Source organism: Meriones unguiculatus (assembly GCF_030254825.1).
Source record: "Meriones unguiculatus strain TT.TT164.6M chromosome X unlocalized genomic scaffold, Bangor_MerUng_6.1 ChrX_unordered_Scaffold_30, whole genome shotgun sequence".
NCBI lineage: Eukaryota > Metazoa > Chordata > Mammalia > Rodentia > Muridae > Meriones > Meriones unguiculatus.
In genome coordinates, this window is record NW_026843706.1 from 15,006,947 (window position 1) to 15,079,035 (window position 72,089).

Genomic DNA, 72,089 nt, shown 5'->3' on the forward strand with positions numbered 1-72,089 from the left:
TAGTTGTTGGGAATCAAACCTGGGTCCTCTGTAGAAGTAACAAGTGCTCTTTGTTGGGATCTGTAAGCAGGCATCTCTGTGGCCAGCGCCAGGGGACCTGACGAACTGGCTATCTGGCATCTATGAGGCCACCTAGAAGACCACCGGTTGGTCACCTGGAACCACCTGCGCATGCTCTGGGTCACCTAATAAGAGAATTCGAAGCTCCTCCTCTCTCTCTCTTTCTCTCTTGCCTCCTCCAGAGATGGTCTCTGCAACTCCCTCCCTTTCCCCTAATAAACCTCCCACGTGGAACCAGTCTCGTGGCGTGATTTGTGAACCCACCATGTAACTCTCATCCCACACGATTTCTAACACTCTTAACTGAAGACCCATCTCTCATGCAGATATAAACACCTGGTGAACCATCTCTCAAGCAGATGTAAACTCCTTCTTAAGTAGATTTAGAAACTATTTCATGAGAACAAATGCTTCTTTCTTTTTATTATCATTTATTAAATTTATTCAATTTGTGTAACCCCAGCTATGGCCCCCTCCCTTGTCTCCTCTCAATTTTACCCTCCCTCCCTCTTCTCTCCCTATGCTCCTCCCCTAGCCCACTGATAAGGGAAGTCCTCCTCCCCTTCCATCTGATCCTATTCTATCAGTTCTCATCAGGACTGTTTGCATGTCTTCCTCTATGTCCTGGAAAGGCTACCCCCCCCCAGGGGGAGGTGATCAGAGAGCCAGTCACTGAGTTCATGCCGGAGAAAGCCCTTACTTGCCTTACTAGGGATCCAATTGGATACTGAGTCTACGGGCAACATTTGAGCTGGGGTTTAGGTCCTCTCCATGCATGGTCCTTGGTTGGCATATCAGTCTGCAGGGCTCCCAGGGCTCAGTTTTTGGCTCTGTTTGTCTCCTTTTGGAGCTCCTGTCCCATGCAGGTCTTTCTATCTCCCCCTTCTTACATAAAATTCCATGCCACATGAGAACAATTTTTTTTTGAAAGTGAGAAAAATATTTTCTCTTTTTTAACTTTTATTAATTACACTTTATTCACTTTGTATCCCTCCATAAAACTCTCCCTCCTCCCATCCCAATCTCACCTTCCCTCCCCCTTCTTCATGCCTGCCATGCCCAAGTCTGCTGATAGAGGAGGTCCTCCTCTCCTTCCTTCTCATCTTAGTCTATCAGATCTCATCAGGAGTGGCTGCATTGTCATCCTCTGTGGACTGGTAAGGTTGCTCCCTCATCAGGGTGAGGTGATCAAAGAGCAGGCCAATCAGTTCATGTCAGAGGTAGTCCCTCTTCCCATTACTATGGAAGCCACATGGTCACTGAACTGCCATGGGCTACATCTGTGCAGGGGTTCTAGGTTATCTCCATGCATGATACTTGGTTGGAGTATGAGACTCTGGAAAGACGCCTGTGTTCAGATTTTCTGGTTCTGTTGCTCTCCTTGTGGGGTTCCTGTCTTCTCCAGATATTACTATTTCCCACTTCTTTCATAAGATTCCATGCACTCTGCTCAACAGTTAACCATAAGTCTCAGCGTATGCTTTGATAGTCTGCAGGGCAGAGCCTTTCAGAAACCCTCTGTGGCAGGTTCCTAACTTGTTTCCTGTTTTCTTTTTCTTCTGATGTCCATCCTCTTTGCCTTTCAGGATGGGGATTGAGCATTTTAGTCAGGGTCCTCCTCTTGATTAGTTTCTTTAGATGTACAAATTTTAGTAGGTTTATCTTATATTATATGTCTATCTGAGTGAGTATATACTTTGTGTGTCTTTCTGCTTCTGGGACAGCTCACTCAGGATGATCCTTTCCAATTCTCACCATTTACCTGCAAGTTTCATGATTTCCTTATTTTTCATTAATGAATAATATTCCATTGTGTAGATGTACCACAATTTATGTATCCATTCTTCAGGTGAGGGGCATCTGGGTTGTTTCCAGCTTCTCGCTATTACAAATAAAGTTGCTACAAATATGGTTGAGCAAATGTCCTTATTATGTACTTGAGCTCCTTTTGGATATATGCCTAGGAGTGGTGTGGCTGGATCTTGAGGAAGCGCTATTCCTAGTTGCCTGAGAAAGCGCCAGATTGATTTCCAGAGTGGTTGTACAAGTTTACATTCCGACCAGCAGTAGAGGAGGGTTCCCCTCTCCACAACCTCTCCAGCATGTGTTGTCACTTGAGTTTTTCATCTTGGCCATTCTGATGGGTATAAGGTGAAATCTCAGGGTCGTTTTCATTTGCATTTCCCTAATGCAATTTCTTTAAGTGTTTCTTAAATGTTCTTTAAGTTGAGCATTTCTTTAAGTGTTTCTCTGCCATTCGATAGTCCTCTACAGAGAGTTCTCTGTTTAACTCTTTTCCCCATTTTTTTAATTGGATTATTTGATTTGTTGCTTTTCAGCTTCTTTAGTTCTTTATATATACTGGATATTAGCCCTCTGTCAGAATAAGGGTTGGTTCTTATTCTTTCCCAATCTGTAGGCATTCATTTTGTTTTGATGACAGTGTCTTTTGCTTTACAGAAGGTTTTCAGTTTCATGAGGTCCCATTTATTGATTGTTGCTCTTAGAGCCTGTACTGTTGGTGTTCTCTTCAGGAGTTGTCTCCTATACCAGTGAGTTCTAGGGTATTCCCCACTTTTTCTTCTAACTGATTTAATGTGTCTGGTTTTATGTTGAGGTCTTTGATCCATTTGGACTTTTAGTTTTGTGCAGGGTGATAAGTATGGATCTATTTGCAATTTTCTACATGTAGATATCCAGTTAGACCAGCACCATTTGTTGAAGATGCTATTTTTTCCCATTGTATGGTTTTGGCATCTTTGTCAAAGATCAGGTGTCCATAAGTGTGTGGGTTTATTTCTGGGTCTTCTGTTCGGTTCCATACATCTACCATTCTGTTTCTATGCCAGTACCATGCAGTTTTTATTACTGTTGCTCTATAGTACAGCTTGAGATCAGGGATGGAGATACCTCCAGAAGATCTTTTATTGTAGAGGATTGTTTTAGCAATTCTGGGCTTCTTGTGATTCCATATGAAGTTGAGAATTTTTCTTTCAAGGTCTGTAAAGAATTGCATTAGTAATTTGCTGTGAATTGCATTGAATCTGTACGTTGCTTTTGGTAAGATGGCCATTTTTTCTATGTCAATCCTGCCAAGCTATGAGCATCGGAGGTCTTATTTGCAGAGGATATGATAGTATACCTGAGTAATCCCAAAAATTCTACCAGGGAACTCCTACAGCTAATAAACACCTTCAGTAAAGTGGCTGGATACAAAATTAACTAAAAAAATCAGTAGCCCTCCTGTATACAAAATACAAAAGGGCTGATCAAGAAATTAGGGAAACAACACCCTTCACAATAGTCACAAAAGACATAAAGTAACTTGGTGTAACCTTAACCAAGCAAGTCAAAGACTTGTATGAAACAAAAAAAAAATCAAGTCTCGAAGAAAGAGTTGGGAGAACAATTTTTAAACAAAACATTTGGATATTGCAATTTTCTGAGTGTGGTCTATAAGCAGGATCATCTGGAGCGTCTCTGAACTTCACATTTCCAGGCTGTTCCCCACAAGGGGTGAAACAGAGATTCTGGGAGTAAGACCACCCAAAACAGCAAACGTAATTTGTGAGCCTGGTACAAAATTTAAATGTTGGCTATTATTTTTAAAGAAAAGAAAGTATTAGGAATGCCATGATGGGAACAACAGAGCAATAAACCAACTATGGTATCTGAATGAGTACAAGGCCCTGTGTGATTGCCCAAGTGACAAACCCGTGATGTCAGTCTTCTGCCTGTCAACTGTGTTTCTACAAGCACTGGGAGTGATTCTGATGCCTGCTGAAGTGTGAAAACTGCTGAACTAATGCTTTTTCAATTTTAAAATAAGGTCTGTTTGCTAAAGAAAATCTCAGAAGGAGTTGTTAGCAAAGGAGCAAATTAATTTATAAAAGAACCACAAATAATCTCACTTCCCTGAACTCTCCTTTTAATACCCTTTTTAAGCTTCCATTATTTTATTATTATTATTTTTTGGTAGTGGGGATCAAACCCAGGGCCTTTGGTCTTCATGTTCTCTGCTCCTGCTTTCTACTGCCTTGTAATGGCAAGCTGTTTGCTTTTACCCTGTCACTTGCCCCAAATTCCTGCCCCAGGGCTGCTTAACTGGAAGCATTAAGTGCCCACTGGAATATCCCTTGAAGTGATAATTATTCTTTTCTTCCTAGGTAGAAAATATTCATAGCACATTCAACCATGTTCTTAGAAGGTCCCCAAGGCATCTGATCCCCAATTTTTCCACAGCAGTAACTAACTCAGCAACATACACTGAATTGGCTTTTCCTATATTTTTCTGTTCTGGTGTTTTGTTTTGTTTTTTTTGTTTGTTTGTTTGTTTGTTTTGTGTGTGTGTTTATTGTTGTTGTTGTTTTAATCTCTCCCTCCTTTTTCCTGTGACTACTTCCTAAAAGAAACCTGTCTCAGGCTCCTTTTGTGGGAAATGCCAGCTAAGACAATTGTTTTCCAATCAAGAAGGTAGAGCACTCTGTTTGGCCACTCCCACTTGGCACACACTGAGTTGAATTCTGCTTTTTCTGTTTTGTGGAGGTATATCTTTTTTTTTTTTTGTCATAAAACTTTTGTGAATGTAGGTAAATATCCCAGCACAGAATCTTAGAGGTAGAACATATGTGTCAAAATGCTGAACATTTTTAGCCAGGCATGATGGTCCACGCCTGTAATTCAAGTACTGGGAGGGTGAGTTCTTGGCCAGCCTAGGCTGCAAAGCGCATTCAGGCCTACCTTGGCTCCTGAGTGAACCTCTCTCTGTGATTGTTATTGCATGTAGTGTTCAGTTCTGTGTCTCACCCCACATTCCATGAACTCTCTGTTGATTAGGCTACCTCACCAATGTGTTCTCATTCAAACAGACTGCAGACATGTTATATTTGGCAAAATGATGCTGCAGGAGCCCTCAGGACTTATTCTGTGCTACCACAATAAGGTGGTGGTGGTAGTCTCCAAATCAATACAGACTACACGGCCACCCCATATAATTTGATCTCACAGAACATTAATTTGAGAACTGTGTGCTAGGACCAAATAAAATGATAATGCACACACTGTTTTTACATGAAAAAGGTTTATTAGATGGAGATGAAGAGACAAAGAAGGAAAAAGTGAGACATGATAGAGGGAAGGGAGGGAGGCACCCCAACAGAGAAAGGGCAGAGGGCAGGAGAGTGAGAGAGTAAGATGGCAAGAGAGCAAGAAGGCAAAAGAGAAACAAAGTGGCTGGTTGATCGTTTTAAGGAGAAACTTAACCACTCCTGTCAGGTATGGCTTCCTGGCAGGTGACACATGATAACATCATAGGTTGCTAGGCAACCCAGAAACAGGCTGCCTAAATACTAACATTACTCCCTCTTTCTATAATTAAAAAATGAGGAGCTTGGGCTGCTTCTCATGTAAAACAAGTTAAAGTATATAAATTTCGGTCCATTGGAAGCAGCTCTTGGTTGCCATGCAAGGGGGTAAGAGAGAGAGAAAAAATAATAGTAACAAAATGTCCAGATTACATGGTCAAGAGGAGGAGGGGAGGCCCCTGCCTTGGAAAGTTCAGGGTAGAAGGTTGCCAGTAGAATGTTGCCAGCCATGCAAGGCAGCAGGTAGGTACGACTGAGGACTGCTGGGAGAAACTGGAGCTACTTGCCTTGGCCCCGAAACACACAGTTCCAGTCTTTTGTTAATAATAAGTGAATAATGGGTATAGATTCTCTTCTGGCTACTTCCTGCTGACACTGGGAGTGCCGTAGGGAGGTCAAAAGGCTGAAATGCTGGCCAAGTCCAGGAAGAAAAGGGGGTTTTCATGCTGCCCAGGGTCTGTGAGAACATCAGTGGCTGGGAGGGAAAATGCAGGTGCATCTTGATGGAAGTGTACGAGGTCAGACTGGAACAATTGTGGTAGCTGCTGTTGTGGATGTAGGAAACACTTGGGTCTGGCAGGATACTGGGACATATTTATAGGCAAAAGACAAAGTTAAGTAGGTTATAGAGAAAATTTCTTTACGTGTACATTTAAACTTTTAGGAGAGCGAACAGAGGTGGAAGGTTTGGATCAAAGAGACTTGAATATGGGAACCTCCATTTACCCAATCACTGACAGTAATTAAAAAAGTTGTGTTTTGGATCTGTCATCTATGGAAATTGAGGCCAAGTTTGGTTACAGAAGTGTGTAAGCTTAGAGGCACTTAAAGTAAGCACTAGGTGTAGAAATCTGAAATTCTCAAGAAGACATCCTAGAGGAGAATCTGGAAGAATGGAAGAATGGACTATTTCCACTGGGCAGGCAGGAGTCAATGTCCTGTCAAGGCATCCCAAGAGCAATGTTAGACTCAGTAAAGTGGATGGGTGCAAGCTGTTCCAACAGCTTGTCAGTGTTGGCCACAGACCAAGGGCACAGTTGCCCATAGAAGACACAGTTTACCTAGTTAGGATTTTCATAGATACAGATACATGAGGGGGGAGGGAGAGAAACCATGCTGGTAGAGGGAGAGTCTTACCTAAGGGAGGAGGAGGTCCTAAGGGAGGAGAAAGGTTTGGATGTAGGTTGACGAGAGTGGTAGCATTTGTGCCAACCAGAAGGGAAGACTAACCAATCAGCTGGTTTGGATGTAAGAATTCAGCAAACAAGTAGCTAGGAGGGGGAAGTCCCAAAACCAGGGAAATGGGAGGAATCCCACCCTCTGAGATATGCAATAAGTGCAGTATTTATCTGAAGCCCAATTGACCTGAGAGGTCAATGTTTTTGTATTAGAGTTAGATTAATAAATCAGAACCCTATTGATAAAGGTAAAAGCTCTGGACAGTCAATATAACAGTAGCATAGCCACAGGAGGAAATATTGAGCTTTTTTTTTTTACCTATTTAGGATACCTTAAATCACCTTAGACCTTGCAACCTTTATAACTTACATTTACCAACCTTAAAACATTTTCATAAACCCTCAAACATGTATGTATAACTTGCATTTACCAACCTTAAGACACTTTTTAAGACCCTAAAACAACATTTTCCTCAGGCCTTTGTATCTAGTTACTTACCATGAGACACAGGTGAGACTGCTATGAACATTTATTGTCCTTTAGCTAAAGGGATGGTAAAAGGATCCATCTGAGGACTGTTTCTTGAGTCTGGCAACAAGGCATATTGTATCTAGGCCTGACCAAAGCAACTCTAGGGCTCAGGCTTAAGGCCTGGTCTCTTGCACATGAAGAGAACTGAGAAGGCAACTGAAGTCTCCCAAGACAGAAGTTGCCAATATGTCAGTGGAGCCCGAGTGTGATGCCAAAACAGACCTGCAGTGTTACCCTGGGCTTCTCAAAGGTAGTGGAGGTCAATGAGTCAAGGAGCCATTTGTCCTCTGTCAGGCCGAGGAGCCTGAAAGGCCGGAAGTGCCTGTGGATCTTTTGCTGGTTGAGCCTCCATGACTGGGCACAGAGGACTAGCCTCCATGGGACCATTCTGACCTCCAAAAGCCAGTCTGCCGGCAGCCAGTGTGTGGCTTGTTGAGGCAGCCCTGGGACCAGTGTCTTCTTTGGCTGTGTTTGAAAGAGTCACCTGGCAGAGTTGACTTTAGGCTATACCCTGGCGGAATGGGGCATTGCAGACCTCTTGTTTTCTGTTCAGAGATGCCAACAGCATCAGAGCAGTAGCCAAAGCCTGGAACATAGTTTTTGCTGTAGATGAGCCTATCCGGAAGACCCCTCTCTTATTAGTTTTACCAGCTCTTGTATGGTGACTCAAGGACCAAGTTTTAAGATAAATAGCTCTAAAATTAATAGATCTCAATTTCGAATATTGGTAAAAACCTGTGCATAGTAACCAACCCCTGAGTTATGAGTTTTAAAACCAAAAATATAGTAGAACAGTATAAAGCAATTTTAGCTTATAAAAGTCTAAGGTTACACTATAGATTAATAATATTACCATTTTTTTGAAAACAAGACCAAGTATTCTTGCCAGGTGACACACGATGATATCATAGGTTGCTAGGCAACCCAGAAGCAGGCTGCCTAAATACTAACATGGCCTCCATAGCTATCTAGACATGGGATTACAATACTTCTTCCTCTTTCTTTTCCTTTTGTCATATCCTGGTCAAAATGAATTTGCAAGAGAAATATACTTTTGGTAGAGGAGAGCTATAATGGAGTCAGAACCTTCATGCTAGCAAGCTTCCCAGCCCTAAAGGATAACTAATATTAAATGCTATGAGCTATCCCCATTCTAATCAAGTTGCACTTAGCAGGGTTCACTGACGAAACTCAGTCTCCCTCTTTACTTCCTCCTGCTAAGCTTCTTTTCTTAGACAGTTTTGTATTTCTCAGCTGATTTCAATTTTTCCTTTCTCCCTCTTCCACTTCTTGTCTGTCCTTTCTCCATTTCCCTCTCCTGAATCTCTCAGTCTTAAATCACCAAATGATTCTGGTTCAGGGCTTTCCAGTGTAAGTAATGCCATTTTTTTCTATTGTTGTGGTTTGTAGTGTTTTCATTTTTGAAAATCTCTTCATCCCAAGTAAGATTCTAGCTCAGAAGTTAGATTGTATCTATGGGTGGCTGTGGTATTAGGTAAAACTCCAGGGGAGTAGCCTGACCCACCTTCCAGGGCAATAACAGCCTTTCATTAGATTTGCTTCTAGGGAAATGCACCTTTTAGTGGAAGCCCTCCTGCTGGCTCTTCCCCCAAAACACAAGGAAGATCCTTTTTTTTCTCACTTTTAACTAAAGAGTTGATCTAGGTGGGGCTTTCTGTTGACAGCTGCTGTGGAGGGCACTTAAACCAAGATAAAATGAGGAGCTGGCTCCTCTTGTGTCCTAAACCCCAACTCTTCCACTCCTGAGCAGTTGGGGATGCTGCCAGCACCTGCCTTCCCAGAGATCAGGGAGATAGGGCTCTCACTCAGCCAATCCTCCTCCTCCTCTTCTACTATGACTAAGTGACAATTACATAAGTCCCCCTTTGATGTTGGGCTAGAAAATTCTGTGGCTGAAGTGTTTTTATTTCTCACTTACAAGCTCGCCTGGCCATCCACATGTAAGCGCTCTCACTCTATTTTGAGCCAGGTACTTCATGAATAAAACAGGATATTCTGCCAATTTCAGAACACACCTTTTATCATGCGCTTTAAGGCCAGATAGACTTGCACATCCTCTCCCAACCCCCACTCTCCAAGCAGATGTTCCAACCTGGTGGCAAGCAAGAAATCACTGAGCTAACTGAGCATAGCACCTACATTTTCCTGAAAAAAAAAAAAAAAGGGTAGAGAACACATTTCCTCCAATTTCAAGTGGCCTGAACTTGCAAGCAGACCTCCCTGCTGCCTGCTTAGCTTCTAGCCTTATTCTTGAGCACTTTTGTGAAAATCAAAGATCTGGATACTAGTTTCTGTCCACAGTCCCTGGATGGCTCAGTTCCTCTCTTTCCCAGGCAAAGTGGGTGTGTGTGTAGGGGGACAAATCTGAGCCTCTTCTTTCTCTAACCCAAGGAATGTTTCTGAGAGCCTGGTTGATATGCTTCCTAGCACCTATGGAAATCTATTACAGCTATATATTTTGGCTACACTGAGAGAGCTGATATATGAACAGCTGTGCCAGAGATCTTACATGGAATGTCATCATACTTGTGTATGCAAAAACCAGCCCATCCTTGGGATACCTTCCATTATCTTTTTCTGCCTTGGGAGTCTAGGAGTCATCACCCACATTCATCTGGGTTTGCAAAGTTTAGGCCACAGCTAAGGTTTTTTTTTTTTGTTGTTGTTGTTGTTTGTTTGTTTTTTCCCCAGACACACTTTCTCTCTGATGGGGAAACAAGTTATGTTGAAAAGGACATGTCATTTCCATATGTTTGCTTTGACACTGAGCTCCTCCATGTGAGCCCACATAGTGAAACCTTTTCAGGAATTGCTGAGGTTTTCTCTTTGTACATGAGCACTCTGAGAAAAATCTCTAGCTCCACAGATTGCACACAATCTGCAGGTACAGGGTAAAGCAAGGTTCTGCTTTTCCTGATCCCTCCAGCAGGGTCTCATGATAGTAGAAAGTGTTGAGTTCTGCTTGAAACACTAAGCTTAGTTGTAAGTAAGAGATTGGCTGAAGGACTAGCCCATATTTTTCTTGGCTTCTGGCTAAATGGTACAAGTGATGTTAATCACTAAGGTAGGTGTGAGTGAGAACAGAAAAGAGGGCCAGCTTTTTCTGTGGAGTGGTAAATATGACAAGACTTAACACTGAAGAAATGAGAGACTTTTAAAGGGGTGTTGTCAAGAGAATGCTTGGTTGAATACTTCTAAGGCTGCAGAAAGTAGGCTTGGACCTGAATCAGATCATGACCCTCCTTCTACCTCCCTCCTCTCCATTATCACTGACTTGATTAAGCTGCTCTCCAGCTTGGCACTGCTTTGTTTGCTGGCCTCCCTGTACAGGCTTCCAGACTTCCATGGCTTTCAGAGGTCCATCTCAAAGGACCTTAAGAATAACAAACCACAGTGTTAGTATTTAGGCAGCCTGCTTCTGGGTTGCTTAACAACCTATGATGTCATCATGTGTTACCTGCCAGGTAGCCACACCTGACAGTCATGTGTAAGTTTCTCCTTAAAAGGTTCAACTTGCCATTTGTTTTTGTCCTCTGGCCCTCTGGCCCTCTGGCCCTCTTGTCCTCTCCCCTTTCTCTGTAGGGGTGTCCCCTCCCTACCCTCTATCATGTCTCACTCTCTCCTCTTTCTCTCTTCATCTCCATTTAATTAACCTCTTTCATATAAAATCTGCTGTGTACATCTTCATTTTATTTGGTTCTAACATTAGTGCATTGGCCGGGAAGGGCTCTCCTGGTAGGATCTGGTCTGATCATGCAAGGACCCCTTTAATTGGACCATGATACTTGTGACAGATTTTATTTTTCTGTTCTATCTATCCCAAACAACCACCAAACAACCTATGCCTTAAAACTTACACTTTCTTCCAACTGCCCTGCCCTTACAGTGCACAACTTACAAGGATACATCATGCCAGGTGCTCCAAGCACCAAGCACCCAGGACACTCACACTGCTCCAAAATCAGCTTGGGAAAACTAAAACACTCATGACAGATGGTAAAACTGCCGCTTCAGACAGACACAGCCTACTTCTAAAATATTGCTATTAGGTAAGCAATTGCTTACCTATAGTATAGCCTTAGACTTTTAAAAGCTATAAACTTCTTATATACTAAATCATACAGAAAACTATTATGTTTTCACTTTAATGGATTATATTTCTGACTTTTAAGGCTCCAACTTAACAGGGACAAAACCTAAAGTCCTAATATTTAATGGTTAACAAATGCAAGTTAATAGTCATCTCATAGAGATCAAGTCCTCTAACATGTCCAAAAATATATTTATAGTCCTACAGATGCAGACATGGTCTCACTGCTTACTTAATTAAAGAGCTGAGGATGGCCCTTGAGTCACCATACAAGAGCTGGTAAAACTAATAAGAGAGGGGTCTTCCGGATAGGCTCATCTACAGCAAAAACTATGTTCCAGGCTTTGGCTACTGCTCTGATGCTGTTGGCATCTCTGAACAGAAAACAAGAGGTCTGCAATGCCCCATTCCGCCAGGGTATAGCCTAAAGTCAACTCTGCCAGGTGACTCTTTCAAACACAGCCAAAGAAGACACTGGTCCCAGGGCTGCCTCAACAAGCCACACACTGGCTGCCGGCAGACTGGCTTTTGGAGGTCAGAATGGTCCCATGGAGGCTAGTCCTCTGTGCCCAGTCATGGAGGCTCAACCAGCAAAAGATCCACAGGCACTTCCGGCCTTTCAGGCTCCTCGGCCTGACAGAGGACAAATGGCTCCTTGACTCATTGACCTCCACTACCTTTGAGAAGCCCAGGGTAACACTGCAGGTCTGTTTTGGCATCACACTCGGGCTCCACTGACATATTGGCAACTTCTGTCTTGGGAGACTTCAGTTGCCTTCTCAGTTCTCTTCATGTGCAAGAGACCAGGCCTTAAGCCTGAGCCCTAGAGTTGCTTTGGTCAGGCCTAGATACAATATGCCTTGTTGCCAGACTCAAGAAACAGTCCTCAGATGGATCCTTTTACCATCCCTTTAGCTAAAGGACAATAAATGTTCATAGCAGTCTCACCTGTGTCTCATGGTAAGTAACTAGATACAAAGGCCTGAGGAAAATGTTGTTTTAGGGTCTTAAAAAGTGTCTTAAGGTTGGTAAATGCAAGTTATACATACATGTTTGAGGGTTTATGAAAATGTTTTAAGGTTGGTAAATGTAAGTTATAAAGGTTGCAAGGTCTAAGGTGATTTAAGGTATCCTAAATAGGTAAAAAAAAAAAGCTCAATATTTCCTCCTGTGGCTATGCTACTGTTATATTGACTGTCCAGAGCTTTTACCTTTATCAATAGGGTTCTGATTTATTAATCTAACTCTAATACAAAAACATTGACCTCTCAGGTCAATTGGGCTTCAGATAAATACTGCACTTATTGCATATCTCAGAGGGTGGGATTCCTCCCATTTCCCTGGTTTTGGGACTTCCCCCTCCTAGCTACTTGTTTGCTGAATTCTTACATCCAAACCAGCTGATTGGTTAGTCTTCCCTTCTGGTTGGCACAAATGCTACCACTCTCGTCAACCTACATCCAAACCTTTCTCCTCCCTTAGGACCTCCTCCTCCCTTAGGTAAGACTCTCCCTCTACCAGCATGGTTTCTCTCCCTCCCCCCTCATGTATCTGTATCTATGAAAATCCTAACTAGGTAAACTGTGTCTTCTATGGGCAACTGTGCCCTTGGTCTGTGGCCAACACTGACAAGCTGTTGGAACAGCTTGCACCCATCCACTTTACTGAGTCTAACATTGCTCTTGGGATGCCTTGACAGGACATTGACTCCTGCCTGCCCAGTGGAAATAGTCCATTCTTCCATTCTTCCAGATTCTCCTCTAGGATGTCTTCTTGAGAATTTCAGATTTCTACACCTAGTGCTTACTTTAAGTGCCTCTAAGCTTACACACTTCTGTAACCAAACTTGGCCTCAATTTCCATAGATGACAGATCCAAAACACAACTTTTTTAATTACTGTCAGTGATTGGGTAAATGGAGGTTCCCATATTCAAGTCTCTTTGATCCAAACCTTCCACCTCTGTTCGCTCTCCTAAAAGTTTAAATGTACACGTAAAGAAATTTTCTCTATAACCTACTTAACTTTGTCTTTTGCCTATAAATATGTCCCAGTATCCTGCCAGACCCAAGTGTTTCCTACATCCACAACAGCAGCTACCACAATTGTTCCAGTCTGACCTTGGACACTTCCATCACTTTGGACACTGCACTTTGCTCCTCATAAAGTAGAGTCTGGTCAAGGGATTTGCTTTTGAGTTTGCTTACTACTCCAGAGCATAACAGTGTAGCTTTTTTCACAGCAAGGAACTAACCCACTGACACAGCAACCTCTCTTTTAAATGCACGAAGCAAACTTCTAGAAAAGTGACCTCCAGCTTCCTTACAACGGTGGTAGCCTTGCTATCTTCACTTGGATTTCAGTTCTAAAATTTCCGTTTTTTTTCACTTTGCTGACTGGCCAAGTGGCCAGCTCTGTTTGGATGTCTTATTTTTCATTTTTCCTAATTTTACTCTTTGCATGTTTTTGACTCATTTTTGGTACTTCCCTGTCTTGAACCCTCTCCATAGGACACATAAACATACCGACTGATGCAGAGAAATAGAGGCATATGGGGTGAGGGGAGCACCTACAAGAAAGAGAGAGCATATCTTCTTAGGAGGTAGGCCTGATATGAATTAATAAGAGCTTCTGTTACTGTGAAAGGGAATGTGGTATTTGAGCTAGGCAGTAGGAAGGGAAAATGATTGTGATGGGGTGAACAGGTGGGGAGAACAATGGAGTTGTTTTCCACATTCCTCTGAGGGAAGTTACACTCTTAAAAGAGGAAGGAAGGAAGGAAGAAGGAACTGCAAACAGACAAAGGAAGGCCCTGGCTCAAGCCTAAGCCTCCCAGCTCCTTTGAGAACTAAAATTCTGCTTAGGTGAGTGCATTTGCAATTTTGATTACATGTTTGATTCCATGTTTGAGGCCCATGTGGGCCTCAGCAGAAGTGCCCACACTTTGCCTCTTACTCTGGGGTCTAAGAAGACCTTGCGGAGACCCTCCTAGTAAATGTGGAAATTTAATTGCGTCCTTTATCACCTCTATAGAATGGCTCCACTGAAAACTCCATCCTTTTGCACTCATCCTCTACTTTCAATTTTTGAGACAGGGTTTCATGAATCCCAGGCTGGCCTTGAACTAGCTAAATAGACAAGATTGACTTTGATCTCTGTTTTTCCTGTTTCTGTCTCCTAAGGGCTAAAATCACAGGTTTACACTACCATGCTTTGTGCTTTTTGTTACATTGTTTCTACAGCACAGAATGTGTATCCTGGCTCTCTAAGACCATGCATCCTTCTGGTTAGTAAATCAAATACTACCTCCTTCATGAAGCCCTCTTAAATTTCCCCAATGGTAATGAATCATATTCTCTATGATTTCCAGGAGAAATTTACCTTTATTATATGCAGCCTTTCATTACTCTGTGTACATTTACTATTTTTCTAATTACACAGTCATGCTTAGGAAGGTATTTCATAGAAAATCAGAAAAACAAAGAGAAAACCCATTCATAATTTTCTCTTCCAGAATGTATGTTGTTAACAATTGTCATATTTCTATACATGAACCAATTGTTGAATATAAGTGTACTTATTTTTTTTTTTCTTCTTCTGTGCACCATCTGTTTGAGTGTCTTGGAAGTAAGGTCTATTGGTGACAAATTTTCTTGATTTTCCTTCAGAAAGGTACTTTGCCAGATACAGAGTTCTGAATGACAGACAGTTCTTTTAAAACATGACATTGTTTCTGGCTTCCATGATTTCTGATGAGAAATATGCTGCCATTCCTCTTTTCCCCTATGGGGAACATAACATTGTCTCTTGTTTCAGTTTTTCCTGTTTGTCTTTGGTTTTCAGATATTTGTGGTTATTTGGCACATATTAAAAAGAAAGTTTATCTAGTTTAGGGTCATTTAGTTTTGTGAAAATACTGGTTTAACAGACCAAAAATTCTTAGTCATTACTTCCTCAAAGTACTTTACCAGATCCACATTTTTCTTTTCCTAGAATTTGATGATATGATTATTGATCTTTCTCACCGTTTTTGAGGCTTTGTTCATTTTTTTCTAGTAAAAATTTCCTGGTTTTTTTTTTTTTTTTTTTAACAGACTGAGAAAATTTGATTGTGTTATATTGGAGTTCACCTACTCTTCTGTTGTTTCAAACGTACACTGGGGCATGTCAAGAGGAATGTTTGCTTCTGTGATTACATTATTCAGATCTAAAATGTAGTTCCTTTTATAGCTTCCACTTCTTCAATAAGATTGTCTATATTGTTATTTGTTTCAAGCATGCTTGTAATTGATTGCTAAATTATTTTTATAACCATTGCTTTGAAACTTATTAGATATTTTCACCATCTGATTTGCTTCAATGTTTGTGGATTGCCATGACAAGTGATTTGATTATATCTTGGATACTTTTGGTGTTGTATTTATTATGTAGTAAGACTTCTTGTTTTATCTAAATGCATTGTACTAAGTCTTATTTGATCCTTTTTGCTGGGCTAAGGGGAAATGTCAGAAACCCTATCAATGAACTGTTCCTTGGGTCCTATGGTCTCTAGCTAGTAAACTCTCTCCTCTTAACCTTTCATAGTCTTCATATGTTTGCTGTACATGTGATGTTATTTTGGCTGAACTTAGAAAAATATAGAAAATCTGCCTTCTATATCTTGTCTCAGCTGGACTTTTTCTCTTTTAATCTTCAGAACAACATTGTGAGGGAGGTACTAATATTATGCCCATATTTTCAGATTAATTAATTGAGGCCCAAGAAATTCACATAAACACTAAATGTTAAAGTCTAAACTAGAATGGAGAGCTATTGACTCCTGGTGCAGAGTTTAGTCTGTGACACAAAACACAGCTCCATACATCTATTACTTTCTTGATGCCGGATAAAGTATGAGTAGGCCAGCTTGTCATCAGGGAGCCAAAAAGAGGGTGTACAGAAAAAAAGAAAAAAGAAAAAAAAAATTGGTGTCACTAAATGTGGTCAGGGTGGGCAACAGATGGAAGATATCAAACTAGAGAACTTTGGCCCTAATATGGTGATTTTGTCGTAGGCTACAAATTTGCTTGCCTATTCCATTTCAGGGCAGGGAATGGGAGTCCTCTCATGTTCATGTTTGTGACAAGAATAGCTCCAATATGTATCTCTCTGTAGACAGTCCTGGTTAATAAACTGGAAAGATATGGCTAGGCAGATACTTGTAAGAATCATATGAGTGTTAGTATGCCCGGTCTTTCTCATCTTCTTTATACAACGATGGAGAGATTTGGTGGGTGTGGTGAGAAGAATACAAGGTTGATTTTTTTTTTTTTGTGTTCACTGTCTCGTGTTCTTGTAGGCCAATGTTCATTTCTCATCTCTTTCAAAACTTGATTTCTCTAACTATTACTATTTCTAGTGCATAGGAGAGGTCACTGCCTCCCACAGAAGCAAAGTGGTTTGCTAAAAGCTTTAGAGCTCCTAAACATGGTCTGAGCTCTCCCATGATTGAGAAGCTCCTTAAGGCTTCAGTTCTGAGTCATCAGCACCTAGCTGAGTGCGTGATACAGAGATAAGACACAACTATCTGTTTTCCTCAGAGCCCTGAATCAGTTGTGCATGGGATCCAAGAAAGGTCTAGAACCAGTAAGTAGTCTCAGCTCTTGTTTGTGAGTAGAAAGCCTAGGATAAAGATAGAAAATTACGATGAAAGGAGATGCCTAACCTGACTTGGAAGCTTATCGATACCTGCACCTCTGCTGCCATATAGAACAAGAGACAGATGGATATAAGACTGGCATTGGCCAGAAGGAACATTATTGGTATAACAGTGGGGTCTATGATTTACAGATGGGATCTCAGGCCATCCTCTCTCTTATACTTAGGATGTTTCCTGTGGATAGGCCTTTAGCAATTGTTCCTACCTTGCTTGATATACTTTAAGTAGGATTAAGGGGGCAACTTCGTAATAATTACAAAGCTTCAATTATAGTATCCAGACACTAGCCGAGTAGGATATATTCTGTCATGTTGCTTTAAAGTCAGCTGAGCCTATATGTGTGCTGCTAAATAGAAATATTGCAATTGGAGAAAGTTCTTAATAAAGTTCTCAATAGTCTAAGCAGGAAGCTGCCCAGAAAACTCAAAAAGGATGATTCATGGAGGGCAACAGAAACCAGGCAGGAATTTGGCACTCATTCTCTTTCACCTTCATTTGGCCCTTCATTCTCTTTCACAGTGAAGCTCTGGGTAGTATCCAATAACCTCTGCAATTTGTTGGATGTGTGGATGTGCGGGTGCACACACACAAACATGTTGTTCTGTGGTCCTGGGTTTTAAACTCAGCACCTCACACATAGTAAGCCACCATTACTCAAACACCAGGCTTTATCTCTATCTACTTACAAATACAAGATTAATTTTGTGCTCATGCTGTTTTTAATTGTGAAATATTACACATAACTTTCTATGGAAAGGAACACTATTTAGGGAAATGTGAAAGTAATTATGATGAAGTCTTCTCCATTGTTTGGTCAACTTACCATTCATTTTTTTGTGCATGCTCATATTGATATATATATTCAGATATTTAAAGAAGGCACGTATGCTTTTGTTTTACATAAATGGGCATACTGTTTACAATATGCTTCTTTTTGCTTCTTTCTTCTAAAGGGATATACAGATATTAAAATGTTCTAGTAAGGATCATGCAATAATCCACTAAAATAATTTGAGCATTCCTCTTTCTGGAACACCCATTAAAGTTATTTATATTTGTTCTGTTTTGATAAGAAGGATGCAGTAAGCATCACGTTCAATGATACCACAAACTCTTATTCCACCATTAGCTCCAAGTATTGAAATTCCTTGCCAACAAACAGAAACATAGAAGCATTTGAAGGATACTGTCAAATAGTTCCCATAACAGCTTACAATCTGGAATCCTGCCACAATTATATCTCTCAAGCCTTCTTATACATATTTAACTCCTGTGTAGAACCCAAATAGTGTATATAGACCACCTAAATAAAATGTTGAGACAGCAGAGAGAAAGAGAAAGAGAGAGGGAGAGGAAGGGAGGGAGGGAGGAAAATCTTTGATGTGTTTCTTCAGGTTAGTACTCTATGGTTTCCACTAAAGAAACTCCAATCCAGAAACAAAGCTCAGGCAGTCTAGGTATGAATGGAAGGAAGGGTAGGTGGACAGATGAACAAACAGAAAGCTGATGGCAAGCAGAAACACACCTTCAACTCCTGAATCCATCTAGATACATTTTTCTCAGAATCAAGAGTGCCAAATTCCTGCCTGGTTTCTGTTGCCCTCCAAGTAGAATGTAGAAAGTCACTGTCATTCCAGATTCTCATTCCTATTTAGACTCTGCCTTTTGGTCAAATGCACCATGGTGGTCTGTTACTGCTGGCAAATGTTTTTTGATTTTTTTTGTAGGGCATTCTGTGTATTGAGAACCTCACACTCCCAGAAGCCACATGCTTCAGTTACACAGAACTAGCTATTGCTGACCACCTCCTGGATCTAAGCCTGAACCTCAGTAGGAGGCACAGGATGTTTTTAAAGCATACCAAAAGCCTTAATGACTCCCTGTGTGCACATCTTCTCTCTTTCTTCCTCCTTTCCTCCCTCCCTCTTTTGCATCCCTAAACTGGTCTGGAACTCACTTCTCAGGATCACCTTGAACTTGTGGCAAGCCCTAGCATCCCAAGTACTATAATTTCAGGTATGAGCCACCACACCTGGCTTTCCATGATTAAGCTTAATAGACTCCATAGGAAGCATATGTAGTGGAAAGAGCCCTAGGTCTAGAGCCACACAGAGAGATGGTTGGTTGACTCTAAGCTATCCTCATACTTGGTTTGTGAATTCAAGCAAAGCACAAGGACTCCATGAACCAAACTTCTTCACTTAAAATGGGATGTGACTGTCCCTACTTTATAGAGTTAATATGAGAATAAAGGCAATGACTGTCAGCAAGCTCAAGGCCTTCCTGTACGTACCTTTTGAACTTCAGTTCTTGGTAATGAGCCCTTAGGAGAGTAAGTGCCCAAGGGTTGACCTCCCAGGGAGAGCTTTAAAGCCAGCTATGGAGGCCTATACTAGAGAAGAGCGGAAGAGCCAAAGCAGGTAGTCTATTTAAATAAGTGGTGGAAAGAAGGTACTATAGAGTACATTTCTGTGACAATCTTGCCACCTTTTTTTTTTTTTAAATAAATATACAGAATGGACCAGCAGTTAAGTCCAAAGTTTGTCAGTTGTCTTCTTAAAACTCTGAAATTCCATTGCTTATAGTGTGCTCTCCCTAAGTAGCAGGACTGAGGATGGGCCAAGGGACTTGGCTTCTTAGCCTCATATATCTTCTTGTCACTTAATCTGGTAACTATGTTCCAATCTGGCTTTTGGCCTCCTGTCGTTGAAACACATGCTGGGTTAATTTACTTTCTTTGAAGTAGCTTATTGATATGCATACTCAGTGTTTTAGCCATGTGAGGTGGCATTGCTTGGCTTCAAAATGTGTCTGGCTACAGACATCCCAGACCTAGAATATGAGGGACTCCTTGCAGCTCAGGAACCAGACTGACATTTAGCCACCTAGAACTTTCAAAACTGCTTCTGTGGGTCATTGTCCTTTACCCTGACCTCACAGGAAATGCACACACACACACACACACACACACACACACCATATATAAGAAGCTTACCAAATGTTATGACAAATGTTTCAGACCTTTAAGATGTCTGTTTTTTTTGCAATCTATGGCAGGTGCAGGGATCTGGGTTCCAGCTGACGGGTACATTCCATTAGGTGATACCTCAAGTAGGCCACCAAGAGTTCTGGGTGTTTTCTATTGACTTTGGCATCCAAGAACAAGTAAGTTTCATAAAAATATTTGCATCAGCCCAAGAGTGCCATAGAAATAATACAAAATGGCAATTTGGAAATTCAAAATATAATCTCCCAAGACATCTACATAGTGATCCATAGAACCATGAATGTCACCTTATATAACACAAAGGGATTGTTTTTTAAAAAAGATGGTAACTAGAAGTCATTATATGAGAAAAGACCCTGGATTATCCAAGGTGTTCTCAAATGTAATAACTTGTGCCCTTATGAGAAAATGAAAAAGGCTGAATGAGAATCATTAGTGGGGATGAAGGCAAATGTATGAGTGCAAAGACCATAACCCAAGGAATACTGGCAGCCACCAGGAGCTGGAAGATGCATAGAACAGAATTCTGCACAATCCTCCTTACAAGTCTAAACTCCCAGTGCTTAGAGTTGGAAGTTAGGGCTTCCAGCACTCATTCTAATGTGGAATCCTATGTTCAGTCCTCTGCCTTCTTCTCTGAGCCACCTTCCCCTCTAGCGAATGCTGCTTTGTCTGTGGGTTGGAACTATGACTCCTTCTTACCAGGATGAAATGAATGCTGCTCTAATGCATGTTCTTTGCAGTTATAGGGCCTTGAGGCTCAGTTGACCTTTGGTTCTGGCCTCTAGCTTATGTGGGCAGGATCATCAGAGTCCTTCACTCTCTGTCCTCATATTTCTGCCCACTCTCTGTCCTCATATTTCTGCCTGACTTCCTCCTGAAGCTGGGCTCCCCTGCTGAGCACTCTCTGCCTTCCTCCTCTAGGCAGTCATGTATCCTCCTGCTATCTGTTGCCTTCTTGTCAATAATTCCTCAACTGCCACAAGAACATACTTCAATGTCATCAACACTAACACACGAGCCAGTTTTTATCTGCTTCTTTCAGGACTTAAGTTCCTTAGCCAGACAAACCAAAGAGAGACCATTATTTGGTAGGGTGTTATCTTGGTGGGCAGAGATACTTCTCTGCCCGTGAACTCTGTCACAATTTACCTACGTAGCAAGGCATTGTTAGCAGAAAGCTGGGGTCTGGGGAACCTGAGGCTAACTTCATTCTTGTCAGTGTTCCTAATGACACTTCCACACTAGCACCAGGCCACCCAGGTAGAAAGATAAAGGGTTCTCTTGCTCATTTACAGATTTCCTGAGATGCCAACTGCCTTGTAAAACACCAGTACCATGTCATTCAGGATCTCAGTGAGTAAAGCACTAGCAAAAGAAAAAATCTGAGCTCTGAATAATAAAGATGACCTTGACTTGTCATTACACCTAACCTGACTTTCACTGACCCACTTTGAAATTTTCAGCAAAAATCCCCAAATGTTAAAAAGACATGCTGTCACCTGATACCCAGTCTCCTTCCCAGATGTGAGGAATACTCTGTAATTGCCTTCATTTTACACAGGGGTTCTGAACCCCAGAGATGCAAGGTACCTCTCTGTAAGGAATGGCAAAACAGATCTCCAAGCTAGACCCACATTCAACCCTTTCTGGTTGCCAGCCCACTCATTGAAGCTCCTTTGCTGTGATGGTGAATGTTATAATTTCAATAACTACAGCCCCCTGTCCTGTGGAAGATCAAAAGAATGTGTGTTTGTGTGTGAATGTGTGTGTGTGTAGACTGGAGATCAGCCTCTGGTGTTATCTGTACTGTTTTTGAGAGAGGCTCTCATTGCCTTGGGACTTGTCAAGTATGCTAAAATGGCTGGCCTGTGAGTCTTAGAGATATGCCCAACTCTATTTTGCTAGTGCTGAGGTCATATACCTCAGTATATGTTCTTTTATGTGTGTGTATACCTCATATCTGTTCTTTTATGTAGGTAGGTTCAAGTGATCAAACTCAAGTCCTCATGCTTCTGTGACAATCTCTTTACCAACCAAGTTATTGTCCCAGCCCAGCATCCTGTCTCCTGGAGTCTCCATGAGGAAATGCCTAGACAAAACTTCATGGGTCCATTTATGGTTCTTTTCTACTTTTGTTGAGTAGAAGGAGCTTGCTTAGAATTAATTACCATGCATGAATTCTTTTTTCTCCTTTGTTATTGCTTGAAAATTTCATATTGGCATGTAGTTTTTGGTCAAACATACCCCTTCAATTCATTCTCCAATCTCCCTACACTTTTCCCTCTCACCTACTTCATTAAAACCCATTGTTATCCAACGTGTTACTTACTGTTTTCCATATATGCATGGATTTATGACCATCTTTTGGAGCACAGGCAGCCTCTCATGTTCCATATCCCTGAAGAAAACTAATTGTCCTTTCTTCATTAGTCATCAATTTCTAATAACTACTCAGATAAAGGTAGGACTTTGTGCCCACATTCCCATTCTACAATGGGATTGTTGTAGGGCTTGATCTTGCACAGGTCTTGTGAATGTTGTCATTGCCACTGTGAGTTCATATATGGAACTTTCTGTTGGGTTCAGAAACTACTAATTCATTATAGTCATTAACTATCTCTGGCTCCTTGGCAGTAGGTTCATCTCTCACCCCTCATCCAAGAAGTGTCTTCTTATAATAGATGGTGACTAGCACAGCTAATCAATGTGCAGAGGGTAAAAAGTTGGGGGTGACTAGTCCTAAATGGAGTATCTATATCACAGCTCTTTCCTAGTCTTTTTTTTCCCCTTTGGTTTTTTTAAGACAAAGTTTCTCTACGTAGCCTTGATTGTCTTGGAATCAGTTTGTAAACTGGTCTGTCCTTCAACTCATAGTGATCTGCCTGCCTCTGCCTCCTGAGTTCTGGGATCACAGGCATGTGCCACTGCACCTGACTTTTCCCTAATTTTGAAGCCCCTAGTCTGTACTCAGTTTAGCTTGAATGTGACCCACAAGATGACAGAGCATTTCACCTTTGGTAGCACTACTGCTATTGATTGCTTCTCTGTGTGAAATGCTGCTCTGTTTCTTTGTGCTTGCATCGTTGGCTCTTTCTAGCACACCCCCCCCCCGAGGTCTCAAGGCATAACTGGGCTCTTTCTTCCAGGTCATTGCTCAACATTTTCATGGCTCTATTTGCTGATGTGTTTTCAGGATCCTTCTCCATCTGGGGTGCTGAATGCTGTCATTTGTCTTTGGGTCTGTATAGAATGGAATTCAGAGAAAGCTAAGCTATAATAGGGACAGAATATAGCACCATTCTCTCCTCTTTAATTCTAAGACTTCTACTTTTATTATTGCTGATTTCTTGCAGCCAAGGGAACTAGTTATAGTAGGCTTGGCTTAGAGTGTCCCAGCAAGGTTCTCATATTGCTTCCTCTGAATTCATTCTATTTGGCTCAGACACCTTGGTGAGCATGAGGTTGTTCTGCATCACTCATATTTGACACTTCTATCTCATTTCTTCTCCTCTAGAGCAAGATCATATTGCCTAGAGAGTTACATGTGACCAAAACTCAATGCACACCCGCTAACAGAGAACTGAAAGGGGGTCAGGGCCCTCACCTCTTTCAGAATTAGGTATTTAGCAACTGATTGAAAAGTGACTCTTTAGAGTTCCCTCTTTTATTGATTAACATCATGATTTTATATAGCAATAAAAGCCTTTTAGTGAGCATGATGCCAAGTTTGAGGCTTGTCCCAGAGCACCTAAGTCATACTTATGTTACTTGGCATGACAGTCCTACTTTTTGTCAGTTCACTGCAACTTTTATAATGAAGCTTGGTGTACTAGGTGGATTAGTATGCCACAGACTTAATCTTTTCTGCTTCTGAAAACCAGAAGTCAAGACATTGTGGAAGGGTGAGAAGGGGCAAGGAAAGAGGGTGTGGGAAGTAAATATGTACAATGTTCAATATATACATGTATAAAAATGTCCTTATGTAACAGCATTGTGTACAATGAATATATACACTGAAACTTTTATCTATTTTTTACTTTTTATTTTTTATTTTTTTTAGTTTTTCGAGACAGGGTTTCTTTGTGTAAACTTGGCTGTCCTGGACTCAATTTGTATACCAGGCTGGCCTTGAACTCAAAGAGATCCACCTGCCTCTGCTTCTCCAAGTGCTGGGATTACAGGGGTGTGCTACTGCTCCAGGTTACACAATGAAAATTTTAAACAAAGAAATGTTGGTAGGACTATGTTCTTTCTCAAGGCTCTGGGGTTACAGTGATTTACATATGATTTAAGTGCCTCTCCAAAGCTGCAGGTTATAGGCTTGGTCCCTAACTAGACAATACTGCAAAGTGCTATGGAATTGTTAAGGGGATGTTGGACCTAGTGGGTATAAAGTCAGATCACCAGGATCTTATCCTCAGAAGGGATTAATGTCCTCCATGGAGACACAAGTAGTGACAATAAAAAAAAAAAATGTGACTTTTCCCTTTTGCTCTGCTTCTGTCATAACCATGTAATCCATTTCCTACATCCCCCATGGGCTGTTGCTAGAGCCTATGTTAAACTCTACTTGGTCATTCAGATTCCAAATCCATGAGCTAAAAAACAACAAACAAACAAAAAAACCTCTGCTAAGAAGAAATAATGCTTTTGCTTTTCTTCAGCTTCTGATAAATCCAGGCATTCCTTGATTTCTGATTATATCACTTCAGTTTCTGTCTTGTCCTCACATGGCCTGCATTTCTCTGGGTGTCTCTCTTACACTGATCCACATGATTATATTTAGAACTCACTTGATAATCCAGGACTGCATCTCCAATCCTAACTTAATTATACATTTCCTTAAAAGGTTATATTCATGGGTTCTAGGATTTAGTACAGAGACAAATTTTTGAGGTATCACCATTCAATCTACTAGATACATTTAAGATCTGTTGGTAGGCTTGGCCACTGGCTACCATCCTGAGAAAAGCCCTGGCCCCATTTTCCATACTTAACTACTGTAGGAGACAGGGCCTGACTTCCATAAGCTCTTTAGAAACTGAGGCTCTAGCATAACAGTCATGGCTGGTTGTCAGCTGTTAGGCTGACAGTTGAATGGACCAGGAAGAAATGTGGTATAAATACAGTACAGTCAAAGATAGAAAGGGAGAATGGACCTTTAAGTGACAACAGATACAGCAGATACAGATAACATTCCTGAGGTCTATAGATAGCTCCCTCAAAGTTAGTTATGTTAATTAGCCAATCACTTTGTAACAAGCTTGCCCTTGCTGAATGTCACCCTATCCTGTAACTATTAAACCAGTCCTTCCTCAAACCCTAATAAAAACCCTACCGTGCAGGTGCTCGGAGCTCTTCTCTCTGATCCACTGTGTTGGTGATGGTGGAGAGACCAAGCTTAAGCCTGAATAAAGCTCTTTGCTCTTATATATATGGTCTGGCTCCTGGTAATCTTTGAGGACCTTAAGATAAGGGCATAACAATAGTAACACAATTCAGAGTGCTACTCTAAATCCCTGGAGCTCAGGATTCGAAGCAGTCATAATCTACAGAAAGCAGTCATGGTCTATAGGAGGCCATGCAACTATTTGTTCATGTAGATGGCATTGCTTTGCCTGCATGGATAGTCTCCTAAGAGCTCTTCACTCCATTTTGTGGACCAGGAAACAAGGCTCTTGTGTTCTTGTCTTTCTGTCTTTGCAATTCAGCTACTTTGGACCCTCCTTTCTATTCTTCATGCTGTCAGTAGAAAACCTTCTTGATATTTGTTTTCAGTTTTCAAAAGTAAATTTATTTATTTGTTGTATGTGTGTGGTAGGGTTTGTACATGACATGGCATACATGTGGAGGTCAGAGAACAACTTTAGGAAATTAGATCTCTCCTTCCACTATGTAGATCCTGGGAGTCATAACACATGTCTCATGCTTGTGTGACAAGCATCTTATGGAATGGATCATCTCTCTAGCCCCATCAGGTTTTGATGCTTTTCCAATGCCTCCAGACTAAGACTTTACAAGGTCAAATCAGCCTTATTGCTTTGCTCTAAAATGCCTCTGTGGTTCTCGAATATGAAATGTGGAAATGTGGTCTTTTCTACTCTTGTATGCTGTGAATCACGTAGAAAGTGCTAACATCTCTCATTTTGAGCCTACTTTGACTTGGAGCAGCAGCCTAGGCATTGGCCCTTAATCTCCTGAGCTGAGCATTGGCTGAGCATTCAAGCACTGGCTCTTGTCCTGGGCTGAGCCAGCTGACAGTCAGTTTTGCCCACAGACACTCAGAGCTTCCAGAGTGATGGGGCTGGGTGAAGGCTCAAGACTGATATCCTTGCAAGGAAACTGGGGGCCCTTTATGAACTAGTCCTTCCTACCTCTCCTAAACTCTTTCTTTAATGGATCTTCTCTCTATGGTCTCCTATACTGGCTTAGTGGTTTGGAAAAGCTTTCTGGATGATTTTGCACTCATTCTACATCTATTTCTTGCATACTGTCCTCTTTTGAGGCAGTCTTTCTTTGTCAGGATTAGGAGCTATATTGTTCAGAAAGCCTGTTCAGACTGATTTAGAACCTAAAAAAATATTACTAAGTCTCAAGAATTTCAGGCAATGTATTTTTATCATATTTATCCCAACTCCTCCAAGATCTATCCCATGTCTCTACACCCTCAAGGTTGTGTCATTTTTATTTTTTTATGTTTTTATTTAACAACCCAACAACTTCAATTTGTGGCCCATCCATGGGAGAGTATTCAACCTACTAGGAATCCACACTGTCAAAGAAAACTAATGCTCCCTAAGAAGCAAGTAACTCTCCATAGATCCTCAAGTAGGGGTGGGGGACTCATGATCCCTTTCTCCTTCCATGCTAGAATATTGACAGGTTTGACTTTATGAAGGCAACCATAATTGCTGTGAGTTGATAAATGTAACAGTCCTGTCATATCCAGATGTGGGGAGCTGCTGGTTTATCAGACTGCTTTGCTATTTGAGCCTCAGTGGGAAAACATGTTTTCAACCTGACTTTCACCTGGAGTCAGTGATAAGCTGGATGTTTTGCCAAGTTTACCTCCTTTTGTTTGAGACAACAGATGGGATGTCTTGTCAAGTTCACACCTTTTGTTTGTATGAGAATCACACAGACAGGTGGTCAAGGTAAAGAAGTTTTGACTTCCCTATGAATCCATTCATTGTACTGAGGTGCTTTTGCTCTGACTTGAAAAGGGATTATTGGGATAAACCAGGGTGACTAGTTTTCTACTAGAAGCCCTCTCAGAAAGATCCTATGTGTAGTGTGTTGATTTATTGATTTTCTTTAGATCCTTACCCCTGACTCAAGAACTATTCAACTCTGGTAGCGGGATCTGGCATCCAGAAGCTTGTTTTGTTCCTCTTTAATCTCTTATTTTTAAAATGGCCCCGGAGCTTTCTGGGGTAAGGGGGAATGATATAGATGTCCCACTTGTAGCAGAGTCATTGACATTCACTTATCTTTTTGTATTTTCACCAATTGTGTGCATTAAGTATACATTTAAAAAAAAGCCCTCTGATGATGTCTGAGAGCTATGCTAATCTCTAAGCAGAAAGATAAGAATTCTTAGGGCACTTTGATATTATGTTAATTCACCTAGATACACTGGTCATTATTGCAGTTCCCAGAGTTTCACAACTGTATAAAGCTACTGATGACTCTCCAGAAGTCTGCTTAGCACTTTCCAGCATTTTGAGAGCTAGCCAGCAGAAGAAAGCTGCCTGGTCACTACTGGCTTGATTTCTCCATGTCCTGGCACCAATGCGTGTTTTGAGATAAACACAAGGATGAAGCTTGGGCTCACGTCCCACTTAGCTCCAATTTCCTGCTTTCCTTTATTCCCCACTCCCACAACAAAGTCTTCTTGGCCTATAGGGTCTATTGTAGGAATTCATGATTTTCAATGTGGCTAGAACCATCCTAGCTCTGTTTACCTTAGTTCACCTCAAGCAGGACACCAAAGTCTTTCTCCTGATGACTGATCTTCAGAGCCACGTGTGTTGCCTCTTTCTAAGTAGGCTGTTGCCTCTGTTTACACACCACACATAGCTTCACAGCTTTTGTGTCTATTCTACTGTGTGTAGCTTTTGTTCCTATTGTAGTGTACCTCTTTGAGGACTTGTGGCTCTTTTGTTTGGAGGTTGCTGTGACTGAATTGTGTCTCCTCAACACTTGAATATTACTGGTCCTAATTGCCTTCTGAAGGACCCACTTCTAAATTATAACACTGGGGTTAAGGTTTCAACATATGAGCAATTGTGTGTGTGTGTGTGTGTGTGTGTGTGTGTGTGTGTGTGTGTAGAGGTTAATGGTGTGCATGTAGAAAGCAGATATTGATAGTAGGTATCATCCCCAATCTCTCTTCCTTATTTTTTGAGTCAAGGTTTTTCACCAAACCTGGAACGCACTAATTTGATTGAACTGGCTGTTCTGTGAACCCAGAGGGCCCACTTGTCTCTACTCCCTAGTACTTGTATTACAGATGTACACCTGTTATGGAATGTTGGTAATCTGAGCTCAGGTCTTCATATTTACACAGCAAGATGTTTACTTCCTGGGCTATCTCCTCAACCCCTGTGGAAAACCATACTGATGGCACACCATGACTACCTTATAGTTATCATCTTGCAAGTAGCAGATTTTGTGCAGCATGCCCAGAATCCTTAGTCTGAGCATTACCTAGAGAAAAGTCTCACATAAACCATGACTGCCCTGAGAAGTGAGCTCAGAAATCAGTAGTGAAAAAAAAAAGTAAAATGATATTAAGAAATCAGGTGAGGATCACTGCCCAACTGTTTGCTTCTATTCAAGACTGCCTGCTTGATTCTGCATAAACTGAGCCTCCCTACTTGGTGTAGGGGAGGAGAAAATGGAAAGAATGTGTCCATGGATTTGTATCTACCATCAGTAAGGGCTTGTTTCCCCATGCCCTCTGTCCTATGAGGTGCCTGTGAGTGTGTACAATGCAAAATTATGCCACATCCCATATTAGTGAGCCTACTAGGAACCTGTGGCAGGTGGTATGAAGCTCGCAGTGAGAGTGCAAGGTGAAAAGTTGTACTTGGTGTATAATTTTGGCATGTGGCTTTACTTGTTGAGCCTCTGTTTTCTCACCTATGACAAGGATCTGAGCAGTGCTTGTGCCTGTATTAGAACATTCAGAATCCAGAACAAACTGTTCATAAACCTTTTATCTTAAACCCTGCCTGAATGCACTGGCCAAAAGTTACAGCCCCAGGCATGGCCTGCATCCAGGATGCTTATTCTCCTCTTATACAACTTTAATTGAGATCTTCTTATGAATGGCCAACCCACACTCAAATTCTTGGTGCTTTTCCTGAGGGCACCTACATCACACCTGGCCTTCCTGTTCCCAGAGTCTCCTGGTGCCTAGGTCACCTTACAAGGGAAAAGCATTGAGCAATGATGAAACATATTGATCATATTGGGTCCTACTACTTTCCTTCAATGGAGTAAAAAAAAAATTATCTCTTTGTCATATATTTGGTAACTAATGATCAGAATGAATAAGTGGTTCAAGGTCACAGAGATTACAAGTGGGTGAGCTATGGCCCTTGCACTTTGCCCTTCCCTGTGTAATCATCTACACTCTCTGCCCAAGAACTCCTGCTTGCCTCTTCTCTTGAGCTCAGAACCTACAGATAGGTGTCCTTCCTTCTGCCCTGTCACATTCACACCAGTGCCACATGTTGTTAAGAATATTAAAAGCTTATTTATCACAACACAGAAATAAATACCTTTATTTTGAATCCCAGATTCTTTTCAGATAACATAATCTCATGTCTCCCTAAAGAGGCTCCTGACTGTTCCTGCTGAGTAGAATAAACAAGTCAAGGTAATTGCCTCTTCTGTGTAAGGACCAATGTGTCCACAGAAATGAACACAATTGATGTAATCAATTAAAACTTGAAGAGTAGAGCAGCACATGCATGAAATGGAAAAGAAATTGAAGCCCTCTGCCCAACTTTGCCTTTCCAAATGCCTGTGTATCTTCCCAACAAGGTGACAATCTCTTTCTGCTTTGGATCTGACTCTAATTTGTTAGGAAGCTGAAACTGATATGGTTCTTGAGGGTACAGGTCCATGACTTCCCAGCAGATATAGGAGCAAGGACTTTTCTGGAAAGGGTGCTTCAAAAAACATGAGCTTCTCCCCTCCTTGGATAGCTCTGTGTTGGAAAGAGTCTCCTGAAAGGAGAGGGACTTACCACAGGCCATGTGCTTAGGTTAGCAGTAGCCCAGTGACCCTAGATAAGATATCTGGCATTTTTGTACAGGAAAGAAAAGGGAGTTATCATAATAAAACACCTCTCAATATTCCCTGCTATGGCTTATGTTCTACAGCAAGTAGGTTGAGACTATTCTTTGAAGCATAATAGAATCAATATCCATTGAAGAAAATCATTGGTGTTTCTGATGGACAGACTTTGAATAGTTGCCACTACTGACCCCCAGCTTGGTATTGTGCAGTAGCCACACTTGTGCTCTAGAAGACCCTAAAGGCTCCAGATACCTTTAACTAAGCAGTTGTACATAACCGTAGAAAGATACTGGAGCTGAGACCTATTGCAGCAAGAAAAGGAATTGTAACAATAAAAAGGTAACTTTTGTTCTAGGCAATCTCTTGGCCTCAAAATATTACCAGAGTGCTCATTATATACAGTAGGCTGAACAATGAGGTTTATTATTGCTCCTCCTGCAAAGCCCACTCATTATCAAAAGAAAGTATATGTCCATGGGGGCAATAAAAGGGGAGAAAGAAACATCTACAAACAGAAGATGCAGGTGTAAAGGGAATAGATTAACAATAGAATTTTTAGATTGAAAAGCACAGAAAATGAAACCCACATACACCAGGAATAAGAAAGCAAGTTTTAAGGTAGAACCTCCTGAGAAAAAACAGAGCATGGAGTAGAGCTGAGGACAAGAACATTGGTGGAGAACCTGCAGCAAGAGCAGTATTTATCTCCCTAGTGTCTTCTGTGGAACAGCACAAACACTGTGATGGAAGAAAGCAGCTTTGCTTACTGGAGAGAAGCCCAGTTGAACATACTTGTGAAGCAGCTTAATGAAAACAGAGCAATAGAAAGCCTCATAATGGACAGTAAGAACATTCCTCCACTTTTTCCCTTACTTGATTTCCAGAATGGCAACAGACAAGGTTATACTTTCTTAAGCAAAGATGGGAGGACAACTCTGTTGGGACACTGGATGGTCCAAAAAGAAGACCAGCAGAAACTGGCACTGGCTAGCCCTCAACAAACTGAGTTCCCACCAGATCATCCTACACTGAAGCCTATTAAGCTATATGGCATTCCCATGAACATTAAGCTTCTAACAACATCTTTATGTCCATTCTCATGAATAGATAGGCAAAGAGCTCTGGTATTTAAGGAAAACTTTTTAACTGGAAGGTAGAAACCAACACTACCATCTGTGTTGCCATCACTGCCACCAATAACAAACAACAAGCAAAAAGGAATTCAAAGATAACACAGGGAGCTGAAGAAAATATTTAGAGGATTAAAATTTGTATTCTTAGGTGTAAAAATGAAAGGAAATGTATTCTTCCCTAGGGCCTACAGGAAGAGCATTGTCTTGTTGGTATCCTCTGAGACCAGTTTTCAACTTCTGGTCTCCAGAATTGTAATCTAATAATTTCCCATAGTTTAAAACACACACATATCTTATATGTTATTAATATACACATGCTAATGTCCCTAAAGGAGTATATTATGTCAAAAAGCTGACTACATGCTGCCAGATTACAACAATGTGATACTGTGGAAGAGAGAGAAACTATTCAGTATATAAAGTCAGTGGTCGCCAAGGATTGTAAGAGAAGGAGGATGGTGAAGCAGAACTTTGGGGCTCTTTAGAACAGTGGAACTACTCTGTATGATACTATAATGCTAAGTACATTATCCACTTGTCCACATCTATAGACTTTACCACACCAAGAACAAAGCCTCATGGACTTGAGGTGATAATGATATGTAACCATGGGTTAATTGATTGTAATACATGCAGAATATTGATAATCTCAGAGGCTGTGCCTGTGGGAAAATCTCTCTACTTTTCAAGTTTTCTATGAATTTAATTTTTTCTAGAATAAATTTATTAAGATAAGAAAAATAAGATGCTTTATAAAAGAAATAATCCATGGCTCTACAAAAAAAAATAAATGGATGAAAGCAGAAATAAAAAATAGGAAAATGTTTGAAGCTAGAGTTGAGGAAATATCTCAGAAATTTTCAGGAAAGACATACAAATTCAGTCAGTCCAATATCTGATTTGTGATAAGTTCAAAAAGAGGTAATGGGTAAAGTAGGCATAAAATTATTGCAGGAATTATATACAAAAAACTCATGGCACTTAATATTCTGGCAATTTGGCCAAGTATAAATTAGTTCAGATTGATGCTGAACACAGGCTTGTTTGTTTGTTTATTGACATTTGGCTTCCTTTCCATGTTGTTACATAAACCAATTCTCTTGTAATGTGCTAAAAAACAGAGCAGTTTCCACCAGAGAAGGGGCCGGCCCATGGTTGCATCACAAATGTGACAGGGTGGGACTGGATCTGCTTTGTTGACTCCTTGTATGTGTGAAGGAACGTTATGAGTGTTTTCTCCGCTTGAGTTTCTAAGACAGACTACCTCATTGAGCCTGGAGCTCATTGTTCCAGTTAGATGTGGCTAATTAGTGCCCAGGATCCACCTGTCCCTGTTTCCCAGCTGTGGGATTATACGTACCACCGGCCTGGTATTTTACATGAGTGATAAGGGGCCTAAACTCAGGCAGATCCTCATGCTTCTGCAGCAAACACTTTAATTTACCCACTGAGCCATGGGTCCATTCCATTGTGGCTGGTGCCATCCTGGACTGGTGGTTCTGGCATGTTAAAATAGGCCGGCTGAGCAAGCCACAAGGGCAAACTACTAAGTGACTTCCCTCCATAGCTTTGCTTTAGTTCTGCTTCCAGGCTCCTGCTCCAGGTTCTCTCACTAAATGGGCTATAATGTGGAAGTGTAATAGAAATAAACCCTTTCATCCCAAGTTGCTTTTTGTCATGGCATTTTATCACAGCAAAAGAAACTCTAACTAAGATAGGGATGGAGGTAGAGTAAGCCTTCATGGATAAAAGTTCCTGAAACAGTAAGGCTTGAGGGAAATTTTCATCATTAAAAAAAAAAAAAGTTGAGATATTTATATCCCATGTAGCTATAAGAGGGAAACCATGGTACCTTACACCTACTCTTCACAGTGGCAACACATTAAAAACTGTAGGGTAATATTAAAACCAAGATAGTGACATTCCACAGTCAAGACAGAAAGCTTTCCCATCCCCAGTTCCCTCATGTCCTTTTTTAACCATGTCTACTTTCTTTGGCCTTGCTACCATTCTTAACCCCAGCAAATACTAATCTAGTCTCGATTACTATGTTTTTGTCATTTTAATGTTGAGGCAGGAGGCTCTCTGTGACTTTAAGTCCAGCCTAGGTTATGTACTGAGTTCAGGCCCATGACGGTTACATAGTAAGACCCTGTCTAAAAAATGTTAAATAATTGAAATCATATAGTAGTTAATATTTAGTGATTAACTCTTTTCATTCAGCATGATTTTTGTAAACTCATATAGGTTCTTATGTGTATAAGGGGTGCCTTCCTTCCTTCCTTCCTTTTCTTTTCAGACCTTGTCTCATGTATCCCAGACTGGCTTAAAACTCTCAATGTGGCTGAAAGAGACCTGTAATTTTTAAGTCCCCTGCTTCCACATCTTAACTGCTGGGGGATTACAGATTTGTACCATTATGTCCAGTTTATGTGGTGCTAGGATTTGAACCTAGGCTCTCATGCATGCTGGATAAGAACTTTACTAATTGAGCTGTATTTACAGCTCTAGTAGTTCCTTTCTTTTGATTCCTGATTAATAAACTATAGGAATTGTTGTATCACAGTTTGTGCAGCTGTGTTTCCCCTGGGTGAGTCACTTACCCCCCCAGTACTTCAGTTCACCCTTGAAAAATGTGGGTAATAATACTGCTTGACTCTTTGGACAATTGTGAGGCCCACATGAGTTCATATTTTGAGAAGTTCAACAACAGGAGTGGTAGCAGAATACATGCTGTGTGTCACTTAAATATAATACAAGCAAGTGGATTTCTGAAATCATCTCGAGTGTGAAGAAGCAACAATAATGTTTGCTGCCTTGAGCAACACAAAGATTACTTGAAATTTGTCTGAGAGCCAGTAAGTTGTAGAAACCATTCAGATGAACTGTGTGTGCAGTCTATCTAACGTAAGTTGAAAGGCACTTGTAACTGATCTCTGCTGTTCAGCCTTCCTTTGGTTTGAAGCAGGAGTTCAGTTGGCAGCTCTCTCTCAGCCTCCTGAGTATAGGATCCCTCCCTACTTTCTCACACCCAAAGCCATTCCTCACACTGTAACACTGTAAGCTCTACTGCTCATCTTCCAAGTCCTAGTCAAAACAGGACTTGGAAGAAGTTTATAACAGGAAAGCACATGTGTACCTCAGGGGAATCAAGCCGGATGGACTCTTTACCGAGCTAAGGATGTCTCATCCATAAAATCTCATAAACATAGTTGCCTAAGACCTGCATAATGACAACACCATGAGTCCTCATGCAAATGATAGGGAAAATTTCACAAGGTCAAACCCCTAGATGAAGAGCTTAAATTTAGTCAATGGCTTCTGAGTTGCAAGAGAATCAGTCTTCTCTAAAGACAAGGCCTGTGATAGGTTACTCCATGTCAAGTGGTCAGCCTTAAACACATATACATGTGAGTAAGACTAAATGGGACAAGTAAATTTCATGGGTATGTATATAGTTATTATTATAGAAGAGGTCATTAACTTGAGAGGGAATTGGATGACCCTTGAGGAATCAGAAGTGGGAGAGTTAGGGTTGGAAATGAGTACTATAAATTATAGTACTTATATATGAAATTCTAAAAAAAAAATATAAAAGAAGAGTGCCATGCATATTATGAGACATGTATTCTATACCCAGTGAGACCTGCTTATGAATCTCTGCTCTAAGATGTCCAATGATTCTAGGAAGGAGAATGAGTTTCTTCTGTGTTTACAAAGTGACATTTATACCCACTTCTACCCAGTATTGGCCATGTAGAGAGAGGTATCTGGCCTCTCCTTCAGATTGGAAAGTTAAAATACTGGGAATTTGAAAGCTGTGTTGCATAGGGGGAAACCTGGGACCAAATCTGGGTCAAAAGGGTTTGTGGTGCAAATTGCATTTCTCTGTTAATTGTCATCCATTAATTACATTAGAAAAAAAAAGGGTAGAAAAGCAGACACTCTTCTGATGTCCCATCCTTAGGAAAGGCAATGTTCAGTGTGTGCATGGCTCAGTGAGCCAGGCACAATTTCAAGACACAGAGGCACATACTGAAACACATTGCTGTATATTTAGAGATAATGGAGCTTTTCTTTCTTAAGGCTTGATATAAACTTTGATTGCATAGCATTTCTTTAATTTGTTGCTATTCAAGAAAACCCTGGGAACACTGTGGTGAGCAATGCCTAGCTTTTTCATTTGCATTTTTCATTTGCATATTTTAATTTGCCTGACTCCAGATCCACACCCACCTACATGGACAATCCTCCTAGGAGTGGAAAGAATATTTTTCAGGATAAATAATATCTTTTATGGTTGTGGAGTTGACCAGCTGAATTTAACCATTGAAGGGGTTGGAGAAAATATGTGTCTTGGAGAACTTAAAAATGGCTTGTGCCAGCCTGCCCACACCACTCCCAGACAAAGAACAAAGAATGTGTGACAGACCCCCAGCTAGCCTGAAATTTTCCCCATTCTGGTATTTTAGTGTTGAAAAGATGCAAGGCCCTAGAAGACAAGGCCATCACAGAAGCTTCAGCTATGCAATCATGGAAGGATAGGAAGGCACTGAAAACCATTTCCTTCTTTCTCTGTGGTGCAAGCCAGAGCCCAGAATCCCTTATATCTTCCTATTCTCCTGAACTGTGTTGTTCTTTTCCTGGGGATAGAATCAGACCAGAGCACTGGATTCATGCTCCATGAAATTGCTTCATGGCATCCTGTTTGAGTGTGTGAAACAAAATAAAACTAAGACCCATATAGCTGGGATATGAATAATGTTAATCTCCTCATATAATTGTGGGTAATAACAGGGAGAACTCATGAACGATATTCAGCCTTCTTTAGAATGTGTTCTTCTCAGGACTTTAAAAAACAACAACAATAAAAACAAACCAACCGACAAACAAAAAAACATGATCATGGCACAACTTATGCACCGCCCAGCCTTGTAAGTGTAGCTCTCACTGTTCATTAAAGAAGTTTCTTTGTTCTACATGAGACTATTAGAGAGATCCACAACTGTTCAAAATGTAGAGAGTAAGTGTTGATTGGGTGCCATACCCCACTGATACTTCAAGAACTCTATCCCTAAACCTACAACTCTAAAATAATTGCAAAAGTGAAGTGGATGGATTGTAAGAACAGGAAACCAGCTAAGAGATAGTATCTTCTAGACATGACAGGGAACATGGGCACATAAACAAGCTCTGCATAACAACCACACCAGTTGACACCCCAGTGTGGATGGAGCAAATCTCCCAAGGTCCTACCCCTAGATGAAGAGCTACAGGCAATTAATACCTGCTAAGAGATGGAGAATCGTTCTTCTCCAGGGGCAAGCCCCATAGGTTATCCAGTCCCAAGTGGTTGGCCCTCAGTACATGTACATATGATAAATACTAAGTGGATTACATATATACATATATATAATGTTTTATTATATTATGTATAATTTAATATATTATATTATACATTTATAATTATATTATATATATACATTTTATAGGAAGTCAAGGAGGGATATGGTATGTGTTGAATGGGGAAAGAAATGGATGAAAATATTGGCAATACAGTACTCATCTAAGAAATTCACAAAAAAATATTAAAAATAACTTTAAAAAATATCATGCATTAGTTATGTGTTCACTGTGTGGAGTTCACTATGCTCTTCTAGAGATTCTGTCTTGTCAAATTTTTCTACCTGGAATCCTAGTTTCTTAAGAGCCTTGTGAGAATAACATCAAGGTTGACATGTGTGTACTTGTGACAGGGGATTGAAAGACTTGAAGGTGTGGCTGAGGGTTGAGATGACTGGTAGAGGATGGAGAGGGCTGAGGACCCTGTACCTTGTCTTGGGCTCTGGTAAGAAGCCACAGTGGTGCCACTAAAAAGCTCTCTACTCCATCTCTGGGACACAGTCTTCAAATTCCCTTATTGAATCAGTACTCACATAGCCCGTCCTATATGCAATCTGCCATACAATGAAGCATAAAGCAAAGAAGATACTTACTACCCTTACCTTGTGAGGCTGATTGTGTTATGGAAAATGAGTTTATAAGTGGTTGTTAGCCAATCAAATAGTAACCATTGGTTTTCCACCTGGATCCTAGTTGCTGAAATAACAAATCTGAAACTTGATAAATGCCTAGGCCCTAAAGCTTTGGCTCATTCTCCAACTAGCTCATACCTTATTTTACCAATTTGATCTATTCTATGTGTGTCAAATGGCTGGTCACCTCTCCTCAGTTTCACACTTCCATCTTCCTCAGAGTCCAGGATGAATGGCCACTCTGATTCTATCCCAGAGTTCATCTCTTTCCTATTTCCTGCCTCAGCTAGTAGGCCACCAGCTTTTTATTGACAGGTGATGCTTCCATAGAGTACACAAGAGATTCTCTCTACACCAAATAGTCAGATTTATTACAGGTTTGTGTCTGTATTTACAAAGAAACCAAAATTTCAGACTGATTTTACAGTTGTCTTATTCCATTTAGGATGCTAAAACAGACACCATAGACAAGGTACTTATAAACCACAGGAATGTATTAATCAAAGTTATGGAGGCAAGATAGTCCAGATCATGCTACCATTATAGTTGAATTCTCATAAAAGTCTCTTTTGGATTACATACTGCCAAATTCTTATTGTGTTCTTATCTGATGTAAGAGGCATAGCTGCACTCTGAGACACCCATTCATGAGGGTTTCACCCTCCTGACTTAACAACCTCCTTTGAGGTTGCTCCTAGTGTTTGAGGGTTAAGGTTCCAACATATAGAGGACACTAGCATTTAGAGACTAGCAGAAGCTAAGCAAATCTTTTACATAATTATGAGACATATTTGTACACATAAAAAAGCTTCTAAATGAAGAAACTAAAATGAAAACAAGAAGCAAAAGAAACATGAAACTGTGTAAAGTTCTATTTCAAGTGACTTTAAAATAGTAACTTGTCTAAGCACCCTTAGCTGGTTTTATTATAAGGAGAAAAGAACTACAAAAAATACTTGAAATGTTTTCAGTAAATCATATTGTTTTTAGAATGTTGAATGTGTTAGCCTGAGACTATCATGCATGTGTTGTGGGATAAATCAGTTCATGTGCCAATTTTATTTAATGAACGAGACTAAATTTAAAAGCCTGTAAGCCTAAATTTCCGTATAAAGTGTTATGATTTGATAAGTTATCTTTAAAAATGTCTTTTTCCATCTCAGAAAGTCCTAGGAAAAGTGGCAGTACCATTGGCAATGGTACATCTGGTGACAAGATATTGATTTCTAAACATTTTTTTTTTCTCCTGAAGATAAAATTGTTGAAGGAGCCGGTGAGGAAGAGATTAGTTTCAGGATCCAAACAGGAGATATTTCAGATAGTTCAGGAACTTCTTGTCATACTAAAAAACAACAAAACAACAAAAACCAAACAAACAAAAACCAAAACAAAAAAACAAAACAACAACAAAAAACTGCTAAGAGCTACCCGGGCCAAAATCTCAGGAAGCTACCTTTGTAAGCTGTAAAACATGTAAACTTTGTAAGATGTAAAACACATAAAACATTGAGTATAAACAAGAAAAATTAAATATTGGAGATACCAAATATATTAAAACTGTGAATCCCTAATGATACTCTTTAGGGAATAATATCCCTATTCCCTAAACACACACACACACACACACACACACACACACACATACACACACACACACATTATGGATCCTCTTATTTGGAGGATGCTAAAGAACCAAGTTCTTTTAAAACTTGTAAACAAAAGAAAAGATGTGGGCTGGGTATAGTTGTTCACCTGTAATTCCAGCAGTTGAGATAACAATTTTCATGCTGCACTGGGCACTATAGTGAGACTTTGCCTCATTAAAGCCAAGGGGTAGGGATAAGCACAGTGGTATATTAGGTGGTTAGTTTGTCCAACACCCCAGTTTGTTCTCTGTAACTGTAAACAAAAGGAAGGAATGAAACATTTTATGTGACATTCATATAAAAACTGAACATTAGCGCCACCAAATAGTTGGTAATGGCAGATTTCTTCATATATAAGTACTTGCTAATAACTGGAGAAAGGAAACTGAGAAATAAAATATCACTATTGTATAGTCTCAATGAAATACTAAATCATTTTATAACTCACTAACTTTACTCATCCTTTGTTTTAATTATATTTGTTTCTGTGTATTAGTTAGGATTCTCCAGAAAGACAGAGCCAACATGGCCCATATATTGTGTACATATAATATTTTATGTCCAAGTTATTGTGTAGTGAAAGAAATACAGACACACACACACATACACACACACGCAGGGGAAGCTAAATTACACTTTAAGGTATCGAGTTATTGCTGTGGTGTTAATCTGATTTGTACCTCATATGCTGAAGGCTTGGTTCCCTGCTAGCTGCACTATTTTGGGGGGCTGTGGAAACTTTAGGAAGTTTCTTAGGCTTACCTAAGAAGTTAGGGAAAACTGGGGGGAGGTGCCATTAAAGGTTATGCCAGGTGTCTCTGTTCTCTGCTGACTGTGATGTTAACAGCTTCTGAACCCACTCCTGCTGTCATGGCTGCTGTACTTTGTTTTACTTCAGGCCCAGAAATGTGGATCAAGCTGATGATGCACTGAATCCTCTTTCCTTTTCTTGTACAGTCAAATAGTCAGTTACGGAAACAAAAACTTAGTTAATAGTACACAAACATTCATATGAGCAAAGTCTCACAGTATGTTGTCTGTAAGGAAGGAGACCCAGGAAGCCAATAATGAACTTCAAAACCTTGAGAGCCAGAGGGTGAGGTGGTCAGATTCCAAGTTGTGATCTGAAGGTCTGAGAACCAGGAGTGTTGTGGCAAAAAAAACCTTATACCTACCCAAGCAATCAGGCAGAGGAAATTAAACATGTCTTTATCTTTTTATTCTGTTGAGGTCCTATGTTGACCATGTGATGTCTTTCAGTCCACCAGTCTCAATACTAATTGCTTCCAGACCCCCACCCCACAGACACAGGAGAGGGAGAGAGTAATCAGACCAGATATATGGGCAATTATGATTGGCTTTTTGTTGGGCCAGTGAGAAAGCACAGTAGGTAAAGGCACTTAATGTCAAGCCTTATTGCTCAAGTTTAATCTCCATGACTGAAACACTGGTAGGAGAGAAACGACTCCCACAAGCTCACTTCCACATACATGCCCTCATGTACCATATCACACATATATAATAAATATAATACAATTTTTAAAGATTTTTTTTAATGTGTGGGTAGTATTTTTATGTGTTCCTGTGTGAGCACATTTATACTGTACCAACGTATATGGAGACCAGAGGTTGACATTGGGTGCTTTCCTCAATTACTATCCACCTTACATTTTATTGAATTTGGTACTAGTTGATTTAATTATACTGTCCTGCTGGTGGATTCCAGAATCTGCCTGTTTCTGCCTCCTTGGTGCTAAGATTTTGAACATGTGCTCCACATATGTGCTTTTGATGTGGGTGCTGGAGTTTTTAAACTGAGGTCCTTATACTTGAATGGCAATCAGTTTACTTACTGAGCCATCTCTCAAACCTCAAAATTGGCATTTTCAATCAGTATTATTCTCTGTGGATGAATGTTAATTATGTGTCCCAGTAATTTGCTTCATTTTATTGCTTTGCAGTAATTCATGATATTTTTATAACACTGATTGCTTAATCCATTGTTCATTCCCACTGAAGATTACCTTGGCTGATTTCAGTATTTTGGCCATTACAAATAAAGTTCCTGTGAACATTCATAAGTAGATCTTTCTGTGAACAGATGTTTTCATCTCTTTGAGATAAATATCCAGGATTGCAATTGTTATTGTATATATAAACTACATGTGTTTTTGTATATTATTAATTTTTAAGCTAGAGTGCAGGATTTAATAAGACATTATCATACATGTTATATGATAGTATTTTGCTCACCCCTCATTTTCCTCCCATATCCTCTTACCCCTCACTTGTTACTTCCTTTCCCATAAATAAACCACTTGCTTTCTTGTAATATATATGCTTATGTTATGGGCAAATGCATTCTACAGGAGAAAAAAACAGGTTTTTGGCTGTTTAGTTGTTTTTGTTGTTTTCTGAGACAGGGTTTCTCTGTGTAGCCTTGGCTGTCCTGGAACTCGCTTTGTAAACCGGGCTGGCTTCTAACTCACAGAGATCCACCTGTCTTTGCCTCTTCGAGTGCTGGGATTATAGGCATAAAATATTCTTTCTTTTTGGGACATTTTCTCCCATCAAATCAAGAGAGAGAGAGAGAGAGAGAGAGAGAGAGAGAGAGAGAGAGAGAGACCCAATCTTTTTTAAAATGCATTCTTCTGTTAATAAGTATCCTGCTGCAACAGGAGTGGATTTGCAAGTATCTCTGCGGCATATTGATTTATATCCCTTTGGGTTATATTCCCACCAGCGTGTTGGTTGAGCTGGATCTCATGGTATCTGTGGAGAGCTGCTTGTTTGTCAGGCTGCTTTGTTATTAAATTTTCAGTGAATAACATTTTCTCCCTGGCCTTCACCTGGAAACAGAGACATCAGGATGTTTTTCCAAGTTCCTTCCTTTTTGTTTGTGAGGATCACACAGATAGGTGGTTGAGGTAAACAAGTTTGACTTCTTAATGAATTCCTTCATTGTATTGAGGTGCTTTACTCTGACTAAAGAAAAGGTATTGTGGAATAAACCAGGTGCTACAGTTTCTACTGACAGCCCTCTCAAACTGATCCCATGTGTACTGTGTTATTATTAAATTTTTTTTCAGTCCTCACTCCCTACTCAAGAACTGTTCAACGCTGCAGTTGGGCTCTGGAAGTTTGGGACTTGAGCAATGAACCTGAGATTTGAGGATGCAGTGAAGAACACCATGGTGTTGGTGAGCTCAAAACAAAGAGAAACCGGAGTGGTGAGTAAAATTCAAGAGTAAAAATGGGACAAGGCAGTAGCCTCATGTTTTTTTTTTTTTTTTTTTTTTTGTATGGAATTTAATTAGGGATAGTCTGTATATGTATTAGGCACAGGACTGAGAAAGTGAAACTTTCAGGGTTAGTGACAAAGAAGAAAGAATAGTGGGAGGCTTTGGACAGTATGAGATTAAACCATTGGCTCCTCCTGAAGAGTTATATGTACCTCCTGATGATAATAATTCCTTGTTATGAGAGGATTTGGGGGATGACTTAGATCCTGATGGAGGTTGCAGAGTTGAAGGAAGAAGCAGCTAAGTATTATTCTGAGAGATACACTCCAATTCAGGTTATGAATGTTAAAACAAAACAAAACAACAACAACAACAAAAAATCCATGAGCCTTGACAAAAAGAAATAAACAAGTTGGAATGTGGCTTAGAGGAAATAAAAAGAAAAAAATGGAGAATTAACTAGTAGAGAAAACGAGGCTCAATCCACCACTCCAACTCCCTCCTCCTCCTCCTGGGATGGCTACAGTTGCTATAGCTCAAAAGACAAGAGAGGCTTTTCCTTTGTCCACTTACAAGCAACTATATCCCCTTTACAAGCTTCTTTAGAACAAGCTAGGCAGAAAGGAGAAGATATAACTGAGTTTCATGGTTTTGCAGTTCTAAAGCAACCTGATGGACAGGGTATTATGCTCCTATATCTTTAAAAAATTAAGATAATTGAAAATGCACTCAATATGGTCCTACAGCACCTTTTACTCAAGCTCTGTTAGAGTCTTTGTCTACTGAGGCTCTCTGCCCAGGAGAATGGAAGAAATTAGCCAGAATATGTTTGACAGGAGGAGATAATTTATTGTGGGAGTCAAAATTTGCTGAGCAGTGTCAAGGAACAGCTAAAATCACTTGAGATAAAAAAAAAAGTCAACTTCTCAGTTTCTCCAGTAAGAAAACTAGTGGTTAATTCTGCTACAAAGCCTCTGTGGTAGTAAAAATAGGATTCAACAAATATCAAGGTGTTTTATCTGTCTATTTTGAATGTATAAGTTTACCATGTTCTATATGTCTTGGTTATAGGTTATTAGTCATTGGGTATGTTTAAAATCTGTAACATAAAGTTAACTTAAACTTAAAACCTAGGATTGGAGGCATTCTAAACAACAAATGGATGTTACTCATATCCCAGAATTTGGAAAACTAAAATATGTTCATGTAACAATTGATACTTTTTCAGGATTTGTCATACAACTCCCTTAGCAAAAGAAGCCACCAAACATGTTATAAGTCATTGCTTAAAGTGTTTTGCTACAATCGGTATACCTTCCATTATAAAAACTGATAATGGTACTGCATATATTTATTATCAAGCTTTTCAGCGTTTTTGTGCTCACATGAATATGTCATAAAACAGGTATCCATTATAATCCTCAAGGCCAAGGAATTGTAGCGTGTGCCCATGGATCTCTTAAGACCCAATTGCAATAAATAAATAGATAGATAGATAAATAAATAAATAAATAAATAAATAAATAACTGAGGGTGATGTAACTTTAAACAGCACAGAAATATCTTAACATACTCTTTTATTTTCAATTTTTGAATGTGGATATACAAGGCTGTTCTGTGGCTAATCATTTGTGGCACTCTATTACAAAAGACAATTATGCCCAAGTGAAATGGAAAGATCCGATTACTAGAATATGGCAAGGCCCTGGCCCTGTATTAATATGGGGAAGAGGGTATGTTTGTGTTTTTCCACAGGATGATGAAGGAGCCAGGTGGATCCCAGAAAGGTTGATGTGATTTGCAGGACATGTTTCCTGGAAGGAGAATGTTCCTGTTGCTGACCATGGTAAATTCTGTCCTAATGGTGAATGGAGAGTTATATTGGGCTTATGTCCCTGACATACCTTTGTTACATTCTGCCCTGAGGAGAAGATGTTATGCAGAGAAACTTTTTAGATACAACGTGACTGGAACAGACAGATATATACTTTATTGGCCTGGTAATCAGTACAATTCTTAATAAAATCAGGAAGAATGGGAAAGAGGACTAACTATGGGACTTTGGTAGTTTGATTCTGGTTTTCAGCAGACCCATATTTGGAAGCTTGCCACAGAAACTCTTGGCAGGCCCTGTAACTGCCTGTGTAAATTCTCTTTATGCTTTGTTGTTTGGAAATGTTACCATTTTTATACAAGATTCAACCTTTAATGTTTCTTACCATCAGTGAAAACAAACTATTTTTAAGCTTTCAAATGGACAACAGGTTCTGGTTGTTCAACAGCCTTCTTTTGTTATGGTTCCTGTGAATATTTCTCAGGCTTGGTATTTTGATAAGGGGTCATCTTTTATGTCACTTTTATGGAGTGTTATAGGATTTGGCTTATTACTCTTATTAGGTGCATATCTCCTAGTAGTGATAATTATCAAGGCCTTTTAGAATGTTAAAGTTGATATGCATAAGATTAAACTCCAGTGTCTTCCCTACTGGAGGTTGGTAGTCAAAGTTGCATAAGATCTCTATGAGAAATATGCAACAGGGCAGGAATGATGGAATTTATGTAACAATGACAGGTAAAACTATATCTTTCAAGAGAGACAACCTCAGACAGGCACAATCTTCTGCTCCGTAGCTCTTAAGTTATGGTCAATTTTAAAAAAATATAAAAAAAGGAAGACCTGTGGAGAGCTGCTTGTTTGTCAGGCTGCTTTGTAAAGGAGTTTTCAGTGAATAACATGTTTTCACCCTGGCCTTCACCTGAAGACAGAGATAAGCAGATGGCTTTCACCTGAAGACAGAGATAAGCAGAATGTTTTTCCAATTCTTTCCTTTTTCTTTGAGTGAGGATCAGACAAATAAGTGGTCAAGGTGAACAAGTTCGACTTGTCGATGAATCCCTTCATGTATTGTGGTGCTTTGCTCTGACTAAAGTAAAGGTATTGTGGAATAAACCAGGTACTGTAGTTTCTACTGACAGGTCTCTCAAACTGATCCTGTGTATACTCTGTTATATTTTTCATTTTTTTTCAATCCTCACTCCCCACTCAGGAACTGTTCAACTTTGCTGATGAGCTCCAGCAGGTATCATAATGTCAGTTGTCAACTTGGCACAGCTAGGAAGAGGAAGCCTCAATACAAGAATTGCCTCCATCATAATGGGCTGTGGGCACATCTGTGGGGCATTGTCTTGATTGCTAATTGATATAGAAAGGCCCAGCCTACTCTAGGTAGTACTAACTCTAGGCAGGTAAGCCTGACCTTTGTTAAAAAAAAGTAAAAAAGGCAGCTGAGCAAGCTAGAGGAAGCAAGCCAGTAAGCAGCAGCATTCATCCATGATTTCTGATTCAGTTCCTGCCTTCAGGTTCCTGTCTTGGCCCTGGTTTGCCTAATGATGGACTGTGACAGAAGAGCATAAGTCATTAAGTCATTTCTAAACACAGGCGGCTTTTGGTTGTGTTTTTTTATTACAACAGAGAGACTAACTGATCTTTTACCTTTGTTTTTTTGTTTGTTTGTTTGTTTGTTTGTTTTTTGTGGGAACATCCATATTGATTTCTATTGATTTCAACTGCATCAATTTCACAAGCAATTGCTGCACTCACTGTCCAGTTTCTTCATATTCTTGTCAAGTCTGAATGTTGTTCCTTTCCTTTTAAAAAATCCAGTCATTGTGATAGGTGCATAGTAATATCCTATTATGGTTAGAACTTGAATTTCTTGATTGCTAATATCTTGATTGTTAAGAGTTTTGTAGTTTTACATTAAATTTCATGATCTACTTAAAATTAATTCTTATAAAAACTTTAGATGTAGATTGAAGTTAATTTCCTGTAGCATCATTCACTGAAAGGGCTATCTTTCATAAGTTCAGTTACTTTGTAGTTTTGCCAAACTCTTGATTTCATTGTTTTGGAGCTCTTCATGACATTTCAAATATCTTGCTTGTGTTTTGATGAAAACTTTGTTAAAAGTTCATATTAATTTATTGAGAATTTGAAGCTTTTTCTTGAGTTTTCACTGAGTAGGGCATGGAATGTCTTCTGGTTTTGTTCTGTTGCTATGATAAATGCTATGATCAAATGCAATGCAGGGAGGACAGGGTTTATTTACTAATCTGTCTTTGAGGGAAGCCAGACAGGAACTCAATCAGAATTAGAAACCATGAAAGAATGCTACTTGCTTGCTCATGCTCAGGTCTCTCTCTTTCTCCTTTTGAAACCATTCACTCCTTTTATTTTCTGTGTGAGCGCTTTGCTTGCATGTATGTCTGCCCCACATGTATATATAAAGGAGGTTATCAGATCTGTCTGAAACTGGAGTTACAGATGGTTTTTGAGCCACAGTATGGGTACTGGGAATCAAAGTCAGATCCTCTAGAAAAGCAGTGTTCTTAACTACTGAGCTATTTCTACAGCCTCCCATCTATATTACTTACACAGCATATAGCATTTACCTAGAGATGTGGCTGGCCACAGGGTGTGATAGATCCTCCCTTCTATACCAATCATTAATCAAGACCACCTCTCCAGACATGGTGCCAGGTGAGTCTAATAAAAGCAGTTCCTCAGTTGAAATTTTCCCTCCCCTGGTAACTCTAGGTTGTGTCAAATTGACAGTAAAAAACTAAACACTATAGTATTTCTCTCCATTTCAGAAAATGAAATGGATTTCATTGCAGTATTTTTTGCATTGAATTTCTTGCAGTATTTTTTGTAACTCTGGCAATAATGCAAGTTTCCTTTCTTTTTAAGGGCACACCTAAGTGTTTCATATTTGTCTGCACAAGTATAGTTGGTTTTGAGCTATAAATTTTAGTTTCTATATATTGATAATATACAGAAATGTTATAAATTGTTTCTTGTGTTGAATTTACTTATTAATTCTTGGATTGTTAGATGATTTTGGGGAATATTGTATATAGAGAATCATGTCATCTTCATATAGAGACAGCATTGTTTCTTTCTTTCCAATCATTGTACATTTTATTTCCTTTTCATGCTTTATCAAAGTGATGAGGACCTTGTAGTAGTATGTTGGATAAAAGTGTAGAGATCCAATGGCTTACCCTGTTCCTGATTGTGGGGAGAAGGGGGCAGCATTAAATCTTTCACAACTAAGTAGTGATAGGTTATTTTAGGTATGTAGATGGTAATATGATTTCAGGAAGGATAAATATTACTACTCTACATCATTGTATTCTATATTTTCACAGCAAAATATTAGAATAGAATTGAGAAGGAACTAGTAGAATAAACAAGAAAAATAGCATGATAATCTAGCCTAGACCAATGTGCTCCAAAGAGTTTCAAAGTAAATCTAAATTTACAGAATCTCAGTCCAGTGTTTTTTCTGAATCTTCTGCCTCTTGAGTACAGCAGTGAGACAGAATCTTTATGACTGTGACTGAAGCTTAAAAGAAGTGGGGGTGGGGATAAGTCTTTGGCCATAATAGTTCACTGGAAACTCCATGTTCCATCCAGCATATCAACTGGCTTTCGAAGCACCCGGCCCAGATGTGTAAGGCCTGTGGACACAGACCCTTTTATGAGGCTTACTCAATGGTTGTCTGTGAGCCAAGGGTTGCCAAGCTACCCCCTGGCCAGGGGCATGCTGGGTAGTTGCCAACTTATGACAAGGTTCCCACTCTCCATATTTCGCTATGCCTTCATGTTGATTGGAAAGTATCTTCTACAACATAAGTATCCCAGGATCCTGCAAGCAGAGTTGCTGGCTGGCAGGGCTCAGGCTACTCTTCATTGTATGTAGGCTGTGGGCATTGAGAACTGATTGATTTAGAATATATTCACTAAGAAGCCTCTCAGTGCAGAAGGAAACAACATCTATAACCACAGTTTGGTTCAGAATCCAGTCAGATGCTGAGGACAGGAGACCTGGTAAGGAAGAGTCTACAAAATGTATATGATTCAGGTATGGGAAGAACATCATGGGAGTGGAAAAAGTAAGGCCAGGTAGAGGAGAAAGCTGGATGAAGGCCTATGGAAGATGGACAGTAAGTGTATGAAAAAAGAAATAGTAGTAGAGGGATGGAGACAAGTTGGGTTCTCAATGGTGAGAACCTGCAAAGATGGCCAGAAAGTTTTTTTCGGTGAAATGATATTTGGGGCAAAGTGGGATGGGAAAAACATATGACCAGAGTAATAAAACAGTAGGGTGAATTTCTGCTTCCAACCATCTTTTATGAAAACACTCTGATATTATCACTACACATTTTCCACACAAGCAAATTAAGTCCCTGCCATGATTAATGATTCAGTCAAGTCATAGGCATAGCTTCTGAGGAACATATGAAAGTAGATGTTCAATGTCAGATTGCACCCATTATCTTGGGCTTCTTATATAGAACTCCGCACTCTTCAACATGGATGCTATTCCATAGAACTATGGTTTGAATATGGTTTGTCCCCACCAAAACTCACATTGTGGTGTGATTCCCAGGGTGCTAGTGTCTTTCCACAGGTGGAAGCTTTAATAGGTGAGATTTAGTTGGAGGTGATTAGATTATAGTGACACCATCCTTAGAAGAGATTAGTGTCTCATCTCATATAAGTGGGTTAGGACTCATAGGACTGGATTGGTTGCTGTGAGAACAAGTTCTTACATGTTTATCTGTGGTGTTTGTCCCCTTTCACAGGTGGCTGGCTGCTTGTCATCCTGACACATGATACCATGCCTTGTGTCATGAAACAGCAGGAGGCCCTTGCATGTTGCTGTTTTCAGGTATCCCCAAAACTGAGTGTTATACAAATCTCTTTTCTTTGAAATATATTCAGCATTGACAAAAAAATAAGTGACAGTACACTAAACAGTTTATGCAATGAAGTAAGAGCCCTGGAAAATACCTGTATTCCTGGACCCCTGTTGGATTCCACATGGTGCAGGGCTAAGCCATTTCCTCCAGAACAAGACATATTGCCAAGTGATGGACATTCATGCCATATGAGATTTTTTTTTTTTTTTTTTTTATCTTGGGGTAAGAGGTAGTTCAAACATCCATTTACTTTCATAATAAGATAAAGGAAATAACTTACCAAGTCATAATAATACAGGACATTATTTAGATGCACATTTCAGTGAACATTAATTATGAGGCAAGCATTTAAAAAGATATGACCTCATAGTATTTTAATCTAAACCATGTGGAATTGACTCTATTGGCTCAGAGAACTGAGTCAACTTGCTCAAACTTACACAGAGCAAACTAAACAATCAAGACAACTTCACATTGAGGACTGGCTAGCTGAAGTCCCATTGTTTCCACTACAACAAACCTCAGAGCTTCCATTGTATTCTTTTTTTTTTTTTAATTTACACTGGAATAACCATAGATTCACAGGAAAAGGCAAATTAAACTACATAAAGGTCTCTTGATTCCTTCACCCAGTTTCCCCAAACTTTTACAATTCGTCTAACTAAATGACAGTATCAAAACTAGAAAACTGGCACTGATACAGCCTGTAAATTATGTGTTATGTGATCACATGTGTACAGTTCTACAAGCATCTCCATAATTAACATGAAAAACTGTTCTCTTTCTCTCTTCCTTATCCTTGACACCCAGAAATCTGTAGTTTTTCTGTACAGTTTTCACTCTGAAGTTGCAATGTAAGTTGATTATTTTTTTCCATGTAGTATAATGCACTTGAGCTCCACCTGGGTTGCAGCATATATCATTAGCTTAGTTTTGGTTATTGTTAAATGGTATGCATAAATAAACAATAACAATAGTGTTTTAACTATGAACCCACTGAAGAACAATTGCTTGTTTACAGTTTGGGGCTATTATTTTTTGTGAAATAATTTTATGGATATTTATGTATAGGTTTAATTTCTAAAAATAATTTAATACAAATTTAGATTTTTTTCCTTGTTTTATGTTTTTAAAATTTGTATTTTGTATATAATCTATATAATATACAAGTCATTTACTAGATATGTACTCCATAAATGTCTTCTTTAGGTCTGCATGATGCTTTTTAATCTTCTCAGCATGATCTGTTATGAGCAGAAAACATTTAGCTTTACATGAATCACCTAATCTATTTTTATGTATGCGTGTGCATGCTCATATACATATGTAAGTGTGAATGGGTGTATATGTGTATGCACATGTGTGGATGCCAGAGGAAAACCTTGGTTATTGTTCCTAAGGAGCTATGGCTGTTTTTGTAGACAGGGACTCTCATGAGACTTTGGGATTACCAATTAGGCTAGACTCATTTGTCGGTGAACTGCAGGGACCAACTGTCTACATTTGCCCAACACTTAAGATTACAAGTGCATGATACCACTGCCTTTCTATATGTGTGGTGTGAATTATGTATGCCACGAACACTTCATTGAATGAGCTGTAACCTTGGGAAGATATTTTCTTTTTTACATTTATTTTGTACATGTATGTATGGGTGTATTATACTATGGCACATGTGTAGAGATCAAAGGGTAACTTGTGAGAATCAGTTCTCTCCAACATCTTTCCAACCCCCTAGCCCTATCTCTCTTTTTTATTTTTTATTTTTGGTATTAATTACAGTTTATTCATTTTGTATCCCAGCTGTAGCCCCTTCCCTCATCCCCTCCAATCTCACCCTCCCCTCCCATGTCCCTCTCTAAGTCCACTGATAGGGGAAGTCCTCCTCCCCTTCTATTTGACCCTAGCCTATCAGGTCTCATCAGGACTGGCTGCTCCCCCCTCAGGGGGAGGTGAGCAAAGAGCCAGTCACTGACTTCATGTCAGAGACAGACCCTGTTCCCCTTACTAGGGACCTCACTTGGATACTGAGCTACCATGTAGCCCTATTTCTTAAAGGCTTTTTGAATACTTGAAATAGCTTTTGGACTTTCTCACATGGCCTTTTGCATTGATTAGTATTATCTTTCTACCTTGGAATACTGCTAAACCAACTACTACACTGAGTGGCAACACTGAATCAGACTTGCACAATTGGAGTAAACTTCAGTCAATCATGATGTATCAATGGTGTTACACATTGTTGAATTCTATTGCTAATGTGTATTTAAAGAATGTTTGTATTTCTGAGAACTACTGGAGCATAGATCTATTGTTTGGACTGTCTTTATAGTGTTGGTATCAAGTAGAACTGGCTCATTAAATGGGTTTGCAAAGATTTTGTCCTCTACTGTTTTCTGGAAGAGACAACGTAAAATTGCTCTTAAATAGTCTTTTTGCTTTTGGTAGCATGCCTTACTTAAACTAACTGGGCCTAGATACGTCTTTCTTACACCATTTTAAACCAGGAAGTCAGTCACTTGGACATAAAAATTATTTAATTTGTATTGGGCAGGGTTTTTTTTTTTTTTAATTTTATATACCAAGGGTGCCCCCTCTCTCCTCTCCTCCCAGTCCCCCCTTCCATGTTTCCTTTCCCTTTACCCCTGGAAGAGGGGAGTTCCCCCTCTTACCATATCAACCTTCAAGTCACATCAGGACTGAGCATATCTTCATCCTCTGAGGCCAGGCAAGACAGCCTTGCCAGGGGTAAGTGATCCAAAAGTAGGCAATCAAGTCCATATTAAATACAGCCCACCTACATTCAGCAGGTACCCCTTATGAAGACCAAGCCACTCACTGGCCACATATGTGCAGGGGGCCTTGGCCAGTTCATACATGCCCCTTAGTTGATGTCTCAGTCTCTGTAAGCCCCAGCGGGACTGGGTTGGTTGTCTCTGTTGGTCTTTTTGTGTGGTTCCTGTCCCTTCCAGGTCTTCCATCTTTCTCCAAACACTTCCACAGAACCCTCAGAGCTCATCATCATGCTTGGCTGCAAGTCTCAGCATCTGTCTCAATCCGCTGCTAGCCAGAGCCTCCCAGAAAGTTCCAACTAGCAAGCTACGCCTCTCTCTGCGAACATAGCAGAGCATCATAAATTAGTGTCAGGGACTGGCTCTCTACTGTGGGGTGGGTCTCAGGTTGTGCCAATTACTGGTTGGACTCTCTCTCTCAATCTTTGTTCCCTCATTATCTTTGCAATTCTTGTAGGCAGGGTAATTTTTGGATCACAGGTTTTGTCAGTGGGTTGTTCCCCTCTTTCCACTAGTCTTGCCTCTCTAGAAGGTGGTCACTTCAGTCTTCATTCTCCCCTATCCTGTTAGGAGTCTTAGCTAGAGTCACACTCATGTCCTCCCAGGAGCCTACCCTGTCACAGGCCTCCAGCTTGACCAAGAGATGACCCACTTCAGTTTCCCTTCTTGTTCCCAACTCTCTCACCACCCATCCCCATTCTCCCCACATCTGATTCCCTCACCATCTCCTGCCCAGTTCCCTCTCATCATCCACTTCTGCTATCTATTCTATTTCACCTTCTAAGTGACATCCCAGCACCCTCTCTTGGGCTGTCCTTGTTACTTAGCTTTTTTGGGTCTGTGGATTATAGTATGGTTATCATGTTCAAATATCTGCTTATAAGTGAGTACATACCATTGTGTTTCTTTCTGGGTCTGGGTTACCTCACTCAGGATGATCATTTCTAGTTCCATCCATTTGCCTGCAAGTTTCATGTTTTCTTTGTTCTTAATAGCTGAGTAGTATTTCTTTTTCTTTTTTTAATTTTATTTTTTTCTTATCAGTTACATTTCATTAACTCTGTATCCCAGCCGTGTCCCTATCCCTCATTCCCTCCCAGTTCCTCCCTCCCTCCCTCCCTCATCTCCACCGTGCCCCTTTCCAAGTCTACTGACAGGGGGGGACCTCCTCCCCATTCATCTGATCCTGTTTTATCAGGTATCTTCAGGACTGGCTGCAAAGCCCTCCTCTGTGACCTAACAGGACTGCTCCTTCCTTGGGGGGTGGGGAGGCCAAAGAGCCAGTCATTGAGTTCCTGTTAGAAATAGTCCCTGTTCCCCTCACTTTGGGAAACCAATTGGTTACTGAGCTACCACAGGCTACATCTGAGTGGAGGTTCTAGGTTATATCCATACATGATCCTTGATTGAATGTCAGTCTCAGAAAAGACCCTGTGCCCAGATATATTTGGTCCTTGTGGAGCTCCTATCCTTTCCCCATCAGACTAACTCCCCTTCTTTCTTATGATTCCCTGTACTCTGCCAAAGGTTTGGTCATGAGTCTTTGCTTTGAAAACACTGCTAGTTAGAGTCTTTCAGATGTGCTTAGTAGACTCCTGTCATACGTTCAATGCACATCCCATCTGTCTTTCTAAATGAGGATTGTATTTCATTGGGTAATGTACCACAATTTCTGTATCCATTCTTCAGCAGAGAGACATCTAGACTGTTTCTAGTTTCTGGTTATAACAAATAAAGCCACTGTGAACATAGCTGAGCAAATGGCCTTGTTGTATGGTGGAGCATCTTTCGGTTATAAGCCCAGGAGTGATATAGCTGCATTTTTTAAGTTTTTGTTTTTCAAGAACTTTCCTATTTTCTCTAGATTGTTAATGTTTTGTATGTATAAACGTTCAGGGTTTCCCTTTATTATTATTTGTATCATTCCTGACGTTGGTTAATGATACATTCTTACTGTTTTTCTCTGTCAGTAGTTTAGACATTTGTTACCTTTATTGATCTTTTCACAAAACAAGATTTTTTTTTTACTTTTGTCTTGTTTTTAAATTTAATTTTAATGATTTCTCTATTATTTCTTGCATTGTATTTATTTTATTTTATTTTTGTAAAGTTCATCTAGCAGGAACTTGAATCTCTGATCTCAGATTTTAAGTGAAAACTTTACTTCTTTCAACATATTCATTTAGTGGCACAAATTTCCTTTTCATTATTGCTTTAGCATTGTTTAGTTATGTGTTTGAAATTTTCTTTTACTCCACTATGGTCACAGTTCACCGAACATGTTCTATGTAATTTCAACTATTTTGAATGTGATGAGGTTTGTTTTTGTCTCAGGATATGGTCTATTATGGTGAATATTCTGTGAGCACTTGAAGAGGATGCCTGTTCTACTGTTGCTAAGTGAAGTGTTATATAAATGCCAATTAGTTCTTATTAGATGATAGAGCTGCTGATTTTTTGCCTAGTTATTCTATCAATTGTTGAAAAAATAGTGTTAAAGTCTCCAACCATAATTGTGTATTTGTCTATTTCTCTTTGTGAAACTAATTATTTTTGCTTCATATACTTGTGGTATATTATTTAGTTATTCACATTTAAGCTACAATGTGTTTTTGATGTATTGGTTCTTTCATTAATGTTTTTCTGTCTCTAATACTTTTCTTTGCTCTGAAGTCTACTTTATGTGACATTAACACAGTTGCTCCCATTTTCCTTGACAAATGTTGCATGATATTGCTTTTCTATCTTTTCATTTTAACTTGCTTATCTTTTAAAAATTTTGTGTATATGGTATGTGTGTGCACGCACATATGTGTGTGTATGAGAGAGACAGAGACAGAGAGAGAAAGAGAGAGAACATGTGTGTGCATGCATTTGAAGATCAAAGGACAGATTGAAGGAATCAGTTTTATCTGCCCTCTGGGTCCCAGAGATCAAGCTCTACTCTTCAGGTTTGGCACCAAATACCTTTACCCGGTGAACCATTTTACCAGTGCCTGTATTGTTATCTTGAAATAAATTTCTTTTAGACAACAACTAGTTAGGTAGTGTTTCGCAACCGATTCTGCCAATATCTGTCTTCTTAGAATTCCATTTTACAACATGTTTTTTTTTTTTTTTCAGAATATCTTACTTTATAGTGTTATAGTGGTTTCCTAGGCTTTATCATGTAGGTACACTGTTATATTGTAACTTGCTAGTGTAAAAACTTTTCCAGTAAGATATAGATACCTTGACCCCATTTGTCTTCCCCTGCTCCCTCTCCTTTTGAACTGCATTTATGTTAAACACTTCTATGTATTACACTTCTACTCCTACTAGAGCATAACCTTAGCTTTCATCATCAGTATAGTATAGAAAAGTTCAGAGACTCGAATATCGTTTTACATGTTACTCTCTGTTGTCTTTCATTCCTGTTTTCTCATTGTTTTCAACATAGAGAATTTCTTTAGCCATGTTTAGGTTAGGTGTGCTCATGATACGATCTCTTGATTTTCTTTTATTAGAATGCTTTCTCATTTTATCTAAATATATGGTATTCTGAGTTGACCATTCTTTTTGTTTTAATGCTTAAAAAATGGTGTGTCAATCCATTCTGCTTCTATGCTTTCTGAAGAGAACTACACTGCTATTCAAATAATTTAACTTTGCAATAGTCTGAATATTCATGGCCCCCAATTCATATGCTGATATTTAACCCCTAATGTGATAATGTGAAGCCTAGAGTCTCTCAGAGTTAATTAGTGTGAACAGTGGAGTTTCCATGACTAAGAAGGGGCAATATAGAGCTTGCATTCTCTCACTATCATGAAAGGATACAGAAAGAAAGATAATAATCTTAAAACTCAAAGAAGCCTCCACTAGAACTTCTCAATGGTGACTCACTTATCTCATATATCCTAGACTTTGGAATAATGAAAAATAAATGTCTGCTCTTTAATCTGTCCCATTTATACTATTACACTAGCTGTAACTGAAACCCAGCACTGTAGGTAATAAGATTTCTTCTTTGCTTTTAGTTTTATGATGTTGAAATATGATTGTGTGTCAGCATTGATTTGTTCTCCTCTAGGACTTTGATTAGAGGAATGTTAGATCTTCTTATTGCTCAACATGTCCTTGAGGCTGTTCATTCACCAGTGGGTTTTACTCTAATGCTCAGATTTGGTGGTTACTCTTGCTTTGCCCTGGAATGTACTGTCTGTTTCTTCTCTTCACCTGTTAAATTTACCTACTGTCTCTTTTAAACTTTGCTCTTTGGGTTTTGTAGTCTTAAGAATTTAGTATGGTTATTACTTTGTCTTCTATATGATTACCAGGATTTTCTTCTTCAGTTGTTTCAAGACTATTTGTAACAGCTCATTTAAGTGCATTTTATGATGCTTGTTTTTAAAACCTTGCTTCTAACATGTCTGTTATCTATATGTTAATAGCTGCCAATTGTCGTTCTTCATTTACATTGTGAATGACCTAGTTCTGACAAATGACTTTTTAAATGTATTCAGGATAGCTGGAATGCCATATTGAGATTTCATTTTTCATTTTAGCAGGTACTGGTCTTCCTAGTGTGGAGTATGCAGATTTAGGTGGTGGCAGACACATTTTCTCCCAGTGTCCTACAAATATCACTCCTGCAAAAGCACATTGCCATGCCAAGTATGGCTGGAGACACCTTTAATCCCAACACTCAATTGGAAGGGATACATAATTGCTGTGTGTTCTAGGCTAGCCTAATTTACATAGTGAGTTCAAGGCCAGAAAAGGTTACAAAGGAGACCCTATCTCAGAGTGGGGGAGGGTACAGAGAGACAGAGACAAAGAGAGACAGAAAGAGACAGAGAGAGACAGAGACACACAAAGAAGCACAGAGAAAGTCAGAGAGACATACACACATAGAAAGACAGAGGCAGATAATTTCTAGACTACATCTCCTTGTATTAAGTTGCTTGCTTCTGTGGGTGGAGGGGTGAATTCCTCATCCCACTGGCTCTTGTCTGAAATAATAAAATGCCAACTAGCTAGCATGCCATCTCACAGCTAATGTTCTACCTGAGTTTCCTAACACTATAGGGTGAAAACAAGGCCTTTCTTTCTTGTTTGACTGGACCAAACAAGAAAGAAAAGCCTTGCTTTGTAATGAGAGTAACATTTTAAGAGATGCTTTTGTTCTATTAAGTCAATTTGCATAGTCCTTTCTCCCTTTATAAAGATAAAAATTTATTAATTTATTTGACCATTTAGAGATGAGTAAACACTAGTCACAAAACAAACGGAAAAAGAACTGGAAGGCACAATTCACAAAGGAAGACATACAATTAGAATATAATTATATTGCAAGTATGCAGAAGATAGAAAAAGATACGCTAAGTTTTTCAACATATGTAAGCCCCTCTCCCCTAAAGAGAAACACCCAGAATGCCTAACCCTGGTAGGAATGCAACTAGGCACTTTCAATTGCCAATTCAGGTGAACAAAAATTATGAATATCCTTTTTAAAAAACATTTATTTTATTTGGATTTTCATGCATGATTCTATTTTTGTGCTTATATTATTTCACCCCACATTCTCTACTCTTCAACTCTATATTTGCCTTCCATTCCATTTCAACTTCATGATCACTTCTTTATTATTGTTACACATACACCCATATACATATATATATGCATATAGAAAAATAAAGCCTGATAAGTCCATTTAATATTGTGCACCCATATATGTATTTAGGGCTGACCATTTGGGATAAAGCAGTTTGTTTCTGGAAAAGACTGAATATCTTACTCTCAACAGCCATTAATTGCTTATAGCTCTTCATCTAGGAGTAGGACCTTGTGAGATTTCCTCTATTAACATTGAAATGTCAAATGGTGTTGTTTTACAGGACTTGTTTGAGCAACCATGTTAAGATTTCATATGTACGGCATTTCTATCATTATTTAGAAGACTGTACCCCCCTGCAGAATTCTGGTTTTCTTTCTGAATGCTCTTCTTTGATATTTGCCCAGAAGTAGGCATAGGAGTTGTTATAGATATATCAATTGAAATGGGTACCTTACAGTTCTCTGCATTTTGATAGTTGTGTATTTCTGTGAAGGTCTATATCTGCTGAAAGTGATGTTTCTTTGATAAGAGGTGAGAAATGCACTTGTCTGCGGATATGATAATAGGTATTTTGATTGGAGTTGTGAATTTTCCTAGTTTATGAAAGTGGCATTAGTAGGTTTTCCTCTAAGATCAATGATCTCACTAGCTACTGGCAGTTGGCTGTGTTTACAATACCAGGAATGATTTCACTCCTGTTGAGCAAACCTTAATTCCAACTAGATAGCTGTTGGTTACCCTCAAAATATAAATACCACTATTGCAACCATGGGGATAATTTACCATGTTAATTATTGTTGTAGTTCATAGGTTCTACAGCTAGGTAGGACTATTGATTGATTTTCTTCCTTGACAACTTGCATATCAATTTCCAAAAATTTGAGAGATATTCTTAAGGGAGGAGTCTCCTAGACAATTTTCTGCTTAATTCTTCCAAGTTCTTGTCTAGAGTGTGTGACAACTTCAGCAATAGAGTCTTACCTTTAAGCCCTGGGAAGAATTCAAGGACAAGAACAATAGTCTGAAGTCTCATGGACTCTTTCAACTCAAAAGGAAGCTTCCCATGCCTGGCAATCAGGTTTTTTTTCACACTGTTTATGGCTTTTTGAGGAGAGTATTATCACCCTAAATGATGTAACTTTGTTCAAATAATGTGAATATATATGTATATATATACACACAAATATACTTGTATATTATATACATATTTTAAATAAAGAAAAGAAAACCACTGGTGTTCTTTATACCTCCTCTTCTTCTCTTTTTCAACAATATTCTCCCTTTCTTTCCTAAGATAAACCCACTTGTCCTGATTGTTTCTTTTTGTCAAGTTGACACAAGCCAAGACATAATTTGGAAGAAAGAATCTCTTTTGAGAAAGTGCCTCCATCAGATTGGCCTGTGGGGCATTTTCTTGATTAATTAACTACTATTATGGGTTATGCTACATGTAGACAGGTGGTTCTGGGTTCTGTAAGAAAGGAGGTTGAGCAAGCCATGAGGAGGAAGCCAGTAAGCTGCACACTTACATGGGCTCTGCTTTAGTTCCTGCCTCCAGGTTCTTACCCTCACTTCCTTCAGTGATAGTGACTTGAGAATTCTAAGAAGAAATAAACCCTTTCTTCCTAGGTTGCTTTGGCCAACGGGCTTATCAGAGCAATAGAAATCTAACTAAGATGCACCCCTTTGTTTTTTCCATCTTCCCCTTATTAGTACCTATATCCTCTCTCTCTCTCTCTCTCTCTCTCTCTCTCTCTCTCTTTCTTTCTCTCTGAATCTTTTTCCTCTCAAGTGTTCCCTTTTGACTTTCCTAATTTCTGAGGTTACATAGTCATTTGAATAAGAGAAGACATGTCTTGTTTTTTGTGTTTTTTTTTGTTTTCTTATTTTTATTTTTAAAATTAATTTAATCAATTAAATTTTATTGTTTTTAAGGTTGAATCTAGGGTCCCATCCACACTAGTCAAGAGCTACATAGCCAGGTACTCACCTGTTTTTTAACTGTCTAGTGAGTATTCAAGATGGAAAATATCTATAGCACCATGTCTGGAAAATGTGAGGGACCACAGGAAAAAAAATCAAGAGAATCACTGACAATGTCCCTAGATACTTATTTCCACCTTTTGAAGTTCTGTTGTTATTTTTATTGATGGTAATTGCCACAGATGTTCCTATATCACCATGGCCAGGCCTGAAAGTAGCAAAAAGAACAGCAAACCCATTCCAGAAACTATGACGTCTCAGTGCTTCTTACATATTATCTCATTTCATCTATACAACATTAGTGTGAAACAAGTACTAGTACCTCTACTTGTAATGGTTATTATTGTTGGCAACTCAACTGGGTATGGAATAATCTAGAAAACATACCTCTGGCATGTATGTAAGAATATACATATATATATATATCATATATATAATAAGCTTAACTGTGGAGCCCATTATTAATATAGGGCATATCATCCCATGTAATGAGGTCTGAGAATAAATAAAAAAAGGTAGGTGGAAAAAGCAAACTAAGCACCAGTATTCATTTCTCTATGCTTCCTAACTTTAGACACAATGTGACTCTTATACTTGCACCTCCGTGCCTTTCCATTATTAGAGTCTATCACTTCTTAAACTAAATATGTCCTTCTTTAAGTAGCATCTGCCATAAATTTTGTTACTGCAGTGAGAAAAGTAAAGAATACACAATGTGATAGATAATTTAAGGGTTGAAATTAAGGTCAACCCAGAAATGTCTGTCTCTTGAACCCTGGCATTAACCCCAATGATGAAAGGCCCTCTTGATCTAAGAGCAAGCAAATTGCAGTGGGAGCAGAGGAAGGTGAAAGAAGAAAGAATATTTCCTTGATTATGAGGAACAGTTACTAAAGTGAATGGGCACAAACATTTCCTGAGCATCTCCTCTAGCCTGAACAGTGCAGGAAAGGCCTCCTAGAGGAGGAGCTGGCATTGCACTAGGCCTTAAAGTTTAGGGGAATTACCACAAGAAGAAAAAGAGGTGAAAATACCTTTACCTGGGTGGAACAGTATGAGTCAAGTTAGAGAACCTGGAAAGAACACAGAAAAACTCAAGGAAAACTGAAAGTTGGAGACAGGTGTAGGTGGAGACATGAAGGTCAAATCACAGATGCTCTTGATTGACAGACACAGGAGCTAGGGCTGCACATGAACAATGCATACTGTTTAGAGGGAAGGTCTGGATGGATTGAGGACAGCTGCATGCCTGTCCTCTTGCCTGTGGCTTCTGGAAGAACAACTTTCTTTAATCTCAAACATTTTATTCCTGAACCTATCATATTAAAGTCTCAAACAGATAAATTTTTTATTTATTATATATTTATGTATATCTGTGAGTGTTGTCTATATACATCTGGTGTATGCATAAAAAAGTGTGTGGAGATATTGAATAACCTCCAATATAGCTTCCCATCTTATTCCCTCAAGGAATAAGGGATCTCTCCCTGTACCTGGAATTTATGCTCTCCATTCTCCCATCCAGCAAGGTTCAAACACAGACCCTCATGATTATGAGAAAATATTTTTATCCACTGAGATAGCTCTCCAGCCCCTACATCAGGTTTTTTCTTTTCCATTTTTGGAGACATACCATGTAGCTCAGCTTGGCCTTAGTCTATTAAGTGCTATGATTATATTATCACATAAGGTCCACTCATTTTATATTAATACAAGGAAAGATTTAAGTCTTAGGGAGGGTGCAATTTGGAAAGACTAAAACTACAGTTAGGGGAGGGGAGTGCTCATCCATGATGCATAACCCAGTATTACCCAAAACAAGTCCTGCTCAACGTAGTTCTTGCTGGTCAAATCAACTTATAACATGAAAGGGACTCCAAAGATTCCAGAGTCTCTGTCAAGCCAATAGTTCTGATCAGTCCAGTTGTAGTGGTTTGCCCCCATCTCTGCCCCAAATATGCTCTCTCCCCATCTGGTTGGAAACATATATATTCTCTTACTAAACAATTTAATCCTCTATTATCCTTCTGGGCAGTGTTTTTTTTTTTTTTTATGATTTTTGTTCCATCTTCCAATTCCCCTTAGTACAAAAGGACTAGACTAGATTTAGCTGAGCCTCTGACTCTTGGTTTATGAGTTCACCCATTAGAACTCAGGGTGCATTTCTTTCTTTCTTTTAGTTTTTACAATTAAAAGCCTTTAGATGACCTTTTTCTTATTTTTATTATTGAGACTTCCATAAACGTTTACCATGAAACATGATCATACCTAACTAAATTTATTTCCTCCCATTCCCTCTGTATCTTTTCCAATGTGTTCCCCTCCTAGCTTCATATACTTTCTTATTTTGATAACACACTAAATGTAGTAAGTGTTGCCCTTAGGGGCATGGGTTTGGGGCCAGCAACTGGAGTATGGGAATGCTATCAAAAAAGAACACCTTCAAAAAGAATGATTCTCCTTCCTCAGGAACAGCAATTCTCAACCTGTGCATCACAAACCCAAACCCTTTGGGGGTCAAACAACTCTTTCACAGGGCTTGCCTAAGATCATCAGAAAACACAGATATTTACATTACAATTCAAAACAGTAGCAAAATTAGTTATGAAGTATCAGTGAAAATACTTTTATGGTTGAGGTCATCACAATATGAAGAATTGTATTAAAAGGTCACAGCATTACGAAGGTGGAGAGCCATTGTTCTAAAAGCTGTCAACTGCCAATAATTCCCCAGTAAGTGATGGGACCTAGAGAACATCTTCCCATCTATGTTGAAATTTTAGCTGGCTTGACTATGTGTGTGTAAACACAGCTGCTGTAAGATCATGCGTGAGGTAGCTAGCCATGTCACACCTAAAAGACAGCATTTTAAACCACTCCTTTCCTGCTCTTGCATTCTTTCCACCCCTTATTCCACAATGTTTCCTGTGGGCCTTTGTGAGAGTGTGCTGGGACAGGGGCCATTGATAAATGTCCATTTAAGGATAAGAATTCAGATTTTTTTTTTATTTTGTTTTTGTTTTGTTTTTGCTCAGAACCTATACTGAGTGTTTGTGACTGTATGTTTCTGTAGTAATTGTTACCCATTGTAAAAAGAAGCTTGTCTGACCAAGGTTTGGAGCAGCCCAGGTCCTAAGTCAGTTTAGGCCTTCTGTCTGGGTCTAAAACTTGTATTGGGAATTCCAGATACATTTTTAATGGCTTATTTCTCACCTCAGATCACCTGCTTTCAAAATCCCCATCCTCTTGTTCTTATGCCCTAGAAGCCTCCTAAGAAGACTACCTTTCAACAACAACAAAAGAAAAAAAAAAAAACAACAGAAAATTTATTTGTATTGGCACTATGTTTGTCCAGCTTACAGCTTCAGGATATCTCCCTGCTCAATCTGCTCACTACCCCCTGGGTAGTTTGATGCCTTTCTTGTTGATCTTTTGGGGAATTATTACATTTGCTCTATAGTGGGACCTCATCTGCATTTTCTAGCTATTCCTCAGCAGCAGGTTCTTTCCTTAATTCTGAATTTTATAAAGGCTATCCCAGTCAGCAAGCAGACCCTGGCAGCTGCCTGTGTTCCCCAGGACTCAGCAATGTCCTAAAGCAAAACAAGTTCAGGTTTAGATACATGAGAGACCTGAATATGAATCCCAGCTTGGCACTGCACTTGTTCAGGGGCCTTAGCTAATCTTAGAACTGTTGTACGGAGTCTTCTTAGAAAATCACAAGCTTCAAATCATCATGCCATTATATTCCTTCCTACTCATATTCCCTTACCTTTCTGGGCCAGTTAGTAGAGATAGTAGTTGAAAAAAAAGCAACTGTGACCAGGGTTGTCTTGTTTCACTTTCATCCCTAGAAACTAGAATGGGGTGTTTGTGTCCAATGGGTAGGACACTTAGTATGTGCTTAGAGCCTGTTGAATGGGTTTCATAGTGGATTAATCAACACCACGCTATGAATATCTACACCCAGCTTTCGATACCAGGGATGTTATAGTCAATCTAGGTCCAGGTTGCTTTTCAGATTCCTAGGGCGAAGTCCTTGAGAGTTTTTGCTGTGCACCAATAAGAGAAGGGACTACTGTTAGGGACCACCTGGCTAAGAAGCAGAACAAACTGAGAATGGGAGTCAGAGCTGGAGCGATTTACTGCATGTCTACTGGATGTTTACTGGAGTTTCAGACCTGGAAGGTACGGTAAATATTCTTATAGCCTTTCACCATCTCCTAGGTTAAAGCCTCGCCAGCCTGTGCCTTAAGAAGTGTCATCCTCCAGAATCAAACAGAAAGAAAATCCATTGTTTGGAAAAACAACAACAACAACAACAAAAAAAAAAAGCAGAATTTTCCTGAAGGAACAGAAATAAAATCTGGAAGGAAAGAGAGTTTAGCAGATGTAAAATGAAAATTTTAATCTGCTAGTTGATATCGCTAAATTAATTTCTGAACAAAGGGCCTGCTTTATGGACACTCATATTTTCTAAGTGAAAAGTGCATCAAGATGGATGAAAGCAAATAGACCTACATCTGCAACACTGTCTCCTGGGATCTACTCCCAAGATGGACAGGCTGGTGGAGAAGAAAGAATGGAAACCTAAGACAAAAGATGGATTCCAATGGCAGTGTTAGAAACATCTTGTTTCTAGCTTTTAAGAGTTACTTATTGTCTAACTGATAGTTGCACACACAGGCTTTCCTGAAAAAGAGAGGTCTGATACTCAGCGGCAAGGCATACGGAGCAAAGATCTGTTTGTAGAGGCTGAATACCTGGAAGTGAACCATGGCTTCCCTTTTCTCCCCTCCATTCTCTTGATAATCTCTATGACTTAGCAGGGTCCTTGACAAGTTTTAAACTTTGTCCGGCTGATCTTTCATTAAGGAGCATAATGGTATGACATATCTGGGGACAATGAAAGTCCTGTGCCCATGGAATACAGAAGCCTCATGACTCTTTGTGGTTGCTCTTTTAGCATCTCACAAAGTATGCTCATTTCATATATGAACAGTGCTACCCATTGTTTATCTAGCCACTCAACCAACCGATAGCCACATTACCTGCAGTAGTTCTCCAGACCTACAACTCCTTTATATAGAATTTTTGCATTACATATTGCTAAGCAAGTGTGCCACACACATAGTACTATCATGCCATTTTTCTTATTGTAACTCCATCCAGAATTCCCATTTACTTAAGAGAAATTGAGTGCCATGGTGTATTTACAAAGACCTCAAAGTCTCTCAGCCTTCATGGACCGTCACTGCCAACCATGCCCCTTTAGTCACTGGGCTCTTATTAAAAAAATATGGCCAGGCCTGGTAACATACACCTTTAATTTTAGAACTGAGGAGGCAGAGGCAGGCATATTTCTGTGAATTCAAGGCCATCCTGGTCTACAAAGCAAGTTCCAGTTCAGCCAGGGCTACACAGTAAGACTGTCTAATTAAAAGATACTCTTCTCATGTATTACACTCTTGGGACTATACTTTTCCATGGTTATCTTCCTCACTGGACTGTGAACTCTGATGCCAGCAACTGGCTTCATTTGTGTCTAAATCTTTGTCATAGATGGAGTATACACTGAGAAATGCTCTATGAATTAAGACTCCAACTATATTTCTCTATGGGCAGTACAGGAAAATAGCCCATTAAAGTTTTATGTCATCAAGGGCTTTGGTGCTCACATTGCCTCTCCAGGCCCACATACTTAATAGCACATGAGGACCTATTGAATTCAGACCACTAGATTCAGGACATGCTGTTCTTTTTTTGTTTAATTTATTTTTTATTATTAATTACACTTTATTTACTTTGTATCTCCCCATAAGTCCTTCCCTCCTCCCCTCCCGGTTCTACCCTCCCTCCCCCTTTTTCACGTATGCCCCTCCCCAAGTCCACTGATAGGGGAGGTCCTCTTCTCCTTCTTTCTGATCTTAGTCTATCAGATCACATCAGGAATGGCTGCATTGTCATCTTCTGTGGCCTGGTAAGGCTACTCCCCCCTCAGAGGGAGGTGATCAAAGAGCAGGCCAATCAGATTATGTCAGAGGCAGTCCCTCTTCCCATTACTATGTAACCCATTTGGACACTGAACTGTCATGGGCTACATCTGTGCAGTTCTAGGGTTCTAGGTTATCTCCATGAATAGTCCTTGGTTGGAGTATGAATCTCTGGGAAGTTCCTTGTGTTCAAATTTTCTGGTTCTGTTGCTCTCCTTGTGTGGTTCCCGTCCTCTCCAGATCTTACTATTTCCCACTTCTTACATAAAATTCCATTCACTCTGCCCAACAGTTGGCCATAAGTCTCAGCATCTGCTTTGATAGTCTGCAGGGCAGAGGCTTTCATGGTACTGGCATAGAAACAGAATGGTGGATAAATGGAACCGAACAGAGGACCCAGAAATAAACCCACACACTATAGACACCTGATCTTTGACAAAGATTCCAAAACCATACAATGGAGAAAAGATAGCATCTTCAACAAATGGTACTGGTCTAACTGGATGTCTACATGTAGAAAAATGAAAATAGATCCATATTTATCACCCTGCACAAAACTAAAGTCCAAGTGGACATGCTGTTCTTTAAATTTTTTTTTTATATATTACAATTTATTCACTTTGCATCCCAGCTGTAGCCCCCTACCTTGTCCCCTCCCAATCCCACTCTCCTTCTCTCCTCTCCTCCCATGCCCCTTCCCCAAGCCACTGATAAGAGAGGTCCTCCTCCTCTTCATTCTGACCCTAATCTATCATGTCTCCTCAGGACTGTCTGCATTCTTTTCCTCTGTTGCCTAGTAAGAGCCAGCCACTGTTCCCCTTATTAGGTGGCCCATTTGGAGTCTGAGCTGCCATAGGCTACATCTGTGCAGAAGTTCTAGGTTATCTCCATGAATGGTCTTTGATTGGAGTATAACTCTTAGAAAAGACTCCTGTGCCCACATTTTTTTTGGCTCTGTTGCTCTCCTTGTGGAGCTCCTGTCCCTACCAGGTCTTTCTATCTTCCCATTCTTTTATAAGATTCCCTGCACTCTGCCCAATTTTTGGCTATGAATTTCAGCATCTGCAAGAAAATCATGAAATCATGGTGGGAACTACAAAAGATCATTCTGACTGAGATATCCTAGAAACAGAAAGACACACATGGTATATACTCACTTATAAGTGGATATTAGAAATATAATATATGATAACCATACTAAAATCTGTATACCTAAAGAAGCTAGGCAAGAAGGAGGATACTGGGTAAGATGCTCAATCCTCATTCAGAAAAGCAAATGGGATAGACATAGGAAGAGGGCAAAAACAAGGAAAAAAAAAACATGGGCCTACCACAGAAGGCCTTTGAAAGACATGCTCTTCTTTAGGTATGCCCTGTGTATGAGGCCTGATGTCCTGACCTGTGAAATAGATCCAGTTCCAGAAGTACTGTAACTGAAGCCATATGAACATCCAGTTGCTGGCCATTTAGGGGTGGACAAGTCTTTGGTCACTTATGTTTGGACAGAATGCTTTAGTCAGCCTTTCCTTACTCTTAGCATTTGATCACAATTAGGCAATGAGATGCAGATCTTTCTCCTAGGAAGGCTGTTGCCTCTGAGATGTTATATCACAGCTCCTGGGGAGGAGTTTTCTCTTTCCTATTGAATACAAGCCTCCCGAGACCTGATACAACATCTTCTATCTTACTCAGCTTGTGCAGGATTTAGTTTTGTGTTGTCATTTGAGCTGGTATATCACTGAATGGACAACAGTGCCAGATTCTGAAACAAACTGCTCTTAGTTACGTACTTAAAGAAAAAGAGGTGTATTTATTGAGGGGATAATAATTTCTCATTTGAGATATCATACAAAACCATTAATAACCTAACACATTTAAAGCTGGTAAAAGACCAGCAAAATGACTCAGTGGGTGTAAGTGCTTGTCACACAAGACCGATGATTTGAACTTTATCTGTGGAACCCATGTGAAGGTGGAAGAAAAGAACTGACTCAACAAAGTTATCCTCTGACTTCTACCTGTATGCTGTGGTATATACCTCTCTCCTTTTTATATCTACCTCCCTTCCACATATAATGAAATTAGGCTTTAAAAAAGCCCAGTGGGTTCATTAGCACAACTTCTGGTAGATCCACATCCATGGAATGCAACTTGCTTAAAAGCTGAACTGAGAAATAGTCATATAGTTGATTACATTGATGGATTTCCATATATTGAACCACCCCTGCATACCTGAAATGAAGCTTAATTGGTCATAGTGGATGATATCTTTGATGTGTTCTTGGATTTGGTTTGCAAGTATTTTGTTGAGTATTTTTGCGTAAATGTTCATAAAGGAGATTGGGCTGAAATTCTCCTTTTTTGTTGGGTCTTTCTGGGGTTTAGGTATCAAGGTGACTGTGGCTTCATAGAATGTATTTGGTAATGTACCTTCTGTTTCTGTTTTGTGGAATAGTTTGAAGGGAATTGGTGTTAGCTATTTGAAGGTCTGGTAGAATTCTGCAATGAAACCATCTGGCCCTGAGCTTTTTTGGATGGGACTTTTGATGACAGCTTCTATTTCCTTAGGGCATATATGACTATTTAATTCATTTATCTGGTCTTGATTCAGCTTTGGTAAGTGGAATTGATAAAAAATTTGTCCATTTCATTTAGATTTTCAAATTTTGTGGCATATAGGCTTTTGAAATAAGACCTAATGATTGCAGTTCCTCAGTGTAATCCACCATGTAAACAAACTGAAAGAAAAAAAACCCACATGATATTCTCCTTAGATGCTGAAAATACATTCGATAAAATCCAATATTCTTTTATGTTTAGAATGCTAGAGATACAAGGCACTTACCTAAACATAGTAAAGGTAATCTACAGCAAGCCTATAGCCAAACTAATTATCAAACTAAACAGACAGAAACCTAAATCTATCCCACTGAAATAAGGGACAAGGCATGGCTGCCCACTCTCTCCATATCTATTCAACATAGTTCTTGAAGTCCTTGCTAGAGCAATATGACAAATAAAGAAGATCAAGGTGATTCAGTTTGGAAAGGAAGAAGTCAAAGTATTATTATTTGCAGATGATATGATAGTATACATGAGTGACCCCAAAAAATTCTACCAGGGAACGCCTACAGCTGATAAACACCTTCAGCAAAGTGCCTGACTACAAAATTAACTCAAAAAAAAAAAATCAGAAGCTCTCCTGTATACAGAAGACAAAATGTCTGACAAAGAAATTAGGGAAACAATACCCTTCACAGTAGCCACAAATAAGATAAAGTACCTTGGTGTAACTCTAACCAAGCAAGTCAAAGTCTTGTATGAAAAAAATTTCCAGTCTCTGAAGAAAGAAATAGAAGAGGGTATCAGAAGTTGGAAAGATCTCCCATGCTCATGGCTTGGCAGGATTAACATAGTAAAAAATGGCCATCTTACCAAAAGCAATCTACAGATTCAATGCAATTCCATCAAATCACCAACACAATTCTTTACAGACCTTAAAAGAAAAATTCTCAACTTCATATGAATTAATAAGAAACCCAGAATCGCTAAAACAATCCTTTAGAATAAAAGATCTTCAGGAGGTATCTCCATCCCTGATCTCAAGCTGTACTATAAAGCAACAGTAATAAAAACTGCATGGTACTGGCATATAAACAGGCTGGTGGATCAGTGGAATTGAATAGAAGACCCAGAAATCAACCCACACACTTATGGATACCTGATTTTTTACAAAGATGTCAAAACCATACAATGGAAAAAAGATAACAAATGGTGCTGGTCTAATTGGATATCTACATGTACAAAACTGCAAATAGATCCCTACTTATCACCCTGCACAGAACTAAAGTCCAAGTGGATCAAAGACCTCAACATAAAATCAGACACACTAAACTTGTTAGAAGAAAAATTGGAAAAGAGCCTTGAATTCATTCACACTGGAGACAACTTCCTGAACAGAAAACCAACAGCACAGGCTCTAAGATCAACAATCAATAAATGGGACCTCATAAAACTGACAAGCTTCTTTAAAGCAAAGGACACTGTCATCCAAACAAAATGACAGCATGGAAATTGGGAAAGGATCTTCACCAACCCTATATCTGACAAAGGGCTAATATCTAGAATATATAAAGAACTCAAGAAGTAAACACCAACAAATCAAGTAATCCAATTAAAAAGTGGAGTACAGAGCTAAACAGAATTCTCAATAGAGGAATATCAAATGCCTGAGAAACACTTAATGAAATGCTCAACATCCTTAGTAGTCAGGGAAAGCAAATCAAAACTAACCTGAGATTTCACCTTACACCCATCAGAATGGCTAAGATTAAAAACTCAAGTGATGACACATGCTGGAGAGGATGAGGAGAAAGGGGAACCTTCCTCCATTGCTGGTGGGAATATAAACTTGTATAACCACTTTGGAAATCAATCTGGTGCTTTCTCAGACAATTAGGAATAGTGCTACCTCAAGATTCAGCTGTACCACTCCTAGGCATATATCCAAATATGCTCAAGTATACAACAAGGACATTTGCTAAACCGTATTTGTAGCAGCTTTATTCGTAATAGCCAGAATCCGGAAACAACTCAGATGGCCTTCAATTGAGGAATGGATACAGAAATTGTGGTACATTACACAATGTAATACTACTCAACAATTAAAAATAAGGAAATATGAAATTTGCAGGCAAATGGTAGAAACTAGAAAAGGTTATCCTGCATGTGGTATCTCAGAAGCAGAAAGACAAACATAGGATGTTCTCAATTATAAGTGGATATTAGACACATAATATAAGATAATCATACTAAAATCTGTGCACCTAAAGAAGCTAATCAAGGAGGACCCTGGGTAAGATGATCAATCCTCATTCAGAAAGGCAAATGAGATGGATATCAAAAGAGTGAAGAAATAGGGAACAGGACAGGAGCCTACCACAGAGGGCTTCTGACTCTAACCATCAGGGTTTTAAAGCAGATGCTGAGACTCATAGCCAAACTTTGTGCAGAGTCCAGGGAATCTTATGAAAGAAGGAGGAGATAGAATGACCTGGAGGGGACTGGAGCTCCACACAGAGAGCAACAGAACCGAAATATCTGGGCCCAGGTGTCTTCTGAGACTGATAGTGCAACCAAGGACCATTCATGGAGATAACCTGGAACCCATGCAGAGATGTAACCCATGGCAGCTGAGTCTTCAAGTGGATCCCCTAGTTAGGGGAACAGGGGCTGTCTCTGACATAAACTCAGTGTCTGGCTCGTTGGTCACTTCCCCTGAGCAGGGGTGGATGTAGATTTGTGGGGCAGCCTTACCAGGCTGCAGAGGAAGACAATACAGACAGTCCTGATGAGACCTGATAAGATAGTATCAGAGTGAAGGGGAGAAGTATCTCCCCTATTAGGGTAAACTGGGGAAGGAGCAAGGGAGGAGAACAGGGAGGGACGGCAGGATTGGGAGGGGACAAGGGAGGGGGCTACAGCTGGTATACAAAGTGAATAAATTGTTATAAATAAAAAATGAAAAAAGAAATATTCATATAGAGTGTTACGTATTTTGGTTTTGGTTTTGCTCTACCAGTGAACACCTTAACAATTTTGCTCAGTGCCAAATTGTGTTTGTCTTTATAATTATGAAAATTTTCATTCCTTGCTCCTTATTTTTTATTTTTCTTGCATGTCTGTATTATTAACTTAGGGCAATGCCCACTTTCCCACCAATCCTTCACACATTTTGGAATTTCAGTAACTAGAGCTGTGTACACAGCCCAGCTGTATGACTGGATTGCAGAGTGATACCTTGGTGACATCTCATGTCTAATAATTTAGGTACATGGGGAGGGATTCCTGGGAGTTTTCTAGAATATGTGATGGCCTGAGTGTGCCCTTGTGCAGATCTATTGCACTGATCAAGGGGCAAAGATTTTACATCTTTAACTGGCTTATGAGAAGGGAACAGACTTACCAAGGTCATGACCCAAGGAGATTTCAGGATTAGAATGAGTGTCTCCTGACTCAACTGCCACTCTTATAACAACCCTATTGCTTTGCAATTTTATAAATGAGGAAATGAAGGTCTAGAAAACAAGACAACAACAACAAAAACAAGTAGCTCATGATCTGTTCTTGAATACAGAATTTTGATGGCACTCAGAAAGCCACCATTCTACATAGGGATGAAAGAATGCATACTACTTTGTAACAAGCCATGAAATAGCTTTCACTGTGTTCTGGTGAATGTATTTAGTCACCAACACAAATAGGGAATTCTGGGAAAGCAAAACAACAGATTTAAGGGATTAAATTTAAGTCACTTGGGGTTCACCCTGTGACTTCCAGTTTGGCTTGGTGCTGAGGACGAGACAAATCAGTTGTCTTGCTGTTGCTTTGGAGTCTGCTACATCCCGCCCTGATCTAATGAGCTGCCCCTACATCTCTACTGAGGCCATACTGCTCAGTACAGTACAGGCAGCTTTTTATTCTAGAGTGGATAGGCCTCAGCAGTACAGTCTGAACAGTTCCCATGTTTCTAGGCTTGGCTATGAAAACAAAACCAATGTCTTCACCATTACCCTTGTCTTTTTACTTAGTAAGAGGATTTATGTTCCATGTTTGGTCTCTCAGAGGAGGAAAAGA